This window comes from Zosterops lateralis (genome assembly GCF_965231275.1).
Source record: "Zosterops lateralis genome assembly, chromosome: W".
In the NCBI taxonomy this organism is placed as follows: Eukaryota; Metazoa; Chordata; class Aves; order Passeriformes; family Zosteropidae; genus Zosterops; species Zosterops lateralis.
In genome coordinates, this window is record NC_139801.1 from 5,082,189 (window position 1) to 5,152,799 (window position 70,611).

At 50.4% G+C, this 70,611-nt stretch overlaps 3 protein-coding genes across 3 annotated transcripts in view; 2 read left to right on the top strand and 1 right to left on the bottom strand.

Moving 5' to 3' along the window:
- Positions 1-20,127: 20,127 nt before the first annotated feature.
- On the top strand, positions 20,128-38,771 carry LOC310922124 (NALCN channel auxiliary factor 2-like; the record flags this gene model as incomplete). The annotated part of the gene is made up of 3 exons (XM_083882521.1): positions 20,128-20,886; positions 37,697-37,868; positions 38,371-38,771. 3 exons carry the CDS (start codon positions 20,128-20,130, stop codon positions 38,769-38,771), a joined length of 1,332 nt encoding a protein of 443 aa, XP_083738647.1.
- Positions 38,772-39,124: 353 nt separating this feature from the next.
- On the bottom strand, positions 39,125-47,511 carry LOC310922284 (SAP30-binding protein-like). Its single transcript, XM_083882727.1, has one exon. It carries the CDS (start codon positions 44,745-44,747, stop codon positions 43,989-43,991), a length of 759 nt encoding a protein of 252 aa, XP_083738853.1. The 5' UTR covers positions 44,748-47,511; the 3' UTR covers positions 39,125-43,988.
- A 12,109-nt stretch (positions 47,512-59,620) lies between these two features.
- The window catches only part of EDA (ectodysplasin A), a gene marked incomplete at its 5' end in the record, with an annotated part of 78,269 nt that continues 67,278 nt past the window's right edge, over positions 59,621-70,611 (top strand). Inside the window, one exon of the mRNA XM_083882530.1 lies at positions 59,621-59,911. Within this exon, the coding sequence (XP_083738656.1) occupies positions 59,621-59,911 (291 nt within the window). The remainder of the gene's footprint in view (positions 59,912-70,611) is intronic.

A 70,611-nucleotide genomic window follows, 5' to 3' on the forward strand; every position in this document is an offset into this window, starting at 1 on the left:
AAGCTTCCCTTTTGTTAATAGAAGCCGGATTGAAGGAACTGATAAATCATGGAGCCTGTCAAACTAGGCTTTTGCATCCTGAATAATCAATAGACTCCAAGAATACAATACAATCATAAATCAAACAGTCCTGGAAAAACAGGATGCAGTGGTCACATAACACTAAAAGGCTAAAAAGTCAAAGCTGAAGAAGACCATCTTACTTAATCATTTTTGGGACCCTACCTCATAAAAAGGACCACCGACCCATTTCAAAGAATAAACTACGCATGCTTAATAGCTTTTTGGCTAATTACCATATGAAGCAGGGAATGGGATGTACCAGAGTTATGAATATGCATTTGTGTTTTGGGTATTCAATACTCCTGTACATAAAAGACCCTGTGATCATCTGTAAATGGCGGTGTGTATTTGGGAGCGATCCCGCACGCTGCCTGGCGTCGTAATAAACATACACTTTCTAACTTTAAACTGTTAGAGAGTCCTTGTCCATCATAGTTGGATATTGGTGTGATAAATGTGACATTGGGTAAAAATTCGTGATAAAAGAATATAGCAAGATATGTTAGATTGGTGTTAATATAAAATATGAAAAAGGTATGGTCCGTAGAAACTATTCCCCCGCCAGGTTTCCACCGTCCTCAGTCCTGAGACAAAGAGAACAGGACAAGGACCATTACGAGAAACAAAGACACTAGCCAACCCAGATAAGAATCGACATCGCACCCAGACAGTGAAATTCCTCGCCGAACAAGAAAGAGAATTCTCCACCGAGGAATACACATTGAAATAACCATGGACCTGGCGAGCTCCATCCGCATGTGAAAGGATCTTCCCGGAATACCGTCTGCAGAGTCCGACAAATCCGGGAAGCCCATCCAAAAATTATTTGGACTATTTGGACTATCCTGGGCACCTGTTCAGCCTCGGGACATGAAAACCCCTATAAAACCCCGAGCTGCAACCTGCTCCGTGTGGATTTGGGAAAACCGTGCCTTAGAGTGCGATCTTCTCTTCCACCCGGCGCTGCGCTGTGAATCCTTTTGTGTTTTTTTCTATCAGTGATTGGGATCGTTTTATTAATAAATTGTTTCTTTGTTAATCCGATTTTTACCGTTGCGTTTATAACATTGATATTAGATCAATATCTATTTTTTTTTTTAATAAATCATGTTGGCGAGCCAGCCAGGAGAACTGCTCTCTCTGGCCGTGGAGCCGGTGGGGTCTAGGACCCCTCAGGGCGCCCACCCGGAGTTTTCGGGGAGAGGGCTCCGACAACCCTGCTGTCCACCCGGGGAAAGACCAGAACCTCCTGGAACTACGGACAAAAGGTATGTTTAAAGAAAAAATATTGAATACAGGTACCTTTGAATAGAGGCAGTTTATAAGTCATAAGAGACGTCTTGTGCAAAGCAGAGGCCTGACTGGGTTTTGGAAACTCCACGGAGTCTTGTAAATGGTTGTTTTTGTTCCAGGTGAAAGCTGGTAACTTTCTTTTGGGGGAGGGGCAGCGGCGGCAGCAGAGCTGCTGGTATTGTTGGTTTTAGGAGCAGTGGTGGCTCCGGTTTCAGCTTGTAGTTTAAAGGTGCACCTTGGTAATCCATAATCTGAGGGGCTAGCCCGAGTTTTGAGACGCGAAGGGTCCCGTATTTGGTTGCAGTCGCGCGCGCTGGATGTGTGTGTGTATTGCTGACGGACCCGTATCTGTTTGGTAGTCCCGTGCTTAGGTGGAGAAAAGAATAATTTGTGTACTGTATGTGTTATGGTTTGTAAAAGTTTGTGTTGTAGGTGTTTTGGTTTGTGTGATTTTGGAATGTGCTACTAACCTTTGTTTGTAAGTTTAAAGTGAAAGGGTTTTAAAATCCCCGCCAGAATCAGTGGAGGGATATCTTTGCTTGAAAGGGTGGAAAGATTTGTTGTGTTTAGCTGTGAATTGAACTGTGTGTAGTTCTGACTGTGTGTTAGCAACAAAGTTTTGGCTGGTGAGAGGAATTTTTGTGTGTGTGTGTTTAAGCTGTTTATTTTGTGTTTTGGAGGATCGAGAGATGCGGAAAGGGTTTTCCTTTTGTTGTTGTTGTTTTTTGGGTGTTTTTTTTGTTGTTGTTTTTGGTTGTTTTGGGGCTTTTTTCTCTTCTTTGGAACTATAGTGATCGGTCAGGAATCTGAGTTGCCCTGGTAACCAGCGAGGAGCCAGAATTTGTAGCCTTAGGCTGTGACTTTAGGCTCTTCCTGAAATTCTGAAAAGCCTGATGTGTTTGTTTTAACTGTTGTTTGTTTGTGGAGTGCAGTTTTAATTGTAAAAAGAGCCAGAACTGCCTGAGATCGAGACCCCCCCCTTCCTCAGTGCGGAAGGATTTGTGAAGTGTTTTGATCGAGATCCGTAGGATTCTCGGAGACACTGTGTTAAGATCTTTAGCTGAGTGGGTTTGAAGTTGTCAGAAACCCGTTATTTTGTGAGCTTGAAAATTACTAGTACACAAAGCAGGTTTTGGTGAGGGAGGAGAGGACCTGGTCTAGTGGTTTTGTGCAAGAAAAGCAGAGAACCCAAAACTTACGCCTAACGCCGGCAGAAGTGGCTGAAGGATTTTTGGTGCTGAGATATGCAGGCGAAAGAGTTCACGCTGCGTTCTGTAGCATTCTGAGTCAGGTGGCAGAGACCTGTCCAATAATCCAAAAGGCTTTAGGACGAGTTGTAATCGCAGTTTACACAGCTTTTAGCATAGCGTAGAATCGTGGAGCCTCTGCTGAAACTCGGCTACTACTTTGCAAAATTTCCATTTGTCCCTTGGTTACAACACAGTGAGAAATACGACTAGTTCTCGGCTGCACGCTTGCTACGGTGTATAAGAAGTTGATTGCAATTTTCAAATGTATTTTGGTGGTAATATACCCAGAGCAAAACATAACAAAAATTTAGTTTAATGAGTGATTAATAACCAGCAATTTGGGTAAAGTGTCTGGCTAATTGTGTGGGGTTTTTCTTTTGAATAAAAAGGAGTTTCCTCCCTTTTTGTGTAACCATAAATTCTTTCCTCAACAGATGATGATCCTTGTTTTGAAGAACACATACTGCTAACTTTTTTTTTTTAAGATTAATAAGCTGTTTTTCCCTTTTGCCCAGGAATAGGAGGCACAAGAATTAAAAAGCTGGTTCAGAAGAGTTCCTCTGCCCAAGGATGGAATTTCAGGAACCTTAAAGAAACCAGTAAAAAATTCTTAAAGTTGATTGTGGCCAGCATATTTTTGTACCAGAGGAATACCAAGTGAAACTTAAGAACTGGGAAAAGATCAATGAACATAAAAAAGGGTGGTCAAAGAGGAGAAAAGTTAGTTGCTCATGTAAAAGAAGACTGAAGAGGACCAGAGGGCCCCACCCTAGAGAACCCTCTGGTTATAGTTAAATTGGGAAACAGAGAAAACGAAATAGAATTCTTAATATACACAGGGGCAACATTTTCAGTGCTGAATAAAACCCTAACACCTGTAACCAATAACTATGTTATAGTAAAAGAGGTGACTGGCCAATCTGAAAGGGCTTACTTTTGCAAACCATTGAAGTATAAATTGGGGAAACAATGAGGAATTCATCAATTTTTATATATGCCTAAAGCTCCATCTGCACTTTTGGGCAGAGATCTACTAGAGCAGCTGGAGGCAAAAATAATGTTTAAGAATGGGGAAATTATTTTGGAGGCAAAGGATCAACTATATGTAGAACCAAAGAAATTGAAGTTGGAAATGAAGAAGAGAATTTCAGGAAAATAATAGATCAGGTGTTTCCTGGAGTGTGGGCTTCTGACATACCAGGCAGGGCAAAGTCAAAACTCCTATCTTGCCAGTGAAGAAGCCTGACAGGTTATACAGGCTAGTACAGGACTTAAGGGTTGTTAACAAGATAACTGAAGGCTTGTATCCAGTAGTTGCTAACCCTTATACCTTGTTAACTTGTTTGACCCTCAAACTAACCTAGTTTACTGTCTTAGATTTGATGGATGCTTTTTTTTGCCTCCCTCTCCACGAAGCCAGCCAGATAATCTTTTCATTTGAGTGGGAGAATCCCAAAACTAGACAGAAGAACCAGCTCACATAGTGTGTGCTTCCCTAAGAGTACAAGAACTTGCCCACTATATTTGGGGAGCAAGCTTGCAAAGGATTTGGAATCTTGGGAACCTCTACCAGGAGAAGGACAGTTGTTCCAGTATGTGGATGACCTCCTAATAGCCACCCAGACCCAGAAAACATGTGTGGACTGGACGGTAAGCCTCCTAAACTTCTTGGGCCTGCAGGGGTATTGAGTATCCCAGAAGAAAGCCCAAATTGTGAGGCAAACAGTCATTTACCTAGGCTATGAAGTGAGTGCTAGACAAAGAACCTTAGGGCAGGATTGCAAAGATGCAATATGCCAGACCCCAAAGCCTCAAACAGTGAAAGAACTTATAACCTTTTTGGGCATGACAGGGTGGTATAGACTGTGGATCTATAATTATGGATTGCTTGTTAAACCTCTTTATGCCTTGATCATGGATGGAATCAGAGAACTTCAGTGGACAAAGGAAGCTACTCGAGCCTTTGACCAGCTAAAGCAAGCTCTCATGTCAGCTCCAGCCCTAGGACTTCCAGATGTGAGCAAACCATTCTTCTTGTTCTCTCACGAAAAGCAAGGGATCACCTTGGGAATATTAGCACAGAACCTCGGCCCATATTTATGGGGATTCACGAGAGTAAGATAGACTTAATTAGCATATCTAGTCTGGTAACTAGGATGCCCTGGAAAGAACAAACAGAACTTTGAGCTCATGAGAAGATGGGATTAGAAACCTGCTTAAAAGAAGAAGAGTCAATTAACCCCCTACATGGATATGTTGAAAAATGTATGAGTTGTTTGTATGATCTTTTAACCTAATTGTTGTAGTAGAAATTATTAACCTTACTGAAATGGTATGTAAGTTCTTGGAAAACCTGAGTAAAATTGGATTCTGATCATGGTCAGTCTCTCTGTCTCTCCTTCAATCGCTGATACATATTGGAGGGCAGTAGCCTATCTTTTCAAACAACTGGACACGGCTGCTAAAGGATGGCCAGGATGCCTCAGAGCTGTTGCAGTAGTGGCAGTGAACATCCAGGAAGCACGCAAGTTCACCCTAGGCCAGAAGATGACTGTGCTAGTGTCTCATACGGTGTCTGCAGTCCTTGAAGAAAAGGAGGACATTAGATCTCCCCACAGAGATTCCTAATGTACCAAGCTATACTGGTAGAACAAGATGATGTTGAGATTGTGGTAACTAACATTGTGAACCCAGCTTCCTTCTTCAGCGGGAGTATGGGAGAACCAGTGATCCACGACTGCCTGGAGACCATTGAAGCCACCTACTCCAGTCGCCCGGATCTGAAGGATACTCTGACTGAGGATGCTAAGATCTGGTTTACTGATGGGAGCAGCTACATTGTCAGTGGAAAGCGGCATGCTGGGTATGCAGTTACCACCAGCAGAGAGGTAATAGAGTCTGGACCATTGCCCACCAACACCTCTGCGCAGAAGGCTGAAATCAACGCTTTGATCTGAGCCTTGGAGCTGGCAAAAGGGAAAGAAATTAACATCTAGACGGATTCAAGGTATGCGTTCGGGGTAGTCCATGCACATGGAGCCATTTGGAAAGAGAGAAGACTATTAAACTCACAAGGGAAAAGCATTAAACATTCAGAAGAAATCCTGAAGCTGCTAGATGCTGTGCAGCTACCTAGGACATCAAAGCGCATCAAAAGGTGATCTCTGAATTGGAAGAAGGGAATATGCTGGTGGACAGAGAGGCAAAAAACACAGCCAAAGGTGAGGTACCCGATGAGACAATTGAGGCAGCACTTATCCCAGATGGAAAAATTTCAATTGAAGGTAAGCCAGTATATAATGAGAAGGATAAGAGACTTATTAAAGCAGAGAAAGCAAATTATAATCAGGAAGGGTGGGCCGTGACAGAGGAAGAGAAGCTTGTAGTACCCTCCTATTTGTTATGGTCATTAGTGCAAAGGGAACATGAGAAAACACACTGGGGAATAGACGCCTTGTATAGCTATTTGAAGGAAAGAATTATGGCCAGAAAGTTACGAGGTACAGTGATACAGGTAACCCATCAGTGTAGTCTTTGCCTCTGAACTAATCCCAAAAATACACCAAAGCCTAAAGTGGGACAAATTGGGAAAGGCTGTGGACCTGGGCAACAATGGCAAATTGATTTTACAGAGCTGCCCAGGAAGGGAGGATATCGTTACCTATTGATGTTAATTGATACCTTTTCAGGATAGCCAGAAGCCTTTCCTGCCGGGACGGCTAAAACCCAAGAGGTAACCAAAGCACGGTTGCAAGAAATAATACCGAGGTTTGGAGTTCCAGCCACCATATCCTCAGATAGAGGGCCACACTTTATTTCAAAATTGTACCCCATACCACCCTCAATCTAGTGGCCAAGTGGAAAAACAAACCACTTGATTAAACTACAAATTGTGAGATTGAGGCAAGAAGTAAATTTGCCCTGACCCTAGGCTCTCCCATTGGCATTATTGTGAATTCGGACAAAACCAAGGGCAAAAAAAAGAAACTGAGTCCTTTTGAAATATTGTATGGAAGGCAGTATGCAGTTCAAGAAGGAACAGCACCCATGCAAGTAGGGGAGGAAACCTTACATAAGTATATGGTGGCCCTAAATAGACAAATTAGAGAAATTGAGAAATATGTGGCTGGAGCTCAAAACAGGGAATTAGATGGGCCAGTACATGATATACAACCTGGGGATTATGTATATGTTAAGTCTTTTGCAGAAAAGACCTTGGAACCACAGTGGGAAGGACCATTCCAGATGCTTCTTACCACCTTCACTGCAATCAAGATCAAAGAACAGAAGGCTTGGATCTATCACTCCCGAGTGAAGAAAGCCCCAGAAGGAATCTGGAAGATCACACCAGGCAATGACGAACTGAAACTGAAGCTCACTCGGAACCACGAATAGATGGACTAATAGTTATTATGGATATTATGTGGAAAGTTGTAATTATTGCAGTAATTACCTTAACCATAGCAAGAGTCAACATAATACCACATAGGTACAATGTGACTGAGATAAACAGGTGTCAAGGAAAAGCTTATGATGCTTACTCTCATAAGGCTTTAAATAAGATGCTAAAAGTCACAAATGCAAGCTTATGGGAAGGAAGAAATGTTTGGGGGTGTAAGTATGCATTCGTACAGGACGAGTTCCACGAGGCTTACCACCCGCCCATGAGACCCATCCGGATTAGTCCTGAATGCTGTGACAAATGCTTGAGTAAATGTCCTCAATTTAGACTCAAAATAGAGGGGTGTGCAATAAGAGGGTATGACATTGACTTTAACATCACTCAAGTATGTACTGAGCTCCATAAGGACCAGACCAAGATGACTCCACCAGGGCCAAGAAAGGCTGTGATCCCCCAGGTGCCAGCTATCCCAGAAGTAGAAGAACAAATAACTCCTGTAATTACCAAAATTGGGCCATACGCTATTAAAAAGACAGGAGTTCAGAAGCTGATAATTAACCCAAAGTGGTCTTTAAAACGAGTAGAAATGGGAGTACAGGTAAATGCTTCTCACGTTCGTCCAGAATGTGCTCCATTTCTCAAAACCCCCTTTATGGACTGGATCACTTGTCTCCAAAAAAGTATGCCTCCTAATTTTAGAAGTAAGAGAGATCTCACTGAGGTGCTAGGAACAGAATTGGGAGTACTAAATACCATAGATTCAGAAGTACTGATTGTTACCCCTGCCCTTAGAGGGGCAACACATTGTGACGTGGGAGCGGACCTTCACAGAGGACAGCAGGCAGCAGCTTGGTGAAACATGGAATGCTCCTTTATTATCTGACTCCAAAGGCTTATATACATTTTGTACAGAGGGCCAAGATTGGCCCAAAGAGGTTACAACCTCCTGACTCCATTGGTCACTATGACCATCAGTCAAGTTCTCTCTCAGAGAACAAGAATGCAAAACATACAGATAATTTCTAAGAATACAATATTGTTTACATGAAGCAGCGTGAGAAGCTGCTGCAAAGACTCAAACACTTGAAAGCAAGAAATGCAGGGACAACATCTCACCCTTTTTACCTTAAAAAAAGAAAAAAGGAAAAAAGAAAATGAACTACAGTTCAATTTCTGTTCCCATGGGAGGACCAGTGGTTCCTCCTCTGTTGACCTTCATTCGGTCACGGTTTCTTGCTTTTCACATTGCAGGGTTAGTGAAATTCTGTGGCACCTGTAAGGTGCTCCATGGCATGCAAAGCCTTTGCCAATTAAATTTGCGGGGTTTCACCCTGCATTCCCCGTTTTTGAAGAACCAGGCCTCTGTGGCCCAACAAAAGGTTCTTCAGCAAATGGAACAAACAACATTGCTGACTCCCTTTAAATTGAACAACCCATCTGTGTGCCATGTTGACCACAGAAATTAAATCTGTGACTAAATGAAAAAGTTTCTGGGAAAACTGTGGAAATGCCATGACAGCAGCCCCAAACAACCAAATGGGCTGCCCATCCTCAGGGGTTTCCAAAACTTTGCCCTCAAAATCATCCTTCCAAGCAACACTGGCCTACCTCATCCTCCCAAATCATCTGTAAAGACAGTGGGTCCTTGCACTAAATTTCTGAATATCTTTGGGCCGCAAAAGAAAAATCCAAAGGATTCTTGCCACTCGCAACAGCTCATGGCTCCAGAGCATTTGGCAGAGAAACACTGCTTGCAAAGCTCCAATCAAATTCCTCCCATAATACTGAGAGTATGAATTTTACAAAAATCTGCACCCATCAAATTCACAAGCATTGTTGCCTGCATTTATCAATCAAGCAATGAGCTCATGCAAAAATGATTGATTGCCATTTTTGCGGCTGAAATCGAGCAATAATTAGCTCAAACAAAAAAAATTGTTTGTTTATTTTTTCAAACAATATTTTGCCGCCTTGTGGCAGATGGGGCAAAAATGACTCATTCCAGAACGTGCAAGGAATTGGACATTCATGAGCCAGTGATACCTGCAGGATACAAATGAATCACAGAAAACAATCATTCAGATTCACAATTGAGGATTGGCTTTTTGGAGGTGTTATAAAAAACCTCCAGTCCCCAGAGTTCTGTTTCGATGCAGAACACAGGAACGTCCCAGGACTGGTTGAAATTTCCAGATGATCCTGGTCCAACAGCTCCCAAACAAGTCACGAAGGGCGATGAATGGATCTTGAAAGACAGTCCATTCCAGCTGCCATACAGCAAAGGAAAAAATCGCAATGTCCGTTCCAAATTGTTCCAGGACAGTCTCTGATCAGAGCAACAGTCCAGTGAAATCCAGGCAGCTCAGTACTTCAGAGCAACTGCCTTCTCACCACCGACTCTTTGTCCTGTGAACAGAAAACTCAAACACAAATTAAACAATTTTGGTCCCTTCAGGGACACTAACAGGGAGAGGTGGGTGTGGGACTGAACTTTCCCAACAGACCTCCATCAGCTGTGGGGACTGGGAAGACTCTTCTGTCCGAGCACACTTCCTCTTTGCACCCCACTGCCCTTTTGACAGAGGCTGGCCATTCACATGGCTTGCCTTGCAAACATCTGCCATGTGATTTGGCCGTCCACACCTTCCACAAAGAAACAAGGGAGTGATTCCTCTTTTTTGCACTCTCTTTCTTTGTTTCTTGTTGGCCTTAGCATTAGTCTTGCTGGCCTGAGCATTAGATGAGGCATGATGAGCCTCTGATTCCTGTCCCGTGTGCTCCACAGGGACAGGGGTGAGAGCTTTTCTCACCGCACCCGCAGGGCTGGGGAATCCATCCCTGCCCTGCAGGGGGCACCGTGCTGACCCACGGCTGCCCACAGCATCAGCCTCGGTTGGGACATCATCCGAGACTGAGGGGGACCTGGGACCCCGGGACCCCTTGCAGCGAGGGAACACACGCTTGTGGCCACGCTGTCCCTTCAAAATGAACAGATCGGCTGCAGCTGCCTCCGCCGCGCTGCTCCTGCTCGGCGCGGGGGGAGATGGCAGCGCTGCAGGAGGCGTGTCCCGCTCGCCAAGCGCTGCCCCCACAGGCGCGGAGGGAGTGCCCTGATCGGCACGGGGAGGAGCGGGGAGGCTGGGAGGGTGTCCCGGCCCTGCATTCCCAAGCGGAGCCGCGGCTGTGGCTCCTGCGCTGCCCGGCTGCACCGCGCGGTGCGGGGCTGGCCCGCCCCCTTTCACGTGCGGCACCGGCCTGTGCGGGGGGGTTTCTTCTCGCTCCAGGGCCGTGCGGGGTGGCCCTGGGCTGGCCCCTTCACTCCTTGGGGCCGCCCCCCCCTGCGGGGGCTGGGCAGGCTGCATTGGCCGCCCTGGGCCGGCCTCGTTGCTTCTTGGGGCCGTCCCGCCGCTGACGGGCTGGGCCGGCCTCCACCCCCGCTCCGGTGGGGCACTTGGCTTGTCGCCAAACTGCACGGACCTGTGTGCCCCGTGCAAGTCCCCGCCGCAGGGGTGCAAGGCCGCCCTGCCCGGCGCCCCGGGACGGCGCAATCTTGCGCCGTTCTGCTGCAAGGAATATTTTATGGAAAATCCACAATGCGGGCAGTCCGCAAAAAACACCCCGCCCCCCCGATCCAAGAGCGCTCCCGGCGCCTCCAAGGCCAGGAAAGCACGGGGGGGGAGGGAAGTGGGGGAGGCGATCTTTGGCCTCTGCTGCAGTTTTTTTGGCATGGGGCTTGGGAGCGCTGATCTCTCCGGTCCCGAGGGACTTTCACAAGCCCCGAGGTTTTCCCCACTCCAGCGCCGATATGGCGTGGGTGGGAAAGGGGTCTGCTCTACAGAAGACCCCGTGCCCGCCTCAGCTGGTGCGCTGAGTGCAGGCAGGCTTCCCGCCAAGCTGCTGTGAGGGAGGGGGGTTGGCTGTCCCGCCCGTCTCCGAGGGGCAGGAACAGGAGGAATGACTCCACCGTCTTCCCTGGCACTCAGCCCGATGGGGCTGGAGCTGTCCTCAGAGCTGGAAGGCTGCAATTTAGGCAGCACCTTCTCCAGCCTGCTCCAGGTGGCTATGAGTTCCAAAAGCTTCACACTGCGATCTGCAAAGAAAACCTGGAGCAGATAGTCGCCCAAAGACTTCCACTCTGCTGTAGAAAAAACTTCTTCAAGGCTGCAAAAAAACCCATGAGTTCTAGCATAATAGAACAATTTCTGGAGAGTATCTACAGGAAAGGAGACTTCTTCTCTCCTCAGGACCTCAAGGCAAAGGTCCACCATGAGGGTTTCCTCATCTGAGGAGGGTTTAGAGATCATTATCTCTTACCACGACTCCCTCAGGCAGAGCAGGTACAGTCTCTCACTGGGCACAGAGGTCCACCGACGTGCAGTTCTCTCGCAGTCGGAGGTCACCGGTGTGACCTGTTCTCCCACGTCAGGAGTCCATTCAGACATGGACAGTGTCCAGATGTGCTGTTCAGACACAAAGGGTCAGCAGATGTGACCCAGCTGCAGTCCAGACACAGAGGGGTCACCAGATGTTACCCCTGCCCTTAGAGGGGCAACACGTTGTGACGTGGGAGCGGACCTTCACAGAGGACAGCAGGCAGCAGCTTGGTGAAACATGGAATGCTCCTTTATTATCTGACTCCAAAGGCTTATATACATTTTGTACAGAGGGCCAAGATTGGCCCAAAGAGGTTACAACCTCCTGACTCCATTGGTCAATATGACCATCAGTCAAGTTCTCTCTCAGAGAACAAGAATGCAAAACATACAGATAATTTCTAAGAATACAATATTGTTTACATGAAGCAGCGTGAGAAGCTGCTGCAAAGACTCAAACACTTGAAAGCAAGAAATGCAGGGACAACATCTGATGAAGAAATTAGCCTCAGTAGGGAATGATTTAGTCCAACTACAGCAACCTTTGCAATCCTCTCTACTTGCATTGGGTAACAATCATTGGAAATTGACCCAAATACTACCAGAATGGGAAAACACAGAAGAGCGAGATCATGAGGTAATAATTAATGCACTAGGTACAGCTAGTGAAAACATTTCTCTGACTCTAGGATGTACTCAGGCACAACTGTGGATGCAATCAGTGGCTTGCCACAGTTATCAGAGAAGGCGGAGAGGGAACATTCCCTGCTGAAATTCGCAAAATTTTTTGGGACCATGCCTCTGATATGGAGAAGGAGCTCCAGTCTTGGTGGGTGCTGGTCAATTTCACCTATAACCTTGTGACTAGTGTAGTGACAGCCTTTGTTTTAACTATACATGGTGCCTCAGTGGACCTAATACATCCAATAGTCCCCTTAGGATTAAACCATGAGGGAACTGTATTGTACCCTTCTGAACACAGGATGTGGGCATGAGATATTAAAGGAAAATGGCAAACCATTAATCTAGAGCCCTGTACTGCGAAAAGACAGGATACATATGTGAAGGGACATTAGAAGGTGACAAAACACTTGTTTGGATACGGACCAGAATATCTGTCACTTTGAAACGCATCCACGCAAACAGAAAACTTCACTGGCGTATACAGCACAAGGTTGTGTCTGTCTAAGGACAGCATGCCCCATCATAAAAATAGACAACCAAATTGTAAATGAGACCCAATTCAATTTGTGTGTTTGCAATTTTGTTAGAATTAAGAGATGTGATTTTTCCTATCAGGCACCTGTAATATCACATCAATATATAAAGGCAAACCTAACCACTGTGCAGAAGATACTGCCTGTGCCCATAGGAATGAATTTGACTTTAGTCACTCAATTGATGAAATATCCTGAATTGAGAGAAATCTTAAAGGAAATTAGGGAAGGGGGAAAAAGGACATTAATTACAATACACCATGACACAGATACCATCAAAGGAGATTTTAAGAGGCTTAAGGAACATTTGTCTCATCATCGGTGGGATGTGCTTTTTGGGTGGTCTCTGACAGCAACCAGTATACTAAATGCCTTATCCCACCCTATAGTTGTGTTGCTTATTTTGTTTAGTATAAGTTTAGTTTTATCTGTTGTGATACTTGTTTGGAATTGGAGGATGCTACAACGAGTAGCAGCCTTAACTTCACTATCAAAGGCGTATGGCTTGGTCTTGAGAGACACTAGCTGTATGGATTGGATTGATGAGGAAGACTCTATATATTGAGTAAAGGAATTTACTCACTTTAAAGAAGAAGTGGTAATGAAGCATTAATTTAGAAGAATTAAGGACTTTAGTTAAAATAGATATTGCTGAGGTAAGGTAGATAAGCTTCCCTTTTGTTAATAGAAGCTGGATTTAAGGAACTGATAAATCATGGAGCCTGTCAAACTAGGCTTTTGCATCCTGAATAATCAATAGACTCCAAGAATACAATACAATCATAAATCAAACAGTCCTGGAAAAACAGGATGCAGTGGTCACATAACACTAAAAGGCTAAAAAGTCAAAGCTGAAGAAGACCGTCTTACTTCATCATTTTTGGGACCCTACCTCATAAAAAGGACCACCGACCCATTTCAAAGAATAAACTACGCATGCTTAATAGCTTTTTGGCTAATTACCATACGAAGCGGGGAATGGGATGTACCAGAGTTATGAATATGCATTTGTGTTTTGGGTATTCAATACTCCTGTACATAAAAAGACCCTGTGATCATCTGTAAATGGCGGTGTGTATTTGGGAGCGGTCCCGCACGCTGCCTGGCGTCATAATAAACATACACTTTCTAACTTTAAACTGTTAGAGAGTCCTTGTCCGTCATAATTGGATATTGGTATTAGACAAATATCCATATTTATTTTTAATAAATCAGTAAAGCACTGAACAGAGGGAAGGGTCTGGAGAACCAGCAGTGGCTGGGAGTACTCAGCCTGGAGAAAAGGAGGCTCAGGGGGGACCTCCTCCACAACTCCCTGACAGGAGGGGACAGCCAGAGGGGTCAGGCTCTGCTCCCAGGAAACAGGGACAGGATGAGAGGAAACGGCCTCAAGCTGTTCCAGGAGAGGTTCAGGTTGGACATCAGGAGGAATTTTTTCATGGAAAGGGTGGTCAGGCCTTGGAAGGGGCTGCCCAGGGAGGTGATGGATTCCTCATCCCTGGAAGTGTCTAAGGAAGGACTGGATGTGACGCTCAGTGCTCTGGGCTTGTTGACCAGATGGGGATCGGTCAAAGGTCGGACTTGATGACCTTGGAAGTCTTTTCCAACCTCAGTGATCCCATAATTCTGTGAAAACCAGCCCATGCCCTGCAGGCTGGCTGAGAGGCCCTGCCAGCACCCATTGTTCGGGAGCTGAAGCAATCGGAGCCCTTTCCCGAGGAGGCTGGCGGGCCGGGCCGGGCTGTCCCGGGAGGGCCGTATAGCAGCAGGGCTGAGCACTGCTGTCATCATTCCACAGATGCCTCCAAACACGGCCAAGCGGTGCCACACGAGGCCACCAAGGTTGTGAGGGCATGGAGCCAGCTGAGAATGGGATTTGTGAATGGGAGCAGGATGGGCAGTGCCAACGGAGTGAGACCATGTGGTACCCCCTGGAAAGGGGATCTCTGAGCCCCCACTTGGAGGCAGCTGTCCCCTCACAGCCTGGTGCCAGGAGGGGACAAGGGACTCCCATGGGCAGCACTGGAAGGGCACTACTGATGTCTGACACTGGGCACCAAGCGCTTCCCTGCCTTTCTCAGCCTCATTCCAAGAATATCCAGTATGTCCACTCCTTCCCCACATTTTGGCCATTAGATCTGATTATCCTTGATTTACTCGCTGTCTGGGGAGCACTCAGGGCCTCTCCCTCTGTACAAAGCAACCTCAGCTGCATTCTGGCTGCAGCAAAACATCCCACCCTGGGGACATCCCTTGGAAGATTCCCCAAAACCCCAGTGCCCTCCTCAGCTGGGTGTGTCCCTCAACTCCTGCCCAGGAACTGGAGGGGCAGCAGGGCTTGCCAGGACTGTCACCCCATGACAAACAAGGGATGTGATCACAATCCCATAAAAACACATCATTGAAGCCCTTTGCCAATCACCTTGTGCTGATGGTGACTTCCTCCCTAGTTATCCCCACCAAGGATCTGCCTCACAGGTAATCACAGAAACTTCAAATTCCCCAGGGAATCCTCCTGAGCATCGAGGCAGAGGCTGGCAGAGCTGCCTCTCCCACCTGAGGAACCCGGACTTGAGCACCGGCCTGTCCATATCTGCTTGGAGTAAGAAAAACATCCACAAACCCTATTTCCCTTGGAATACTGACAGTAAAACATCCATATCACATTGCCCTTAGTACACTAGCAGCAGCAGTAGAGGGAGAGAAGCCAGAGGAGGGGTGAGCAAAGCTGTTCTCTCCTGAAGGGTCATGTGTGAGCCTGGTTTTGCAGGGAGTGGGAGGAGCAGATAATGTTTTCCTAGGCAGAGGAAACTCCTGGGTGGAAATAACACTGTGCCCTGGAAATGGAGCCATCAGCAAACAGGGCTGGTGCAGCCTCATCTCAGCAGGTGATGCTGAGCTGGGCACAGGCTCTGTGGTGGATAAACTGCTCCCAAGGGGAATGGGAGCAGTGAGCTCCCGTCACGGCCCTGTGCGAGCACAGGGGAGCCAAGGTCAGGGATGGGCAGTGTTCCTGCATGGTGGCTTCCTGGGACACCCACTCCATGCCCTCTCTCCTGGTTTCATTCATCCCCAGGTACACAAAAGGACCAGGAGTGCTGGGGCAGGAAGAAAGCTGAGTCCTCAGGCTAGGGAGAAAGCTGAAAAAGGATGGGAACAAGTGGGGCTTTGTGCGGACAGACAGGAAATAAGAGAGAAAGGACAGCAGGGCTCAGTGTCCCATAACCAACATGGTGCACAAGGCTTGGAGGGGCTCTGTTACTGTCTCAGCTCTTCCTAGATCTGGACAGGACAGTGCTGATCTCCTGCCTGCAGCACTCCCCCTGAGACATGGAGTGATGGGATGTTGCTGATTTTCTTAAATCAGGAGGTCATGATTTATATCAAGAGTTTGAACTACTGTGACTGAGTTCTGACCTGAGGCCTTGATGAGGCCTTGAAGCCTGTTGCGCAGCTAAAATTCCATCAGGTGTGTGGCGCAGCTAGAAAAAGACGCCTTAAGGTGTTTGGGGAAGATAATGGGGATTTGAAGGTCACTGAGTGAAGTAGTTAGTAGGCACATGTGTAGCCACCTTAATTGTAACTAAAATAATGTGTGTTTTCATTCTTTCCCTTGCTGTGTGCCAATGACTGAGCTATCCGAACTGTAAACTATATAGAAGTGTATAAAAGACGCCATTTCTCTCGAAATAAAGGAGTTGCGTAGTGTTAATCACATTGATCGGACCTACGTTTTCTCTGGCCAGTCTCTTTTTTTATTTATCTAGGTAGCCCTCACTAGAATGGGACAAGGGGGAATGACTTTAAACCAAAGAGAAGGGAAGTTTAGATGGGATATTGGGAAGAAATTCTTCCCTGTGAGGATGGTGAGGTGAGGAGGCCCTGGCAAAGGTTGCCCAGAGGAGCTGGAGCTGCCCCTGGATCCCTGGAAGTGTCCAAGGCCAGGTTGTACAGGGCTTGGAGCAACCTGGGAAAGTGAGAGGTGTCCCTGTCCATGGCAGGGGGATGGACAAGGTGATGTTTAAAAGTCCCAACCCAAACCATCCAGTGATTCCTCAAACCCCAGTCTGATCCTATGTGCACAGAGCAGGCACAGACAGTCCTGGGAAAGAAACCCACCACAGGGACCACAGACCTGCAGGAACAATGCTCTCGGCTATTCCAGCATTTCCTCCCAGCAGGGCTGTGAACATGCTGGAGGAGCAGGAAGGGATGGGGTGGAAGAGCCAGAGGGAAGCAGCCCCTGAGGGAGTCACAGGTGTCTGTGCCACGGCTCAGAAGAGCTGAGCCTCCAGCCTGGGTTGCAGATCCTTATATCACTCCCAATGATGTTCAACATTTGTTCATTCTGGCTGTAAAACCTCTCCTGGCTCCGCACCAGGTATTTCCCTCCCTCAGTGCCTCAGCCAGGGCTGAGCCGTTGGAGCATGAGCAGCTCACACACCATGGCCTTTGGGACTAATGGCACCAGCTGAGGTGACAGCCCCTCCATGAGAGCCCCTTTCCCATGGGGCTTACTGTCCTCACAGGTTAGGATGATAAACATGAGAAGGATAAAGCCTCCTGTGTCTTTCCCTGTGTCTGCAGGATCCCACTTTCCTGAGGGAGCTTGGGTAACCAGCTCCAGCACCCCATGGTCTTGAAGGAACTGGTTCACTTTAGGACAGAGCTTGAGGAAAATCCCAGGAATAGGAACACCTGAACCAATTCCCACAGCTGTGCCCGAGGTTGAGGATGGCTTTGTGGATGGAGAAGGAGCCTCCAAGCAGGCTCTGCCCTCTGTTCCGTGTACACTGGGGTTTCATGTCCATAAAATTATGGAATCATTTAAGTTGGAGTGGCTCTCAGGGACCATTGAGTCCAACCATCACCCCCAGCACTGCCAAGGCCACCATTAATCCATGTTCCCAAGTGCCACATCTACATGATTTTGACCACTTCCAGGGACAGTGACTTCACTGCTTCCCTTGGTGTCTGTTTCAATGCCTGACCACCTTTTCAGTGAAGAATTTTTCCCTAATCTCCCACCTAAACCTCCACTGGTGCAACTTGTGGTTATTTCCTCTTATCCTGTCCTTGTTCCCTGGGAGCAGAGCCTGACACACACACACACACACACCCCAGCTGCCCCCTCCTGTCAGGGAGCTGTGCAGAGCCAGAAGGTCCCCCCTGAGCCTCCTTTTCTCCAGGCTGAGATCCCCCCCCAGCTCCCTCAGCTGCTCTTTATTTTCCAATCCTAGGGAGCTGATGGTCTCTCGGAGTTTAGCCATGTGTCACGATCCGCTAATACAAGCGGGGGTTGTGATGGTTCATTAACTGATCTCAGAGTGCAAAAACAACACAGAGGGGATTTCAGTATTAATCAAAACAAATGCACCTTTATTGAGTGCCAACAGCAAATGCAATAGAAGGATTAGAAAGGAAATAAAGTAGAGAGAGAGAAGGGAGAGGGTAATAGCTTTCAATGGAGAGACGAAATCCTCGTGATCCGGCCAATAGATCCATCTTCTTCCGTGGGGAGATCTCAAAGTCTTTGGTTAACTCAGGGGTCTTTTATAGTCTTTTTGAGGTCCACTGGGAGGGGGGGGACAGGACGGTATGTTGAGGGAACAGGTACAGGACAGTGGAGAAGTCCATTGCAAACAAATACGTGCCAGTTCCGAACAGGACAAGCTCGTCCCAGCAGTGAGCAGGACCCATTGTTTCAGGACTGATTCCCATGGGAAACCAGTCTTGGTCCAGTGAACACACCTGCAGGCAATACTTGGAAAACATTCAGTCAGGCCAGCATCCCTGTGTTGGAATTTTAAGGGTTTCAGTCTTGGTCCTTGGAGGGGGGCTTCAATTTTCATCCTTGACAGCGGTCGTGAGGCAGATGAGGGATCTTCGGACCGTCTCTTACACCATGCCAAGAACCCCCTAACAGGGATTTAGGGACATGAATAAGGGATGTCCCTGGAAGCTGCTTTTGCTGTCTGGTGATAACTCTCTCCCAGTCCCCCAGAAATGGAATCATTGGGTGCAGGGGGAAAATGGGCTACTGAAACACAAAAATCAATATGATTCCAACAGAAGACATTTATTGTTTACATAAAGCCACAGTTATAGTTTCTAGCACTACTGTTCACACATACAGGAGTCTCTCAATTGGCTAAGTCATTTGTCCATCAGACAGGCACACATCCTTCAGGGCACCTAATTGGTCAAGTGTCCATCACCACGTTGTGTGTGTTCTAAGTTTTGCACTTCTTGTAGACACTTTCCCAGGCTCTTGCTCATTATTTTTAGACCTGTTGTTGTTCCCATAGCCTTGACGAATCCCTGAGAATTCTGAAAAACAAGACTGCAGGTGTCTTCTTATCTACAAACAGTTTGGCTGGTACAGGGAATGGCCTAAATTATTGTTGCAGTATTGGACACACAAAGGACAAGGCAGACAGCAGAAAGTCAGGCAGGAAAGTTTTATTTTAATATTTCTGACTCCATTTATATACACTTTTTACAGAAGGCAAAAGATTGGCTACACAGGTTTCCACCTCTTCGACCTCATAGGTGAACATCACCATCAATCATATTTCTCCTCCCAGAGGAGAAATATGTAAACAAAGTAGATAATTCTAAATATATACATACTTTACATGAAGCTGCGTGAGAATCTCCACTACAAAATTGCAAACACTCACAAGGCAAGAAAACTTAGGGCGACAAGTTATTCAAACACATTGCTACAATTGGGGGCTCTCTATGGGGCTGAGGATGTGTGGGCAGTGAGGGGACACCAGGCTCTGCTCTCAAGGGACAGTGCCGTATGTGTGTCTGCTGCTGGAGCCCCCATAGTCCCTCTCCACTGGGACCTGTTGACACCGGGATGAGGATGGGACCAGTACGTGAGGGTGAAGATGGAGGTGAGAATGAGAATTCAAGTGAGGATGAGGGTTAGGATGAGGATGTGTGAAGATGATGGCAAAGGTCAGGTGAGGATGAGGGCGAGTATGACCGTGGGGGTGAAGTGGCGGTGAGGATGAGGGAAGGGATGAGGAAGAGGGTGCGGATGAGGTGCAGATGAGGGTGCAGGTGACGCTCAGGGTGGAAGTGAGGACGAGGCTGAGCGCCGAGCTGCCGCCGGGGCTGCGGCGGGTGTGCGAGGGTGCCCCGGCCCGGCGGAGCGGAGCTGTCCTTCAGCACCTCGGCACCGCCGGCCGAGCAAGGCCGCGGCCGTGCCGGTGCCGGCGGAGTGGAGGCAGCGCGCAGGCGCAGCGCTCGCGGCTCCTCAAGGTGTTGGCGGCGCGGCCGAAGATGGCGACAGACTGAGGGCGATGGGGCCGGGCGGCGGCGGCGGCGGGCGCGGCGCGGCCCCGGCACCGCGCCGGGGCAAGCGGAAAGCCGAGTGAGGGCGGCCGGGGCATGCCCAGGGCTGGGGCCGGGGCGGGCGGCGGCGGCGGGGCGCGGCGCGGGCATGGCCGTGGCGCGGGGCAGGTGACAGCGGCGGCAGCGCGGCGCTGCCCGCCCGCCGCCCGCGCGCCCCCGGCATGATCCGCGGCGCCTGGATGTCCCCCCGCGGGGGCGCCGCCGGCGGGGCCGTGTGCTGCGCGCCGCGCCGCAGCGACAAGCCGGTGGCCGACCCCGAGCGGGCGCAGAAATGGCGCCTGTCGCTCGCCTCGCTCCTCTTCTTCACCGTGCTCCTCTCCGACCATCTGTGGCTCTGCGCCGGGGCCAAGCTGCGGGCGCGGGAGCGGCCGCGGGGCCGCGGGCCGCGGGCGCTGCTGGCGGCCGAGCCGGCGGGCGGCGGCGGCAGCTGCGAGGCCCTGCTGGGCAACCTGAGCCGCGGCCCTGGCGGGCCCTGCCCCGCCGCCCGCGGGGACCTGGACTCGGCGTGCGCCCGGCTGCTGGCCCCGCAGCGCCCGCGGGCCCCCGGCGCGCCCCTGCGCTCGCCCCCCGCCGCCGCCGCCGCCGCGCCCTTCTTCGCCTCGCCCTCCTCCAAAAGGACCTTCCTGCAGGCTTACTTCAGGAACTTCAACCTCTCCTTTTGTGATACTTACACGATCTGGGACCTGCTGCGGGAGATGGCCGGCCCCGACGGCCTGGACTGCAGCCTGGACAACCTGATGGTGGACCTGGTGGTGGCGGCGGCCGGGGCGCTGGGCGGGGAGGCCTGTAGCAGCTGTGTCCAGGCGTACCAGCGGCTGGACCAACACGCTCAGGAAAAATACGAGGAGTTCGACCTCTTGCTGGAGAAGTACTTGCAATCAGAAGAGTACTCGGTCAGATCCTGCCTGACGGACTGCAAGGTACGAGGGGGAGTCCCGGGTGAGCTGGGCCACAGGGGGCTTGGTGGTGTGGGGGAACCGTGGTCCCCCTGCTCTCACAACTACCTGCAGGCTGGAGTCTCCCTCTGCTCCCTAAACCTCTCCTGGCAGTGGTGGTGGGACAGGTCTGGAGCCCTTGGGAAGGCTGAGATGGTGGTGGGACAGAGAAGGCAAAGCAGGACTTGGCCTGAATGAGCACTCGCACATCCCTTCACACCTGTGCACACACAGGCAGCTTCCGACATCCCACTCCCAACACTCCATTCCCAACACCCTGCTCCCAACACCTCAGTCTGAGCACCCAACTCATGACATCCCACTCTCAGCACCCCTCTGACATCCCAATCCTGACGTGCCACCTCAGTCCAAGTACCTCACTCCTGACACCCCAATCCCTACCAGCCTCACCCACACCCCTTTCCATGTGCACCCCTGTGCAAACAGGGGCTCAGCTGGGGCAGGTGTGGAGCCCCTCATCTTTTCCTCAGACCTGCTGCTGCTCCTGGGACAGCCCAGGGTTCTGCCTGACTGTCATTAGACCAGCAGTGACCTGAGATGAACCATGGTACCAGGGCCCCTTCCCTGTATACAGCAGCTGTTTTCCAGCTCTTACACCCTTTCTGCCCAGGGAGCTGGCTGAGGTATGCTGGGATGTGCCTCCTACCTTGGTGTTCCCCCCAGTGTCACTGACTGTCCCCAGCCCCAGGTCACAGTCCCTGTTCTGGAAGCTGATGGGATGGTTGTGTCTCCCAGCATCAGTGGAATCGAGGCTCAGTATGGAGCCATCTCCTCTCCCAGAGGAGAGTTGTGATTGGATCTCCATCAGACCTCCAGTGTAGTTCTGCTGGATGCTCCATTCTGACCAGCCTGTGGTGCCTCCAGCTTCCACCTGCCCCAGGCTGCCTGGCTCACCTGTGCACGTTCCCTTCAGACATCGCTTCTGGGAAGTGCAATGATCTCCATAATTAAACCTGCTTCCTTTTCTCAGAGCTGTGTCTCGGGGTGTGTGACAGCACTGTCCCCACAGGGACACTGGCAGAGCTTCCTCCCTGGCAGTACAATGAGGTTGGCTGCTCCTCTTCTGGTACAGGAGTTTTGAGGGACACTTGGAGTTGCAGGGCAGCTCTTGAAGTGATCATGCCCTGGGAAAGTGCAGGAGCAGCACCAAGAGCAGCACTGGGACACCAGGGTGGTGTCTTTCACCTATGGCACATTGGTGAGATCCTGGCCACTATTCCATGGGTCGCTTTTGTGAGGAGCTGGGTTTGAGCAGGAGCTTGTGCTTGCGTTCTGGGCCCAGGCCAAGGCAGATAATTACAGTCTGCTTCCCAAATTCTCCCTGTGGTTTCCAAAGGACGTAGTATTCAGCCTGCTCTGAGTAGTTTGGTCCTGCTGCTCCACTTCCATAGGGAGTTTGGTGCTGTCTGTTGTGCTGCTCCTGCTTCCAGGGGCCCAGCAGGATCAGGATCTCCCTGTGCCATGTTTGGTGGAACATAAACATTCCAACTTCAGGCTTAGCTTCCATCTCTGCTGGGAGACCCAGAGAGAGAAGCAAAAGAGGTGAGAAAATAATCATTATGTCTGGACTCCAAAGTATGTAGAAACAGAGCTGTGCTTCAGTGAGTCTCCATTGTGTCCCTGGGTTTAGCATCCGTGATGGGAGAGCAGGAATGTGCTGGGGAGATGCAGAGCTGGAGGTAGTAGCAGGACTCATCCCTTTGAACTGGTTCCGTGTTGTCTGTGCATCCTTAGAGCATCTATGAGCTCTAGCCTTGCATTCCACAGGCAGCACTTGGGAAGCAACAGGAGGCAGGAGCAGCAGGGACAACCTGTTAACACTCCCCTGGGCCATCCACTGGGAAATTCCCATGGGAGTGCCTGAGTCTACATGCTCCCACCAGAGCCCTCACAGCTCCCATCCTTTTGGTTGCTCCTGAAAATCAGGCTGCTTTGTTTAAGGCCATTCACTCCATATTTATGTTTTACTCCAGCCTTTCACATCCATGAGACAGCTTTTCCCTCTCAGTGGCTGTTCCCCATCTGTGAATTGAGGCTAATGCCAGACCCCTCCAGCATTGTGGTGACAAGCGAGTTTTGGCCTGATTTCAAGTCCTCTGGACTTGAGCAGGGACTGCAGTTACTCATTGCCTTGGAAAAATGTGGCTGGTGGGATTTTTGAAGCAGTTTGAATTTGTAATTCCCATCCAGATGCTGGATAATACCTGTTTGTGAGGGGTGGCAGAGCTATTGCTTGATAGTGATAACATCTGAGAGCAAATAACAGGAAAACAGGAGAGGAGTGGAGGAAAACAGAGTGGAAAGTGCAGCTTGGTCAGTGTGAGAGCTCCTGCAGAGCCCTCACAGCAGGATTCTGGCTGCAGGAACTCTGGAGCTGAAGAAACAGGATTTAAATGATAATTCTGGGACATGGGACCATGGGAGCAGGGCTGTGCATGGAGGGTTAGTGCTGCTTCCCATTTGCATCCCTGCCATTCCGTAACAGCAGCTGGAAAATTGAAGATGAGGAAGCACAGCAGCTCCAGCTCACCTGCACACAGCCTTCCTCTGCAGAGCCACCTATCCCTCTGGAATTTGGTGCCTAAGAAGTGTGGCTCAATAGACAGTTCACAGGGAGCTCTGTGGCAGCCAGACTACTCTGGTGATTTTGGCTCTTTAGTCCACCTGATATCAAACAACAGCAACACCAAATCCCAACTGGAGCTCCCAGTTCTTTCCTATGGCAGCAGATTTGACTCCAAGCTAAAAGTTTGGAAGCATGTGAGTGTTGTGGATTGGTTTCAGGAGATACATAATTCCCTGTTAATAAATCATCTTGAGAGCTGCCCTCAGGTTTGGGGAGAAAAGGCAGGTGCTGCCAGGAGGGGAAACAGCATCCTAGGCATCCCAACCCCAGATCTGTCTGTGCCCGAAGATTGGACCAAAGCCTCCCTGGGAGATAGGAATCCCATGAAGTGGTGTGGTCTGTGTAATTGAGCTTCTTAGATTACTCAGTGCTGTAATACTCTCCCTTTTTATTTTTTGCTTGGGGATTATTCCTGGGCAGATGCCACTTTCTGCATATGTTGTTATTCCTGTGCATCACTGTCGACTTCCAAATCACTCCCTGGAAATGTTTTATTTGTTACTCTTACAATTAACCCCAGAAATCCCTGTGGCTGAGAGACAGTAAACCACAAGGATGCACTTCTGGGGTTTATTGTTTGCATTTCCCATTTGGTGGGATTTTGAGGGTCTGGCTCTCACAGGGACACTCATGGACAGAGGCACCAGCATCCTGCGGACAGGAGGAAAAGAGGGAAGTGGGTCTATAGGTTCATCCATCTTCTCAAATACATTTCACCTCGTGCTGCGAGGATCTGCCTGCCAGCTGCTGGGTCATGGTGCTAGGTAGGGATGATGTGGATAAAAGGTGGAAAACGCCTGTGTTTTTCTGAACATAAGAGGGAAAAGTCATTAATTGAGTCAGGAGCAGCTGCTGGCTGCCTCCATCTTGCCTGTTGCTATGTGACTTGTACCCTTTGTCACTGCAAGATCCAATTAACTTGGTGCACTGAGCAGTTGTGGAGACACTTTGGCGCATCCTCCGAAGGGGCTTGAGGAGATCATGGCCTGGGGATGTGGATGTTGGACTTGAATATTCATCAGGAAATGTGGGGCAGCAACAAACTCAAACTGTCAGCCCAGGCTTTGCAGGACTTAGTACAGGAGGAAATTGCTGTCCCTCCAAAGCGATGCCCTGAGGGATGCTTGGGGCTCGTTTGTGCCTTTTTCCCATCTTTCCAAAGAGGAAAAGAGCAGTGTTGCTCCAGCTCAGACACTAGATGAGAGCTTTGCTCATGCCAAGCTCTGGGTGCTGGCTCCCGGCCCAACAGCTACCAAAAGTTCCCCCTCCCACCAGTCCTGGGGCAAATCAAGATCTATGGGACAAAGCTTGCGGAATTAAGGAGTCATTAGGCTGCAAGAAACAAAGCTGTGACAAGAGAAGGGCTGACAGGCAGGAGGGGGCTGGCAGCAGAGCTGGGCAGGCTGGGCTGGACAGGACCTGTAGCATCTCAGATGTGATTAGATTATCAGGTTTCTCTGCACATGGGCCCGTGGCTCTGGTGGGATCTGGTTCTGCACCTCTGGTTTCCCAGTACCCCGTCAGGGCAGGATTTCACTCCCAAGGCTTTGCTGGTGTTTCTGTGTCGTGGGTGTGTGGTGATGTGGTGAGAAATAGAGGCTGTTCCTGTTCTGGCATCACCCCTGGCACAGCCCACATGGAGCAGAGAGCAAATCCCCAGTGCCCAGGTTCAGCACCCTCTGGGGTCCTGTTTTCTGGCTCTTGTTTAGCCAGGAATAGCATCAGCAATCGGCATCCCTACAGAGCATCCCTCCCTGTGGAACATCCTCTGGAAACCCAAGCCCGCTGGTGCCAGGAGCTTTGGGAACACCATGTCTTGGGGTTATCCCAGTGCCAGGGACACCTCTTGGGGGAACCAAAGCAGTATTTTACCTTCACAAAAGTAGCTCAAGTTGAGGGTTTTTTTGGGCTGGGCTTATCCAAAATGGCGCTCAACCTGATGCACTCCTGCTATGAGCCTGGATGGCTCCTTACACAGAGGGAAGGTCCCTTGAGAACCACAGCAAAAGTGGCTTCACCAAAACCTTGTGCTTTTTTAAGGGAGTTATTTTAGCAGTGAGGCTTTCAGAGACTATGGATAGGTGACTGCAAAGTTGCACCTGGACCTGGTCTCCTGTGGAGCATTTGGTGCACCAGGAGCAGCAGCACCTGGGAGGGGAGAGGCTGCTCCCACACACCTGTGTCAGCTCCAGAGCTTCTCCAGAACCAGCCTGGCCAGTGAGGCATTTCATGAGGTGAAAAAAAGGTTCCGGAGTGAATTCCAAAGTAATTCCAGCAGATCAGCACAGTCATTTGGCAGCTTGAGCAGGAACACATGCATGGGCTTAGCCAAGTGTGTGGCTCCTTGTTCCTCCCCCTTCCATGGGAGCAAAGGGAATTTTTTGCAGCCCTGCACAAAGATGTGATTCAGTTGTACAAAGAATTTGGGCCAAAGGACCATGGTGGGTTTGGTCTGCAGGTGCTGTGGCTGCAGCCTCTGGCACAGCCCAATTCCAGTGCCTTGTGTCTGGTACATCCTCAATGCTCGAAAACTGAAATCAAGGCTTGGAAAACAGGAGAAACAAAAACTGAACTGATGGAAGGAGTTTGCCCTGTGGAATAAAAGATGTAGAGGTGTCAGGAATGCGTCATTGGTAACTGGGACTTGGCAAGGCTGCAAGACAGGTGGGAGTCGGGATGCTCAGATGGTGCTTGGACGGTCCTGAGCTTTGCTTGGGGTTGAGACATCTCAAGCTGCCTAGGAGTGTGTGGTGAGCTGGAGGCTGAACCTACACAGGTGCTCTGGGGTGAAGCGACCTGGGGTGGGGTCAAGGTGTGAATGGGAGCGATTTATGGGGGGATTGGGTGGTGTTTGGCTGCCTCCTTTGTGCTGGTTGTCAGTCCTTGTTGTCTGCCTGTCCTCACCTGTGTCTGTCAGTGGTGCTGTGGGGACAACCCACAAGTTTCCCAAGGCAGCAGCAGGTCTCCATGGAGCAACAGGCAGGTCGGTAAATGGTGCAGGGACAACAAGGGAGGGTGACATCTGTCTCCATCAAACTGTCACCAGTATCTCCAAGTGCCACAGGCTGCGGCGCCAGTTCCTGCTCTGTGTGCTCCTGAGTCTGCCTGCTGCCATCAGTGCTGAATGCAAGCCCAGGTTCTTCTCCATGTGTGCCCATCCCTGGGAGCATGGTGGGCACAGGGGCTTCATCAGCAGGGTGGGACAAACTCCTCAGAGATGCCACCTCAGCAGCTGGAGATGGAAAGTATCCACCTGCTCTGTGTGGTGCAGGAAGGCTCTGGGAGTCAGGAGCTCAGCAGCACATGCAGTGATATTGGCAAAATGTGAGATCTGGGAAAACAGCACGACCCCCAGCCCCCTTGCTGTGCACATCCATTGTCACAGGCTGCCTGTGGTTGTCCAGATCAGGGCTGTCTTGCCACACTGCTTTTCCTACCAGGCAGTGATCCATGCTCCCCATGGACAAAGGGATCTGCTGGTGCCCCGCTGACTTCCAGCCCCACGTGCAGCCCAGGGAGAGGAGGCAGCACCTCCCACACCAGCACCAGGAGGTGGGAGAGGATGCACAGGGTGTCTGCTTGAACCCAGCTGGACCTGCCCTCACAACAGGCTTCACCTGGTCCCTGCCTGAGGACAGGATTCTTTTCGATCAGGAAAGGAGCCGTTTGTGCCCAGCGGGGATCACACATGGCCTGGCCTGGCCTGACCCCGGTGCTAGGCAGTGCCAAGGATCACATACAGAGAGGGTTTGTCAAAATATCCCACAGCCCCAGGCCTGTCCCGAGGGATGCCCTACAGGCTTTTCCTCTGCTGCAGGCTCCAGAGCTGCCCTCCAGGGTGGGAGGCAAGCAGGGCAGAGGCAGGATGTGCTTGGCTGCTGGGGGCTATTCCCGCTGTCACCGGGATGCCATTGGGATGCGACTCATGCCTGGCTCCATGCAGGAGCTCAGCTCCACTGTCCTTTGAAGGGCAATGACTCAGGGACAGCAAATCTGTGAATGAGACATAGAGGCTACCTGGGCAAGAAGTAGCCATCTGTCCACGCTGCTCCAGCCCCATTCCTGTGGGCAGAGCCAGCAGCTGGCTGCCTGGAATGGCTCTCCTGCTTCAGCCTCGCTCCTCTTCCCAGCTCCTGGCTTTTCCCTGGGGCCTCTCTCCCAGTCATGCTCCTGGGGTATCACAGGAAGAGCAGTGCTGGCAGCATTGGCTCCCCAAGATGCTGCCAACGTGGCCACTGTTAAAAAAACAGCATGAAATGGCCTCACCTGGCAAGGATTTGGTTTTCCAGAGCCTTGCCTGCGCCAGCATCCCGGTGTTCCTGGTCCTAGCTGAAGAAGGAAATGCCACCTGCCCTGCTCGTCCTCTTGGGAGTAACAGATACACGTGTTTGGCATCTTGGCTGGAATCTTATCCCTGCACGGCAGCTCTGCAGCATTGCTGTGGGTGGAGGCTGCGGATGGACAGGAGAGCAAAGGTAGAGCTGGAGAGGGAGCCTGGAAGTGGCTGGGATGGGGGGTTTCCTGGTGAGGAGTGTGCCAGCAGGGATCAGGGAGCCTGGAATATCCTGTGCCCACAGGCACCAGTCCCAAGCATTCCCCACTGCTGGTGGTTACAGAGGGAGAGGAGGCAAGTGGAATTTTCTGAACAGCTGCAGGTTGGGAAGGACTGACCAGTGCTGGCAGAGCAGGAGCTGTGTTTCTGTCTTTAATGTAATGAGTTCAACTCCCTTCAGACCTGGGCATCTCCCTGACCTGCTCTTGGTCTTCAGTGTCATATTCCTTGGAGCTGGTTGTCTTTCGTGTCATTTTCCATGGAGCTGGATGTGGAGAGGAGGAATCCACAGTGGTCTCTGCCTGTGTGTGCAGGGAGCAGTGTTTTCCTGCCATGCAGTGTTTCTTGTTTGTCATCATTCCTTGCTCTCCCATTCAAATGAGACTGTCAGGAAGCACCAGGAGCTCTGGGGTGGCAGCCTGGTTCGGAGTGTGGTCCACTGACCGTTCTCCAGACACTCCTTGCTCATGGGAATGCAGGGGAAGCACTTCCACTCTGTGGAGCATAATGAGGGAGGGGGACAGGGACAGGGAGAGCCCCAGCCTGTCCTGGGCTTGCTCCAGGGGAGAGCAGCAGGAATGGGGCTTCCCTGCAGTAGCACATCCCTTGGGATTCACTGCCTGAGGAGCGATGCCAGCGAGGAGTGCCTGCCTGCTGCTCACCACGGAGACTGCGCGTTATCCTGGGGCTTTCCTCCCTGGAAAGGGAGCGGGAGATTGCTGCAAGTGGTGTTCAGCCAGAGAGAGAAAACCAGAGGTTGCAGCTCTCAGGTCTGACATGAGCATGGAAAACTGCACTTCCCTGTGACCATGGAAGGTGCCCAGGAACCAGGATGCTCCTGTCTCCCTGCTGTTTGCTCCATGAGGGAGCAGGGATGGGCCAGATCCTGCTGCTTGCCCATCTCTGTGGGGTGCATAAGGATGACATGAGGGACCAGGTTCCTCCTGCTGCCTTATAACTTGTCCCATTCCCACTTGAGCAAAGTGGGACCTCACAGGATGTTGTGCAAGGGGCTCCTGGCAAAGTACAGGATTGGTCCCTTCCGTAGGTATTGGATGCAAGACAGCCCTGCTGTGACAAGCTCTTGCTGGGCTGGATACTCACACCATCCTGAGAACAATTTTCCAACCTCATCACTTCCTTGGAAAGGGGATGAGCAGAGAAACTTCTCCCTTGCCCCCATCACTGGTGGGTAATTTATGGCTCGTGGCACTGAAGTGCCTTTATTTTTTTAAATCCTATATAATGTAACAGGATGTTCTCATTAGCTGTATAAATGTTTAACCCACTTTTGAATCCTGCTAAGCCCCTGGCTGCAGCAGGATCTAATGGGAGTGAATTCCTCAAGCCATCCTAATGGATTGCAGGGACCTTACTTCCCCTCTGTCCCCAACTCCATCATGTTCAGCTTCAGTTCTGCAGAGGTCTTTAATTACTTTTTAAGTCATTGGGCTGGTAGGATGGGCTGGTATCTGACCTACTGGGGGCTGGCAGGTGAGGGATTGTACAGATTGGAGCTGCTGGAGTGAGTCCTGAGGAGGCCACGGAGCTGCTCTGAGGGCTGGAGCCCCTCTGGAGCCAGGCTAGGAGAGCTGGAGGTGTTCACCTGGAGAAGAGGAGGCTCCAGAGAGACCTCAGAGCTCCTTCCAGTGCCTAAAGGGGCTCCAGGAGAACTGGAGAGGGACTTGGGACAAGGGCCTGGAGGAATAGGACACAGGGAATGGCTTCCCACTGCCAGAGGGCAGGGTTAGATGGGATATTGGGAAGAACTTTCCTAAGAGTATGGTGAGGCGCTGGAACTGGAGGCCTGGTCTCCCCTCTTCCACCTTGGGGCATGGCCATGTCATGTCACAAGGATAGAGCCTTCCAGATGCCAATGAGAGCTGCTGTCTCCCTGGCCACCAGCTGTTTGTCCCTGTCTCCTGGTGTCCACCCCCTTCCCACACAAACCTCCACACTCCTTCCTGACAAGCTGCTCTTCTCTAAAGCGCAGCCAAGATCCTTTTTGAAAGGGGAGCACAGAGCAGCAGCCTGGATTAACTGCAGCCTGGGAATGCTGGTCCCTCTGGCTTCACCGTGTTCCCAGGCTGGGATCTTGGGACAGGGACTGGCTGTGCCTGGAGTCTGGCAGCAGTGCCCATGGGCAGCCCACCATGGCTGGGCCACCCTGTCCCAGACACTGCCAAGGAATTCCCAGGGTGAGTAGAGGGGACACACCCAGGATGTGAGGAGAGGAGACTGAACAGGAGACTGACATCAGGAATGCTGGGATAAGAGCTTGCATTGGTGAGCAGAGTACTGTCACCCCCATGCTCATCCCCCTTGGAGAGAGGATGCATCTACCCCGAGGTGGAGTTTGCTAATGAAATGGAAATATTCCGTGGGAATTGGGATGTTTTGTAGCAGTGATCTGGGATCAAGAGCCTCCTGCAATGGGCTGGGGGCTGTAGGAGTGGTCAGGCAGGGCTGGGTGCCTGGACAGGGAGTAACCTCCAGCCAGATCCCAGCCTGCACTGGGAAAAGTGGGAGCTCTGGTGGGAGGGAAAGGGCTGCAGACACTGCTGGGCAGGGACATGGAGCAAACTGTGACATGCATGGAGACAGGCACTGGCTATGGGAAGCAGGAGGGCCTGGAAGTGGTCACTGCCTTCCTGTTCATCCAGCTGTGCCATTAATTACTGTGATTAATCAGTAGGCACAGGCCATATTGGGATGCCACATGCTCTGTCCCCTCAGCACAGGAGCTGCCAGAGGTGTCCAAAGTGAGTCCACAAGCTCTGCTCTTCCAGGGAATGCTTCCTGCTTTGGTACAACCATGAACACAAGCTCTTGCTCCTGGGTTTGTTCCAAGGGGAGTGTGGCATCTTCTGGGATGAGACCAGGCTTTTCCCTGGGCTCTGCACACAGCAGCCCTTGGTGCCATGAGCAGATGAGAAAAGCCAGGAGGCTGTGGCTGTTGTGTCTGTCCCCTGAGAGCATTCCCAGGGCTGGGAGCTGGCACTGCCACCCCTCGGCCCATCACCCGTGGGTGCTGGGGTTGTGTGTGTGGTTGCAGAGACAGGTTGAGGTGCTGGTTCTCCCACCCTTTCCCACTCCAGTCCTTCCCAAGGCATGTGTTGAGCAGCCTGATATTGTGACATAGTGTGACAGTTGTTACCTGGGCCTTGAGTGTGTCAGGTGTGTGGAGTTCACACTTTAAAGCTATTTTCTCTTAGTTTTGACCAATGAGCACCTGGGACATTGTGTCTCAGATTGGGTCTGAGTGGCTTGGAGGTGGAAATTTGGGGCTGTTCCCTCCAAAAGAAGGAGCGTTCAAACAGTCTCTTTAATCCAAGAACTGGGAATTAAAGCTAAAATGCTTTATTTTTAAAATGAAAACTAAAACTTTTAAATGATCAGCTGCTTCATGAGGTGATTGAGTGGTGATTGAGTAGCTCTGACAAGTTGCTTCCAGGTAATTTGGGAGTGACTTCATCATTCAGGTCAAGGGATATGCTCTGGTCCTGTGGGATGTAGGTGGGAAGCCACAGTTTTGGAGCATGGGGGACATTCCAATGCCCAGGACCTTCCCTGAGGATGAGCCTGGTCAGTGCCAGACCCAGACACCCCTGTGCCCGGAACAACACACAACAAGCAGAATGCAAACTGGTGTCATGGATGGGATGGCTGGGGGAGAACTTCTGGGAAAACCAACCCTGGAGAGGGGTGGGCTGCAGGATAATGGAGAGCCTGGAATGAGCATGTGCCAGCCAACCCAGCCAGCTCTGTGTGGTTTCCAGTGGTGTTTGAGGGACACCAACTCCAGTTGGAATTCCCACCAGTGCCGTTCCCTGCAGCCTGCTTGCATCCATCCCCATTCCCCCATCCCCATCCATGTCCCAGGCATTCCTGCTGGCAGCCCCCATCCCAGTGCCCACCACAGCCACCACTCCATGCCCTCTGGAGCTGGGTACAATGGGCAGAGGCTCCCCTGGTTGGGAAACAGAGGAGCTGCAGCTCCAGTGCTGTCATTGCCAAGCAAAAGGTAACTTTATATTAAAAATGAAGGAAAAACAATACAAATCCCATAATCCTGCCTAGTTGTTGGGGTTTAGGGTTGGGTTGGTGTTTTTCTCCCCCCTCTCCTAACCCAGAGCATGTGAATGTGTCAAGACAGGGATAACAACTCCAGAACTATCAAAGAAACCAAAAATCAGCTGTTCCAGAGATGATGTTGGAACAGCCCATAGCAAGGAGAATTTTTTTAAAAGCCTAAAAAAAGCTAGTTTAAAGTTCCACATTGTTACTGTCTGAGTTAATTGAATACAGTGGTAATTGGACATTGCAGATATGTTTGTGACTCCTCCTGGCTGGCTCTGGACCTCAGCATTCCCTTAATCCTCTGCCATCCAAGGGGGCTCTTCTCTCCCTCCCAGCCCGTCCTGCTTCCCGCGCTGCATCCTGATGTGCCAGAGCTTGGAGAGCTGCCCAAGCGGTTCATTAGCAGTGCTCATTTCCCTGTGTCCAAGATTAATGAGGCACAGCCACTCCAGATGCTCCTCTCAGGCCAGGATGGAAATGTGAGTCCCAGGAACTGCTTTGGGAGAGGAGGGAGCTGCTCCAGGCTGGGGGTCTGGCAGGGACAGGCAGGGATTTTTCTTCCCATCCCTGCTGGGAGATGGGTGCACCCAGTGAGAAGAGGGAAAGGAGAGTCATGATGGTAGAGCCCAACTTCCAGAGTGATCCTCACCTCTGGTCTAACCAAACTCCCAGGTCTCCTTTTTGTAGGGGAAAACTCCCTATTTCCCTCTCTGCCTTCCAGTCTGCATCTCCCTCTTCCAGAGAAGTGGGTTTTGGGCTGGATTAAGGAAATTAAGGAAAAGGGTTTGTTACATTTGTGCCATTAGCAGGATTTTCCTTGGGGAAACTTCCCAAGCATTGATTCCTGTTCAAATGGGAAAACAACAGTTTGTTGTGTTAATTACAGCTGGCATTCCCAATGGGCATCCAAACTATCCCAAGCACTGCAGTGGTGGTGTATCCTGAGAATGCTGCTCCATTCCTGCTCCTCAGTTCTCCCAAAATGTAGCTGGGATGGTTCCACAGGCAGGGCAGTGGCAGTGTTTCCAACATACTGGTAGCAACTGGACTGGCCTTGAAGTGGCCAAATTTGTGCAGAAATCCTAAGGACACAGAAAGACTTTGGAAAAGCTGTTTGGTGGGGAATGCTGTCCTGGTACTGACAGGAGACAGAGGGAATAGTGCAGGCAGGGAAGAACTCCCATTTGGCACAGAATTCCCTGTGAAAGCACCATCCCTCTGACTGCTGCTTTCAGATCCCACTGGAAGTGTGAGCAGACAGGGAACTGAATTCACTATTGGAAATCAAATTCATTTTGATTTATTTTTTAATGTCTTTTATGATGAGGTTTTTCATCCCATCTGCAAAATTCCAATGTGGACAGATAGCCTGTCCTCCTCCTTCCATATAAATTGGATGTCTGAAGTTGGCTCCTTTCCTAGGCAGCCAAATTCTATGTGCTTTCTCGGAGTCATGCAGCCAGTCCTCCAGAACTAAAAATGCAGGAAGAGGGCACCAAACTGGAGCTATTTTGGAGTTGAGTTCACTTATATTTACTTGGCCAGGCTGGAGATCTGCCCAAAGCCAAACCAGAATGGCAGGAACACTGATTGCAACCCAACCTGCTTTCTGAAGAATCCAGAGAGGGCAAGGATGGAAACCAGGGAGCTTTCCCAGTTGATCTAGGCTAGAAATAAATTTCTTCCTGTCTTAAATTCTCACATGTCCTTTTTAACAGCAGAACTAAGGAGGTCGTGTGGGGTAAGCTTGGAGATACAAAAACCTTGAGCATCCCAGGGAATTTTCTCGTTGTCTGTGACATGGATCTCTGGGTGAGTGACAGGAAGACTCTGGGATCTCCTGGAGATCCACCTGTGTCTCAGCCTGATCCCAGTGGAGTGGGAGAGCTGTTAGACCAGCAGGTCTTGGATATCTCTGTTTTGGAGTACACACAGGCAGTTTCCATCCTGCAGAGCTGCAGGGATTCCTGTTGCAGCACCTGGAGGATCTGCCACAAGGGAATGGCAAGGGCTGGCTGGGGTCAGTGCTTCCCTCAGCGAAGGCAGGTGCTCTGGAAAGGGAAGAAAGAATGGAAGGCAGCCAGGAAATCCTGGTTCAGGTTCTGGATGAGTGCTTCAGCTCTGCTCTCCCTGGTGGTATCACCAGCTCCTTGCAGTCTCTCCTTCCATATTTTCATTAAATTCATGGAATGTCCCTGTGTGTGACCCCAACCCTCTGCCAGACTTCCCTAATGGGAATCATCACAAACATTTTAGGGGGAATATGTGTGGATCCATGCAGAGCCTGCTTGTGCCAGCTCTGTTTCCACACGACAGTAGGATGAACCCAAGCAGCTTCCTACAAAGCTCTGGGAAATCTGCTGTTCCGGCTGCCTTTTCCACCAAAATCAGGAGCTGGGACAGCTCAGGTGACACCCACAATCCTCTGCCAGAGCACTCAGTGTACCCTCCATGCTGGGCTGCATGTGAGCCCAGGTGGGAGCTGGGATGTGACAGGGATCTGGGAAGCAGTGTGGGAGAGAGTCAGAGCTGGGAAGAAGACTGGCAGGAAATGGGAGTGAGTAAATCAGCCAAGCTCGCCTGAGTTGTGAGTAAAGGAGGAGCGTGAGACATCTCCAAATATTAGAGATGTGTAAACATGGAGCAGGGAGAGGGAATGGTGGAGGGAATGATTGAAGGGAGTGAACTTTTGGATGGAAAAATGTAGGTCAAGTATGAAGGAAAACTTGTAGGCAGTGAGATAAGTGCTGTAAAACAACCTCCTTGGGAAACACGAGGAAGTCCCACTGATGGAGATGTTTATCCTAAGGCAGATGAGGGCTGGAAAAGAGGCTGAGCTGGAGGGATGGATTCAGGGTGTCCATCCCAGATGGGTCTGGGCACATCAGTGATGTCTGTCCAGCTCCTTGTGTGTTCATAATTCCCCTTGAAACTACAGGCTGGTTGTGGTTTAGTTAATCCATCTGGATTTTAATCCTGAAAACTTCATGATTTTGGGGGGAATTCACCTACCTGACTTCAGCCAGTTCAAATTCAAGCAGGTCATCCACACCAGCTGTCCAAAATCCTGGATGGTCACCAGGGGAAGAAGAAGCTCATCAAGCCCCTTGCTGCCGGACACTCTGAGGGTCAAGGTGTTCTCAGGACACCCTCTCCTTGTTGCTCTAAAGGCAGCCCAAATAATTAGGATAATTAATAAGGCCTCTCTCTGTTTTGCTCCAGATTACACTGGAGTGTGTCTGGAGCATGTGAAAACAACAGCGTCATGTCCAGGCAGGGACTTGTTGAGTCCTCAGATTGGAATAAGGATAAATCCTGAATACATCCTGGGCAGTCAGTGGGTGTTTTGGAGCCCATTTTACATCCCCTGGTGCTGTGTCCCATCAGTGTAAGGTGTCACTGTCCCCTGAGCTCTCTAACCCTCCTTTACATCCTGTTGAGGTTCCATAGCAGCAGTGACAGGTCCTGCTTTCTCAATGGAGAAAAACTCATGGTGCTTGCAGAGGGCCATGTGCCACCCACTGAGGGGTCCTGCTGTGTCCTCCTTGCTGTCCCCATGTCTCCTTGCTCCTGACACTGTCCCCAAAGGAGCAGAGGCCATCAGGGAGGGCACATGTTGCAATCGGGGTTGTGGCCCCTCCGGAGCATGGCTTCTTCCTCCTTGGTTCTAGGGAATCAGCTCGGGCAGATTGTGGTGTCGTGGAATGGTTTGGGTTGGAAAGGACCTTAAACCCATGCCATCCCACCCCCTGACACAGACAGGGACGCCTTCCACTATCCCAGGGTGCTCCAAGCCCCATCCAGCCTGGCCCTGGACACTTCCAGAAATTACATGTTCAAGGATGCAGATCCAGACCCCGAAACTCTCCTGCTTGTGTCCTCACACTCTGCAGTCATTCCCTCCTCTGGAGCCGTTCCACTGTGTCCCAGTAATTAACATCCAACAGGACAAGGAGAACAAGTGCCTGCATTCCCACATCCCAGGGGAAAGCCCTGGCCATGGCACTGGGGACTGCTCAATAAATTGTGTCCTGGTGCCCATTAAACTTTTTGGGATGAAAGTTTCACCAAAGCTAACAGAGTTCTGTGAAAATTCTGGGTTTCATGATTTGGCATTTTCCAGGGAAAAAAAAAAAAGCAAACTAAAATAACTTGCTAAGAATTTCCCAACCAGCTTTAATCCTGAGACACCACTGTGGTCTAAACAAACGGTGATAAGGATCTATGGAAAACATGGGGAAACAAAGAAGTGATGGGTTTAAAGCCTCCAGAAAATGAAAATGCAGCTGGAAGGAGGAGCACAGGGTTTCTGTAAGCATGCCAAGGAGAGAAACTCATTGCCTTTGAATCACAGGGAGCCCTTTCTAGCTGGTTTCAAAGGAAGTTGGTTGTGGTCATGGAATGACCATGGTGCTGTCACTCGTGCCCACAAGTTCATGGATGAGTTGGAAGTGCCACGGGTTTCTTGCAGCCTGAGGAATGATGCACACCAGGAGAAATGGGACCTCTCCCTCCCTCTCTGCTACAGCCAGTGGAGACAAACAACTTCCCCCATGCCTGATGCTGGGGAGATAAGGGAAGTTTGGGAATATGGTTGTAGCTGAGGCCATCTGGGCTATGCCCAGCTGTCTGCCATGGGTACAAGCTCACAGAGGCTGGAAGAGAAGAGGGAAACCCAAGACTGGACAGGCTGGAGAGGCAGGGAATGTGGCACAGCCTTGCAGTCACAGCTGAACCCCCAGGGTGCTCTTCCTTCTGGAAATGTTGCCAAGCACAGCTTGAAGTATCAGGAAGTTGAACAGAGCACATGGAGACACCTGTATCACTGGTAGATCCCAGTGCCAGAACATCCATGGGAAATGAACAAGTTTCCCCCTTGAGCCAAAAGAAATGGCACAGCAAAAGTTCCAGATATCAGGGAATTGGGAATCACTCCCAGGACCTGGTGGGGAAGGTGTTATTTGGTGGCAGAGGGACAAGCCTGAGGTGCAGTGGCTGTGTGTTCTGCATCCCAGCTGCTTCTGCCCAGCAGCTTTTCCAGCAGGAAATTTCCAGTAAAGACCAGCCCATGATGTGTTTTGCTGTCCCATGTCCAGAGCTGATGGGGGGCAAGCCACTTTAGAGGAGGTGAGAATCCCTCCCCTTCCTGGAAGAGCAGTGGGATGTCTTGGGGATGAGGAGAATGCTCTGGGACAGGTGATAAGCAGGGTTTGAATATTTGTGTGACAGACTGAGCTCTTGGGTCACTGATGTTGGCAGAATCTGTCACAGTGTCTGTAGGGAACATTATTCCATGTGGTAATTAGCTTTATTTTTGTGGTGGATTTAGCTGGATAGACGAGTTCCACCATTGTTACACTCCAGTGCGTTGTTTGAATCCATCTCTGTTCAACAAATTACCACAACACACATTTCCCACAAGAGCTGGGAGCTCTCCCATCCCCTTTCACACCGCAATGCTCCAGCTATCCCTGTGGTTGGGAAGTGACGCGTCCCTCTCCACGATTTCCCCCCAGGCTGTCTACAAGGCGTGGCTGTGCTCCGAGTACTTCAATGTGACCCAGCAGCAGTGCCAGCAGCGGATCCCATGCAAGCAATACTGCCTGGAGGTGCAGACCAGGTGCCCCTTTGTGTTACCGGACAATGACGAGCTGATCTATGGAGGTTTGCCTGGCTTCATCTGTACGGGTAAGGAGGGCCGGGCTCACACCGGGCATGGGGAGGGGGGTGATGGTGAGCCCTGGGGAATTTCCAAGCCACTTCCCAGGTTTGGAAGGCTTGTCGGGGTGGAGTGGGAGGAGGGGCAGTGTGGAAACATTGCCTGATGCCAAAACGTGGCCATCCCAAGGGTACGGGGTAAGGGGTTAATGGGGACACAGCAACATCTCAGCCCAGGAGGTGAAAGTCCTACCTCTAACTGAAAGCTAAAGCATGGAAGGAGCTGCAGGTGATGGATTAAAGCAGGGTGGGGATATTGAACTGCTGTGAGCAGGATTTGGGAAGCCCTGAGCTCGCCTTGCTGGTGTGTGCAGGCTCACAGATGTGCTGGGGCCAGTCCCAGGGGGTGTCTGGGTGTCCTGGTTCTCAGGTGTGCCCATACCACAGCTGGTGGGCACCAGGGCTCGCTTCCTCCGCAGTCTCATCCTCAGTGTCCCGCTGACCCTTCCTCCTGCTTCCTTCCTTCCCACAGGGCTGCTGGAGAACCAGCTGCCTGATGAAGAGGCCAAGTGCTGTGAGGTGCAATGGGACTCCTGCGAGCACCCCTCAGAAAGCAACAAGGACACATCCCCCAAATCCACGGTGTCAGAGTCGCTCCATTTCCACCGCCACGACCCCCACCTCCATCACCAGAGGCAGAACCACTACCACCTCTACCACCACCACCACCACCAGTACCACCAGCCCCGCTCCCCGTCCTTGTTGCCGGTCTCCGCAGGGTCTCGCCTCGGCAGCAGCAGGATCAGACTGTGTGTGCTGGTCCTAATGCTCCTCCACACCATGGTGTCCTTCTCGAGCGTGCACGGCGGCGCCAGGGGGCTCGGCCTGGAGGCCCCGCCCGCCCTGGAGGAGAGCGTAGCACGGGACGAGTGACGCAGAGGGCAGAGCCGACCTCCAAGGAGAACGCCAGATCTTTTTCCACAAGGGGGGCACATGCTATTCCTCCAATGGGAGGCACGGGATTGGGGGTGGCGCTCACGCCCCCCCGCACATCCCCCAAGAGCTGCTCGCGGGGCATCCCCGTGGTGACAAGTCTCTAACGCGCACAGGGCTGCGGGACCCGGCGCCAGATGAGTTTGGGCAGGGGCAGCATTCCTGGCCCCGCAGGCGCCGGGCGGGCAGGAACGGCACGGGGGCGGGGGGACCAAGGGGAGGGGTCTCTTGGAATCGAAGGGTGTCCCTATGGGACTGCTGAGCGTCCCCCGGCCGCTGCCGCGAGTGCCTTGGGCGCCCTCGCCTCCCGCGCCCGCCGTGCCGAGGTTTGACGGTTGGCTCAGCCCTTGTTCCTTTTCTCCTGGGTCTGTGAATCCCGAGGGAGCAGGCGGAGGGGCAGCACCTCCCAGCAGAGCCTGGCCCACTCCTGTCCCAGGGAAAAGCCACCGGCTCGGGGCAGAACCACCCTGGTGGAGTGCAGTATCCTCAGCGCGGTGCGCTGCCTTGCTGATGGTGTTTGAGGACAGGAGTGGGACGCTGTGACACTGCACTGTGGTACCACTCGGGGTTGGTCTCACTGCATCCCAGCCTGCTCCTCCAGCCTGGCCTTTCCTGCTCCTCTGTGCGAGGAGGAGGAGAGGGAGGAGGCATGGAGCAGGAGGGATGTCCCCAGCACTCCCACATCCCACTTTGCCAAGTGTCCTGATGATTTGGTGTAACCTTTTGTTGTCCTCCCTGGCTGGTGAGACTGGTCTCAGTGAGGAGTTGGGGAGATGTGACTCCAGCAGCACACAGGCTGTGAGGGAGAGGGATCCCATGTGGCAACAGTTGGATGCAGGGAATCCCAAAGGCATCCTTCCATGCTTCCCAGCTACAAATCATTGACTGGATAGCAGGAGGACTGGGCAAACGGGCTGGAGAAATCTGGCTTGGAGGGAGAGTCCCACACAAAGAGGCACTAATAAAGCCCAGCTAGGGAGGAGCATTTTTGTGAATAGTTTCAATCCATGGATGCCCCCAGATCTGGAAGTTTCAAGAAGCCCAGCTGGACTTGGCCGGGCAAGGTGCTGGCTGGTGCAGCCTCATTTGGCTCACTTGGGGTGGTTTTTTAACCTGAGCTCAGCATATCCAGGGATTCACCCCCAAACAAACATCAGATTCCCTAGGATCTGATCCCCAGGTCATTTCCTAGGAAACTCCCAATTCTCCACCCACCCACCAGAACTGTTCCCAGCATGGATGCTGAGAGGTGGTACCTCTGGGCTGGGCACCAGGGGCTGTAATTTGTCCTGGGTGTGAGCAGAGAAGGAAGAGAGGGTGTTTTAGCACAAGGTCACGAGTTGGGTGTGAACCCACCCCCTGCTCCCAGAGGGGCTGGGATGGTCCCTCTGTTTCCAGGCTGGCTCTTGACAGGAACCTACAGCAGAGCCCTATGTGGGTCACTGCAGGAGACAAGGACGGAGCAGGAGGAATGTCTTGCTGCATCCCAAATTGATCCCAGATCCCTGTGAGGGTGCAAGAAGTCCTAGAGTTGATGACCTGTAGGAGTTTTGTGGTTTCTGGTCTCTTAAGGTGAAGCAACACCAAGCAGAGCCCTGTGAGCAGAGCCCCATGAGCAAAGCTACTTCCTGCCTGGCTGGAAGAAGGAAGTACCAGGCATCTCGTGGGAAGCACAGGTTTCCTGACATTTCCAGCCCATTTCCAGACCAAAGAGGCTCTGAGAAGCAGCTGAATGTTTGATTCCTGCTTTGACTTGAATCTCAGAGTTTTGGGGTGATGTTTACACACCACCAGTTGCCTGTTCCCAAAGTCCTGCAGAAACGAGGCCTGGGATCCCACTTTCCCATGGTTTTTGCGGTGGGAGAGGTGGTGCTCATGGAAGATGGAGAATGTTTCCTGAGCAGATTCCCTTCCTATTGCCACCCAAAAAGTAGGATGTCTCTCATTTGACTATTCCTCATGACATCCATATAATTTCAGCCTAGTTTGCACCAATCAGAACAGCTGGATATGGAGCAGTTCTGCAAACCAGGATCCAATCCCTTGGTTTTCTGTGAGGAGTGGGGTTCTGGAGATGCTCTGACAAGGAGCAAAAACTCCCAGGCAGGCCAGGGGAGGGAGCACAGCCCCATCCCTGCCTCCAGACAGCCGGATCCTGAAAGAAATTAGATTTCTCCTGTACTACCAAGAGTTAAGCTAATTCCAGGCGCCTCTCTCACAGATAGACTGTGTCCAATCTTGGAGCGACTCATCGGGAGAGAGAAGAATAGCTCAGTGTGGTGCGTCAGCAAGTGGCCCTGAGTCACTGGCCCTGTTCACTGTGTCACGTGTGACACTGAGCAGCGCTGGCAGGCACGAGGTGGCCCGGCCTCAGTCCCTGCACCACATCCGGATCCGGCACCATCCTGAGGGGTGTGTGTCCTTCTCCCTGCCCCAAAGCCCTTGTGTCCCAGTGGTGATGGAGCAGGCCAGGCTTGGGGGTGGTGATGGGTGATGTGGGATTCCCAGAGAAGTTGTGGAAGTGTCCAAGGCCAGGTTGGACAGGGCTTGGAGCAACCTGGTCCAGTAGGAGGTGTCCCTGCCCATGGCAGAGAGTGGAACAGAATGGCCTTTAAGATCCCTTCAACCTAAACCATTCCATGATTCCATGATTTCCACAGAGCTACAAGAGTGAGATCCAACAACCCAAGTCATCTTCAGGGGGTGCTGGCAGGGATCTGCTGGGATAACCTGGGAGCTGTGAGAAACAGTTTCACCTTCCCTAACACCAGCTGGAGGCTTCCCTTGGGAGGTCAGGAGTGTGTGTTGTGTCCCAATGAATCAGGAAGTGGAGCCATTTCAGAACTGGGCTGGTCTGGGTGGCTACTAGGGAGGTTTGAGCCCCGTCCACTGGGAGTGAGGAGGCCCCCAGAGCAGTAGATCCATGTGTTTTCCAGGCCACGGCTCCCAGGGGGTGTTCCCAAGAGGACGAGATGTCAGAGAGAGCACACGGGATGCAGATCCACTCTGGGAGCATGGGATGGGCTTTACCTGCTGCAAGTAGGAGGAAAGTGCTGAGTCTTCCCAGAGTGAGGCTTTGGAAGGAGATATTTCCTTTAGCGAGTCTGGGCTGCTGTCAATAAGTTCTGTGGTTTTAGGGCACCATATGCTGCATTCAACACTTTGCCAATCTCCTTAAATGGATCCAGACAAGGCTGTTCCCAGAGCAGGAGCAGCTGGAAGTGGTGTATGGAGCAGTCCATCATCAGGAGCCCATTGGATAAAATTCCTGCCTTTGGTCTGACATTACAACCTCCTAATCCTCCATCCCTGAGTGCTCTGGCTTTGCTCTCTGAGAGAACAGCCCAGGAAGCAGACAGTGACATTGTCTCAACACCACTGGCATTATTTTTATTACAAAATGGAGGGAATGTGCCTGGAAAAGGAGGGGAAGGGCTTCCTTACCTGGTGTGTCCAGGGATGCTTCACCCCAAGCCCTGTGTCTACCAGGGCAGGGGCCCTTTGCAATCCCAAATGCTTTCCACATTCCCAAAGCCACCTTGGAAAACACGAGCTCTAAATGATTTATCCTACCAGGAACTTTAACCCAAGGGGCTTTGTCCGTTTCATCCACTTGTCTTATCTCTTCTCCCTAAAGAAGATGCCCCGTGTTGGGATTAATATGTAAAACTCAACTTTTCCTTCAGTGGACAAACTTTTCTTTGCTCAGAGAAAATTCCCAGTGGGAAGCAGTGATTCCTCCCTGGTGAGGGGGTTTCTCATCCCCAGGAAAGTGAGGGATGATGATGTCTCCACAAGCTCCAGGTGTGGGCAGAGAGGAGCAAAGGGAGCCGGGTCCAGCATTATTTCTGGGTTTTGCACTTTCATGTAGCTCCCAGTTGTACAAATTAATTAAAAATAACTGAAGAAAAAATCCAAAAGAAAGGCCCCACTTCCTCTGGGAAACATTAATCATTACCTGAGTCTTTTTCTTATGAAAATACAGATCCATGGTAGCCCCAGGCAGAAGATTCCCAGGGAGAGCCCTCACCATTCGTGCTTGGAGTTAGGGAAGTTGCTTTGAAAGCATCTGACAACTAAAGCAGAACATGTTGAGTAACTTGGCAACACTGAGAAAACATCTGGAACTGGTTTTTCTTCAATACATTTTCCTTCGCTTCAAGGGAAGATGTCAGGGCAGTTCATTCACTGCCACACAGGGCCACAGGCAGGGCCAGGAGATGCTTGGCTGCCACCTGGAGGAGGGGAATAAAGGGAAGATCCCAGATATCTGCTGCTCTTGGGCAGGATCCTGTGAGGCCAGGCCATGGAGTGTCCCTGTGCTGAGCTCTGCAGGTGCCTCCTGGTCTCTGGTGGCACCAAGCATGTTGGTTTGGGATGGGTTGTTGAGGTTGCCTGGAAACCCTGTGGCTGCCCCATCCCTGGGAGTGTCCAAGGCCAGGTTGGATGGGGCTTGGAGCAACCTGGGCTAGTGGAAGATGTCTGGATAAACTTTAATTTCCCTCCCAATGCAAACCACTCTGGGATTCCATGATTTCCACAGAGCCAAAGGGAATGAGATCCCATAGCCCAGGTTAACCTCAGCTTGTGATTCATCTTAATCCCATTCCTGCTGCCATCTGGGAAAGGAATGCCTGTTGGGCTTGGTGGAGACAAAGTCAGGACAGAAAGATTCCTGGATTCTTCCAGAAAGTGATGGGGCAGTGTTCTATTTTGAAAGCAAACCAGCAGGAGATTCTAAGTCAGAACTACAATTTAATAGGAAAATTAAGATAAAGGCAGTAGAACAGAAATGCTGTCTTAGACTGACAGAGTTAGAATACGACCTGACACCCTGTTGGTCAGAGTGGTGGTAGCAGTCCGATTAAATGGTGGCTGCAGTTCTGTTGGAGTGATGGATGTGGTTCTGTCAAAGTGGTGATCCTGTAAAAAGATCTGGTTCTTCTCTGGAGGTCCAATGGTGGTTATGGAGTGCTTGTCCTCTGGGAATCCAGTGGTAGTGCTCCCGTGGTGTTTCAAGCTTCAGACTGCATCCAGGTAGGAATGTTCAGTTCCTCCCCTCAGGGTGGAGCATCTCACAATGGGATGATGTAATTTTATGAGTCATTCTATGAGACCCTTCCTCAACACGTGCCACTTGCTCTTCCTCTTCTTCTTCTAGGCATCTCCCACAGTGGTGCTGGATGTTGTGGTGGTTGTGGAAGCAGTGCTTGTTGTACCCTTTTTAGTGCCAGTCATAAATTCAATCTTCGTATGTTCTTTCTTGGCTTTCTCCAATTTGTCCATCTCAATATTCTGGGCTTTAGCTAGTGCCTCATAATATGAATCCTCTGACCAGCTATCAGGATCAAACATCTCCTTTGGGTAATTTGTACCGATTTCATCAATGGAACAAAACTGGATCAGCTTTTCATAGATGCTGGGGTTGCGAAATTCCTTTTTCTTCTGGATGATGTAGTTCATATCCATGCCCTCTTTCATTTTCCTCTCATACAGCTTTTCAATTTTATCCTGCAATTGGTTAGAACATCTGCCAGGAGGCTCAGGAGGGATTTTGATCTCATCTGGAGACATGTTCCACACTCTCTCTGATAAAGAAGCAACCTGTTCCTGAGGATCTCTTTCCTCCACTTCTCGGAATTCCTTTAGGTCACCAGCCTCAGGTTTTTCAGTCTGTGAATCATCATCTTCTGACTGCTTGCTATTCCCATCATCCTTCTCCTCGTACCCTTCCTCATCCCCATCCAGGTGGGTGAAGTCATCTTCTCCATACCCAACTGACACCAGGCCTCCTTTCTCTCCTGTGGGCACTCCCCCATTGCTCCTCGCCGTGCCGGCCTCGCTGTCCAACTCCAGGTTCAAGTCCTCGGCATAAACCGCCAGCAAGGAGAGAACGCTGCACTTCACCTCCACCATCCTCCACCTCGGCCATGCTACCAGGAGTGCCCCACTTTGGGCACCAAAAATGTTCTATTTTGAAAGCAAACCAGCAGGAGATTCTAAGTCAGAACTACAATTTAATAGGAAAATTAAGATAAAGGCAGTAGAACAGAAATGCTGTCTTAGACTGACAGAGTTAGAATACGACCTGACACCCTGTTAGTCAGAGTGGTGGTAGCAGTCCGATTAAATGGTGGCTGCAGTTCTGTTGGAGTGATGGATGTGGTTCTGTCGAAGTGGTGATCCTGTAAAAAGATCTGGTTCTTCTCTGGAGGTCCAGTGGTGGTTATGGAGTGCTTGTCCTCTGGGAATCCAGTGGTAGTGCTCCCGTGGTGTTTCAAGCTTCAGACTGCATCCAGGTAGGAATGTTCAGTTCCTCCCCCTGGGTGGAGCATCTCGAAATGGGATGATGTAGTTGCATGAGTCATTCTGGGAGATCTTGATGGCCCATTACTGGAGATAGCTCCCCACAGAGTGGCTGCTGCTTCCCTGGAGGGAGTTATCAGGACTGAGTAATGGAAAAGATAAAGAACTGCCCCACCTATCTTTTGGTTACATCTTACATTGTAACCCAAGACAGGCAGGGAATTCTGTGTATCAGCTTTTTGTGCTTCCCTGGGGCTTCCCGTCCCTAGGGGTTAAATCTCTCTTAAACTAGGCTGGAAAAGTTGGGAAGGGCCATGTCTGGTGTTCAGGTTGGATGTTAAAGATCTCCTTCAGCCCAAAAGTCAGCTCATGGGCATCCCAGCTGGAGGTACCACCATCACACAACCCCAAAACCATCCCTTCTCCCACAGAAAGGAGCCTGCTCGGAGCTCCTGGATCACAGCAGCCCTGGAGCTGCACAGCTCCCACCATGAGTCCATTTTATTCCAGGAATGGAAGGATTTTAGCAGCTCTTTTTGGGTGTTCTTGGTCCAGGTGGCTTTTTGGGTGACCTCCCAGCCCTGCATGTCTCTGTGTGGAAGGAGAAAGGGAGCAGAGGGAATGCTGTGGTGGGGGATGGACCATTTTTAATTGAGGATCATTTAAAAAAAAAAAAAAATTAAAAGTTGTTGGGGTTTTATCAAAGCTCTCAGCCCCTCTCAAAGGCCTGGGCAGGAGATGGGTGAGGTCCTGGGCCCAGTCCCTCCACCCTTTCCTGCTCCACATCTCCAGGACTTGTGTTCCAGGCAGGCCAGGAGCGATTTTCCAGCCTTTTTAGCACTTCAGGATGATCCTTTTTCAGCCCAGAAAGTCAACAACTCTGTTTGTTGTAAACTGAAACTCAGCAAAAAATCCCTAAGAATTAGGTTTGGCTTTTGAAATTTGGGGTTGGTTTTACCATTTTTAAATGTATTTGGGAACTGGACATGCCTGAGTTGCAAAACAAAAAGACAAAAAGATCCAGACTGTGATTATTTTTTTAATTTTGAAACTTGTCAAAACAAGCCAGATTGATCATTATGACCAATTTTTTTCTTTTTTTTCTTTTTTTTTTTTTTTTTCCTTTGGCAAATTGAGAAATGCATCCAAAACAGTCCTTTCTTACAAAACCTTTCATTTTCAAAAAAAAAAAAAAAAAAAAAAAAAGGCGGAAAAAAAATCAATCACACTTTTTCTGCTCACACAGTTGAAATGGGTGGCAGCAGATTGGAAGAGAATAGCAATTTGTAAGGAATTTCAACCACCTCTCCTTAAAATAGCATCCAGCCAGTTTCTCCAGGGCAGAAGGCTGGGTGGCTCTGTGGTGGGAATAGGCTGGAGCGAATCCTGGCTGAGCAGGCTGATATAACACCTTGGGAATGCAGGGACACCTTCCCCGTGGGAATCAGAGATGCTGATGCCTGGGAGGAATTCCTGGGGATCTCCAGCCATCCCTCTGATGGAGCTTTGTTTTGGTTTTCTGTTTCAACCCAAACTGAATCCAGCTCCTCCAAGCCTTCTGTTTGGACACAGCCACAGGATGCCTTCAAAAGGGAGATGCTCCCATCTGAGCATGGGGGTGGAAATTTGGAACAAATTCTACAGGCTGGTGCTTGAGGGAGCCAACGCCGTGTTCAGGAGGGATGTGGGAAGGAAGAGCAGGAGGAGACCCCAGCCCCTCATGCCCTTCTCCCTCCAGAGTGTGTCCGAGTTGGGGCTCCCTGCTTTGCACTGGGTGTCCCAGGGCCTTGGGGTGACCTGTGGGGACCTCGGGGGGACCTGTGGGACCTGACCCCTGCAGTGCCCAGGCTGCTGGTGCCTAAACCCTTCTCAAGTGCTTGTGCCATGTGGGTGGCGACAGAGCTCGGCTGACCCCAACGAGGTCCTTTAACAGTGTGTGGTGGTGAAACACGAACCAACATTGCTGAAGTCAAAGTATCCTTTCTAATCCCCTGACCCGGTTTCTCTTTCTTTCCAGCTTTTCCTCCTCTGCCTCCTGGACCCTCCCTCTGCTCCCACCTCCCTTCTGTTTCTCTTTCTTCTGTCATAAGAAAGTGACTGTGTCCTCGAAGGGACAGTTTTCTTATGCCATTTTATACACTGTGCTTCATGTTTAGAACTTTTTTGCACTAGTTCCTATTACATTTATTTTCCAAACTGGTTTGACAAAAAAAAAACGAACAAACCCCCCCCCCAACAAAAACACAATCCCATGCTATAATTCAGTTGTATTAAAATATTATCCTATTACTCTCTGTGTTCAATAGTCTCTGTACCTGTAATGCTTTCAGTTCTGTTGTATTTTGGGGCCGAGGTTTTCTCCGCTCCTTGTTTAACCCAGTAAAGAAATAAAATGTTAAGAATTGATGATAACCTCCTCCTCCCTGTTTCTGCTGTGTCATCGGGGCCACCAGGGTCCCACAGGGACAGGCTCCCCCCAGAACCTGCTCTAAACCCCAGCCACTGTCCCATGGGGGTTGTTTTCCTGCCAAATCCAATCCCAACTGGACGCTAGAGAGGCAGGATGGAGGGACAATAACCCTGCCTTAACTGAATTTGATTTCATAACCTTTCTTTATATTCTTTTGTTTCTTGCTTTCACATTTCTTGCCCTGGGGCTCACCTCAGAACAATAGGGGTGAAGGCTGTCACCAAGAGATTCATCAGACAATAATGACTCAACCGGGGTATCCAAATTTTGCCCAGCTGAAGTCCACACCCACACATAATCTGGAATTAATTCCCCTGGACAACAGAGCTCGGCATGGAACAGAGCGAGGACACCGCGCTCCAAATTGAGCGCTGTGTGCCAGGCTGGGAAAGGCCTCAGGATAAAGTTCTGGAGTTACACTATGGCCATCCCCATCCCGAGCTGGAAACCTCTGTTTGGAAAGAAAACCAGGAAAAGGGGAAGAAATTGGATGGGGATGGAAATAAATGTTTTACAAAACAGATTGGTGCAGGAGGCAAATGGGGGAGGTACCAGTTGTGCTGGAGAACCAAGGCACAGAGTGGGGGGTGCAGGAGGGGGAATTTAGGGGGCTGGTGGGTCACAGTGAGAAGAGCTGGGGGTGATAATGAGGGGGCTGCACTTCCCCAGCATGGGCAGCAGGAAGGGGGGATTCTGTCCCTCTGCCCTGCTCAGGTGAGACCCCACCTGCAGAGCTGCCTCAAACTCTGGAATCCCAAAATCAGAAGGACCTGGAGCTGCTGGAGTGAGTCCCGAGAACACCACGGAGCTGCTCCAAGGGCTGGAATCCCTCTGGGGCCAGGCTGGGAGAGCTGGGGGTGTTCACCTGGAGAAGAGAAGGCTACAGAGAGACCTCAGAGCCCATTCCAGTGCCTAAAGGGGCTCCAGGAGAGCTGGAGAGGGACTTGGGACAAGAGATAGAAGGACAGGACGAGGGGGAATGGCTTCCCACTCCCAGAGGGCAGGGTTAGATGGGATATTGGGAAGGAATTCCTGGCGGTCAGGGTGGTGAGGCCCTGGCACAAAGAGGATGGAAGAGGTGTTTGGCCCCTTTCATGGATTAATACAGTTTGGTGTTTTTTTGTTTGTTTGTTTTTTTTTGTTTGTTTGTTTTTTTTAAAAAAAATATAATATTGCTCTGCTAGGACCTTAGAATTCTTTGGAAAGGACATGGACCTATGGGGGGGGGGGCAGGTTTTGGATTGACATGCAGTTCTGACCACTCAGAAAACAGAATGCGACTTTTTGTAATACCCATATAAGCTGAGGCTGGCTTCTAGATTTCCTCTTCCCTCCGTCTGGCGACCGGGTAACATCGTGGGCAGCTGAAGAGGGCCCAGCTTAGGCCCCACTGCCCCAGGGCAGCCAGGCCCAGCCTGGCCTCCGAGAGCTCGCAGAGGAGGCAGGGCTGGCCGCGTGTCTAGGGCCGCGGTGGGAATCGGGGCAGGCCGTGGCAGGGCCGTGCCCTGGGCCCCCTGGCTGTCGGCACCCCTGGCCCGGGGGGAGGATGGGATCTCCTCTCACCCTACCCTGGGCCCTGAAGAGCAGCTGCAAACGGTTCACGCCTTCAGATCTAGGGTGAAAGTGAAGGCATTTCTCCCAAAAATCCTATCTCCCAGTTGACAAACAAAATTCAGCAAACATGAAACCACTACAGCCCCTCAGACAGGAAAGCACTCACTGAAGCCTGTCCCCAGGAAGCCTCAGGTGCTCCAGGTTGTCCTGCTGCAAGCAATTACAGCAGCCCAGGTGATTCCTAATTCCAAAGTGATTCCTCATGGATGTGGCCTAAACTGCCCCAATTTGAGAGCTCTGGGCCCCAGCTGGGTTTAGGAACTATATAAAAGGGTCCTGCAAGGGCCTGGGTTGGTGAATAGTGCTGGGATGCTGCATCAGCTTTTTCAGGAGAGTGTTTGGGATCTTTTCCTTTGGGAATGCTGCTGGCAAGATATGTCCTGGCAATCCTGGTGTCATCTCTCATTCCCACCAACCTCCTGGGTGCCTGAGGATGTGATGCCACTCCTGAGCTCCCAGGGGAAGGGTTTTGGTGGCCACATGGTGCCCAAACTGCTGCAGCAGCTGCAAATCTACCCTGGAACGTGCTGATTCCCAAGGATTTGATTAGCAGGGATTTGAGTTAAGTGGATGTGAATTTTCATGGCTGTAGGGTTGTGCACATCAAAGCTGGGAGGTAGCACCAGAGAGAAGTTTCTCATCTGTAAATTTGCCTCATGACTCCTTAAAAACTGCAATGGGCAGCATGGAAAGAATTCTGCTGGAAAGTGCTGCACCCCCAAGAAAACAACACAAAGGGCTGCAGACCCAAATCAAAGTCCAGGCCTGGGAATGTTTGGAGGTACAAGATAGAACTCACCAGATGCTGAAGTCCTGGGTGGGATCTGGGTTTTGAACCTTAGCCCTTCTGGATGTGGATTAGGAATTCCTCTTTTATGTCTTTATTTATAGTTTAATAGATGGCACACCAGCTCCTGCTTTCTGGGTTATCAAAAAGGAAAAGGATCATTTTCAAATGTGTGTTTCTGAACAATTTCAGACTTCCTGCAGCTTCTCCATCATCCCTGAGCAGAGGAGAACTTGGGATTCATGGAAATCCAGAAACAAGGTTCTGAAACTGTACTTAAGATCCTTGTTTATCCCACCAACACTTGACATGGGGATATTAAGAATTCTGAAGAGAGGATTCCTCCTCTCCAGAATGCAGTTTCAGGGTGTTTTCCACCTACCAGGAAACTCCAGGATGATTTTAGGCCTTTCCAAGTCCGAACACTCTGGATACATTCCAACTGGAGCTCCTTACATTGGTAAGTTCTGCATTTATTTTTCTGGGATCAATCTGGTTCTTTGGGTGTATTTATGGCTTTTGTGACTTGACAATGTGATGCCACCTCAGCCAACTGATGAAAATCCTGGAGTGAGGAGTTGATGTTATTAATGGTCATCATTTTCCACATTTTTTTGCCTGAAGGACTCCTTTGTTCTCTTCTTTTTGTCTCAAAATCTGTGTTAAGTAACAGCTTACAATTAATTTTTCATTCCAGCCCCCTTTGCCCTAGCAGAGCCTGGAGGGGCTGTAGAAGGTGGGTTTGTATGGATTTCCATGGATGCTGTGAGCCAGATGGGTTTTACTGGGTGATTTCTTTCTCCCGTTCTGCTTTTCCTGGTTTCTCCTTTGGATCTTGGCCTTGGATATGTTTTGGTTCCTGAGGAAGATCAAGGTTTCACTGATGTGTTTTCCCCACTGAAAAATCCATGTCTTTATTAATTCAGCTTTAATTGCAGTGAAGAGAAGCCCTTGATGGGAAAGAGCTGGGGAGGATTGGGTTTGCTGCCTCCACCTCCCTCTGGTTTCCTGCTTACCCTTTACACTCAAACTGTCGCCTTTCCAAGGGCTCACATTCAGCTCAGGTCTCTGTTCTCTGTGACCAGGGACAGGACTCAAAGAATAGCTGGAGCTGTCAGGATAGGTTCAGGTTGGATTTTAGGGAAAGGTTCTTCCCCTAGAGGGTGTCAGGCACTGAAAGGGCTCCCCAGGGAACGGTGTTGTGGTTTGGAAAGCAAAATGAGTGAGAGGCTCCAAGTCAGAAATATAATTTAATAAGAAGAAAGGTAAAAAGGTAAAAATAAAATAAAATAAATGCAATAACACAAAGGATCACTGACAGAGTCAGAATACAACCTGAGCAGGATGGTGGAAGCAGTCCAGATGAGGTGGTCTTCCTGAAGCAGTGATCCTGTAGAAAAAGGTCTGGTAGCTCTGGTCCTCTGGGAATCCAGTAGGTAAGGGCTGCTTGCACTGTCCCACATACCAGCTTATATCCAGGTGAGAATGCTTGGCTCCTCCCCCTGGGCAGAGCATCTCACAATGGGATGATGAGTGTGAAGTGGGTCCTTGATGGCCCATTAAACAGAGATAACTCCTGGAGGGAGTTACCTGTGAGTCACGGGCAAGGTGTTGATGGGCCATTAGCAGAAGACAGCCCAACACTAGAGCACTGCCCCACTTGGTTTCAACAGTTCATGAAGATGGTGATAGAATAAATACTTTGTGTACATCCTACACTACAACCCAGGACAAATGGTCATGGCCCCAAGGCTGCCAGAGCTCCAGGAGTGTTTGGACAATGCTCCCAGGCACAGGCTGGGATTGTTGGGGTGTCTATGCAGGGCCAGGGCTTGGACTGGATCATCCTGTGTGTCCCTTCTAGCTCAGGAAATGCTGGGAATCTGTGACTCTTCTTCATCCAGTCTCAGCATCTTCCTACCACCCTCTTCTCTCCCTCAGCTGTGTTGCTTGATCTTTTCTCCAAAACTCGTTCAGTTTGGGGTTTTTCTAATAGAATTATTTGAGCTAGGATCTTTGGGTCATTTCTACCCCACTCTTGTTCCTTGCAGAATGGGTTCTGTCTTCCCCAAATCCCTTCTCCCACAGCTCAGAGCCCAGCCCAGGTGAACAACCAGCCCCAGGTAAATCCAGCACAGGCTTGGAGCAAAGCCTCGCTGCCAGGAGATCCCCTGATGTGTTTGTACTCATAAACTTGTCAACATCTGGCTTTTTTGTCCCTCATGGGGGGAAATTACTGCTGTTCCTCACCCCATGTCAGCTCCCGAGCCGCATTGGGGACGGTGCTAAAACCCCTGCTGTGGGTGAGGCTCCGATGGGAGCTGTCACTACCTCGGGGTCAGGAAGCCAATGGGAACCTCTGTTCCATAAACTGTGAGTTTTTCATAAAAGCCTTTCTAATTTGTACCAAAGAGACTCCAGCACACCCTTGGGACTGGTAAAAATAATAATAGTTTGAGTGGTGGAAGACTGTGAATTTGAAACAGAAGGTTGTGAGATCCATGAGAATTACCCGAAACATCAACACTGGACATCAGTAAATGTAATTTAGATATACAATGAGATAGCAAAGATTCCCACAAAGAACTGTCAGCTCTTACCTCTTCAGATCTCGGTGAGTTAAAGCAGATGTTTCCATCCCATTGATTCAGAGGAATCGGCCCTTCCATCCAAGAGTGCATTGCATCCAATTGCATGGGAATTATTCCTCAGCAAAATTACAGGGTTTGCCATTTTTCAATCTTTTTTATTTTTTTTATTCACTCTGAGATGAAATGCACATGTTCCTGTCAGCAGGTTTAGCTTAGAAATGCTGCATTCCCAAAGCCAGGAGTCTTCTCATGGAGGAGAAGTGAAGGCAAATGGCACTCAGAGTTGGAGCTGTTCCCTCTGGAAAGGTCCCTCTGTAACACCCAATTTAATCTTTACTATTCCATCCCCAAAAAGTGGCTCCTGCCCCTTCCCAAATCCCCTCAGCCAGGCTCACATGGAGTGATTTATCCTGCCTTGATCTCACATGGGCTCCTCAGAGGGAATCGCTGCTTTAGGGCTGTGTTCTGGAGGATATTGTCTGAGCCTTGTGATCTTTCTCCTCACTTAAATCCACAAGTACTGGCATGCTGGGAAGAACAAACACGTGGGGTTTTCCTTTCCTGGTTGTTGCTGTCATCTCACATTAACAATCCCAAGGCTGGAAATTGCTGAAATCCCAGGTCACCTGAAAACTAAGCCCTGGATGTGGGGTCCTGTAGCTGGATCAGGGCCTGGGTGTGCAGTTTCCAATTGCTGTGAGCAGAAAAAGACACTTCCATATGTTCTCCTTATGACTGTTCCTGCTTCAATATTAATTCCTTGGACTGACCTTTTTTAAAGCCAGGGCTTCAGTTCTTAATGCTGGGCTCGCCCTGCCATACCCAAAATGCTTGAAAGTTTGAGTTTAGGCCACAACTGAGCTTTGGAAAAGGGCCTGGAGTGACAGGAAAAGGGGGAATGGCTTCAACCTGACAGAGGGCAGAGTTAGATGTAATTTTGGGAAGAAATTCATCCCTGGCACAGGGTGCCCAGAGAAACTGTGGCTCCCCCACCCCTGGAAGAGCCCAGGGCCAGGTTGAATGGGGCTTGGAGCAACCTGGGCTAGTGGAAGTTGTCTCTGCCCATGGCAGGGGGTGAGATGGTATTGCTGTGCTGGAGTCTTTTAGCTAGCTCAGCCACCACGACGCAGCGACTTGAGTGGGATGCGTCTCCCAAGTGGGTGATGGGAGATGCAGCTTAGAGTGCTTTGCTCTACGGCACTGAGGTCTTTAGATCAGAGCAGGTTGGGGGCAAGGAATGAGAGGGAGGTCCTCTGTATGTGATCCAGAAGGGTCTATTCTCCTGAACAGCCAGTGACAGACAGACCCTGAGCACGGGGCACAGCAGGTTATAAACGGGAGGGATTCAAGGGGCAGGTAGCAACTTTTGACCAATAGGGAGAGGGTGTGGGAGGAGAACAAGGGAGAGTTTCATACTTTAGGAACTAATAGGAAACCAGTGGAAAGAAAACAAGTTTTATGGACAAATGGTGCATTGTGGATTAGGGGAATCCCCAAAACAGGTTTTGACAGAGATTGGTCCAGTGAAAGATTGACGTAGAACACTCAGGAAAAAGGAGTTGGGGTAGGTATAACTGACAGCTCAGGGGGAGAAAACCTTTAGGACAAAACCATTAACTCAGACAAAACAAGGGGATACAGAACAGTCCAGTAACCATAAAACTCAAACTACAACAAGATGGGATGTGTTTTAAGGTCCGTTCCCACCCAAACCATCCTGGGATTCTATATTGGGGCTGGAACTGTAGCCCTGCTCCATCTGCAAAGGATTTTAGTCACTTTATATTTTTCTCTCTTAATGCAGAAATTGCATCTTTAGGCTCAAATCATTATCCACAGAATTTACATCTCTAAGGAGAGAGAAGCAAAACCCAAAGAGGCTGAAATGGGCACATGGGCCACAAACCTGGGGCAGGGGATTTCCAGGAACTCTCCTGTCAGAATTCCCCCTGCCCGGAGAAGACACAAGTGGTGACACTGAGGTTCCAGTTTCCTATGCCCACAATATGGTGCTAATCCCATGTACTTCTGGCAGTGGGAAACCATTCCCTGTGTCCTACCACTCCATCCCTTGTCCAAAGTCCTTTTCCAGCTCTCCTGGAGCTCCTTTAGGCACTGGAAGGGGCTCTCAGGTTTTGGCAAAGCTGCTGCAAACCCTTGCGCTGTGAGACCTGTCATAGTTTAGGTGGTCTGCTTAGGGGGTACCACCTTGACAGGGTGTGACTCTGTGGGGTGGCACCTTTTCCCCAAGGACCCCAAATCCAGAGCTGTGTTCCCTGGTAAACAGGCCTGGAAAAGCACAGAATCAATTAAGTTGGAAAAGACCTCGGAGATCATTGAGTCCAACCTAGGACCCAACAAGACCATGGCACCAGGAAGGCTGGAGAAATCCTTGCCAAGGGGCAGGGAGAGGAGCCCCCTCCCTGTGGTCCCTGGTCAGGCTCAGTGTTAGGGTGCAGCTCCCTCCTTTCCCTTCTCCTTCTTTTCCCCCTTTTGAAGAGTGATCTGAGGGGCAGAGCAGGCTCTGGGCTCTCCAGCATCTTTCATATATCATGTCTGCTCCTTGAGGCACAGATCGTATCCTCTTTCCCTGGCACCAGCACAGCCCTAGAGTGGCACCCCCAGGACAATGCCTTGGCCGGTTCCGGAGCTGACCCGGGATATGGGAGCCGAGGGGTCGGGATGAGGGGGCCAGGAGGCACCAGGGAGGTTGAATAACGTGGTGTGGAATATCATTGTTCCAGCCAGGGTGAGTAAGAGCACAGCTGAGCCTGGTCACCGACGGCACTTCCACGATTCCAGGGGAGACAGGGGCTCAGAGACGGCTGCACAGTTGAAAATCAAGACGATGAGTCTATAAAAGTTTAAGAACTGAATAGATCCCGAACATTTGGTTCTCATTATCACCAAATAACATAAATAAACATACAACAGAACCAAGAGCAGCATCTTCCTCACCCCCTCTGCAAGAAGTTTTGTTTAGGCTGAACTTGGCCTCCTTGGCCAAACCTCCTCCCACATACTCTGGGATGGAATCATGGGGCTGCCAGGCCTCATCTTCCTCCAAAACAGAGCAAAGCCTGATCCATGCAGGAAAATAAGGTGTCAATGTGCTGCTGGTCCTTAGAAGTCAGCAGTGCAGCGGGAAATGTGAAAATAAGCCCAGCAAGAGTCAACACAGCCTTTTTTTTTTTTTTTTTTTTTTTTTTTTTTTTTTTTTTTTTTTTGTAAAAAGCCCATCCCACCCCTTGCCATGGGCAGGGGCACCTTCCACTATCCCAGGTTGCTCCAAGCTCCATCCAGCCTGGCCTTGGACACTTCCAGGGATGGGGTAGCCACAGCTTCTCTGAGCAACTTAGTGTTCATTGTGAGAATTCATGGAGTAAGATGAGAGGGAGAGATGGATGATGAGAGACACTGCAATGTCCTGAGGGGGAAGATCTTGGAAGAGTCCCTGGCAGAGCTAGGAAAAAAGCCATGAAAGTGATTCCTTAGTACATCTTGCTCTTCTAAGATGAACATATTGCTCAATCCCTGCCCCTATGGAAGCAGTTGGACACAAGTAATTACCTTTCCTGCTCGGACAGAGCTCTCAGTTACTGAAAAAACAGTCTTAAGCAAAGCAGATTGTATGGAACATCTTATATCTCACTGAGGAAGAGGAATTGAGATTGCAGTGCTGGATGGAGGCTCTATAAAATCAGGATTCTCCTTCCTAAGGCCTTGTACTGTTGAAGTGCCAGGATTTCAGGTTTTAGGAGACTTTATTGTATTCATGTTGTTGAGAACATCACTAAGAGAGCAAGGGATGGCTTTCCTCAAAAAAAAGTCAAGAATTCCAAAGCTTTTAGGTCACACATGTTAAACTTGACTTTGCAGCTGCTGCAGGAATTGCAGCTGCTGCCAAAAAGATTCCCTGATCTGTGGAATTCACATGGAGAGGGACACTCAGATCTGGCATGGAGTGCCCTATGTTTTGCAGAGTTGGACCCATTCCACAGGGAAGGGAGATCTAAGCTACAGCACCTTCCTCCCACCTGTGGTTAAATCCTTCTGGGATGGGAAGGTGATGCTGGAAAAAGCCCAGCAAGCTTGGGAATCAAGAGAAAAAGTCATTCCAGACGTCCTCTCTGTGTTCTCCTCTTCAGCTTCTGCCCACCCTCCCCAGGACCCTCTCAACTGCTCTTTATTTTTCCATCCAGAACATCAGGGATCCCTGTCCCTTCTGCATCTTCCCCACCCTCTGGTTCCTGCTTCTCCTGGACCAGGACTCTTGGAGCACAGGCAGGATACAAAAAACAACTTAAACCTGTGAGGTTCTTCATCCATGTAATAAAATTTTTCAGGGATGGCAGAGGAAGGGGAGGAAATGCTCAGAACAAGAGGAATTAAAATAAAATCCTGGAGAAACTGCAACCATGGGCTGTGAGGCTCGACTGGTCCAGGTGTGAGGATCTGTCCTGGGTTGACAGTGCTTCCTATCCCATATCGTGGACTACCTTGTTATGTCTAACAGCTGTCCCTGTTTTCCTGTTGGCTGGGCGGGCACTGTCTGCCCCCGCCCTCTGCTTTGCTTGCTGGCTTTCAGGCGGCTGGTTCCGCTCTTTACTGCTTGCAATTTTTGCTCTTTTTTTTTTCCTTTTCCTTCTTTCTCTTTCTGCCGCCGCTGTGCCTCTGTTTGTTTGTTTGTTTGTTTTTTCCTTTCCCTCTTTTCCCCTTCCCCTCCCCCCCCTTTAAGATTTAGGACCGGCACCGGACCGACCTGACCGGAGAAGTCCGAGGATCTCCGGGGCCCATGAAAGAAGCTCTGCGCCCTCCCCCTCACAGTAATCTGAGCCTTTTTTTTTTTTTTCCTTGTGTTGGGGGGTGTTTATTTATTTGTCAATAAACTGGTTTTTTCCACTTTGTTCGAGAAATTCCTTCCCAAACCCAGGGCTGGGGGAGGGGTGGTAGAGGTTTTGTTATTAGGGGATTCCTTTGGAGGTTCTTCCCTAATTCATCCTAAACCAGGACAGGATCCCACTTATTAATTATGTTTTAATTCCATCATCACATGGTATTCCTTTTTAATTAGCGGGATGCTGGTCAGCTCTAGGAAGCAGAAATCCCTCAGTTTGAGGATTTGGCCTAAATCCCTGATGAGATCTAGGCAGGAATGGAAAGGTCACATTTTCCCCCTGACCCAGCCCCAGGCTGACCTGACCTCTAAAATTCACCTTCAGAGTAACCTAAATAATTCTGGAAATTGGGATGAGGCTGCTGCAAGTGTGGGTAGGTCCATATAGGATTGGGATTTTTGAAAAACAGTATTTTGGTGCTGCAGGAGTTGGTCTTGATGATCCTTGCAGGTCCCTTCCAACTCAGGATATTCTGTAATCCTATGAGAACCAGTAACAACACTAAGCACTCAAATAATTATAAATGTTCCTAAAATAATTGTAGGGTTTTGAACAGAGGGTTCATTTGTGTTTATTTGCTTTTTGCTCCTCAGTTGTTGGGGTTGGCAGCGCTTGATGCTTCCAGTTTTGCTCTCCCCAAATATTAGGGAAACATTTCTTTCTTAAATGAAAACAGAGGCTCTCATGGAATTTCATGTCTATAACACAGGAGTAATAGGAAAAAAATCCTACTGCAGGAAAACAAGGACAGGAAGGGCTGGAAAAGGATGTCTTCCTCCCCACAGGCAGGACAAGGCCACCATGGGATTCTTTATGGCTGTGATCTGTGGGATGAAGGCCCCACAAATTCTCAGACAATGTGTTCCAGGACTTGGAAGGGTTTCTCCTGGAAGGGATGGGTTCGTGGAAAACTCTCCTTGTCCCCCAGGATCTGGGAGCACAGACCTGGCATGGGATCACCCAGCTCTCAGAGCCCACCCAGGGGAGTTCACCAGGACCCATCCCAGGGATGTGCTGGTTACAGTCCTTGGTGCTGGCCCTTCCTGGAGATCTGGGGATGATTCTGACATCTCCCAGCACTGCTGACCTGTTCTGCATCATGTGATCCTCCAAAACCACTTGGAATCCTCCTCTGCAGTGCCACCTCCTCTGCTGCCATTAACGACTCGTATTTAATTCCTTTTTTCCCTTTTACTTTTCCAAATCACATCCTGTTCTCTTCAGGCCACCTCTCCACTCTGTTCAGAACATTTCTAATTTCTCAATTCAAATTTCCTGGCAGCCTGTGAGCATCACACAGAACCTTATTCATCTCGTTATCCCTCTTGTTATCAATTAAACCCCCTGATTGGGACTAGAACCAGCACAGGCTTTGCCAACTCCATTCGATGAGCTTTAAGGTCCTTCCAAACCAAACCAGGTGTTATTCCATTCTATGATTCCCTCTCCAAACCCACACCTCTCCCTGGTTCATTCTTTCCCAGGCTGTTCTCTAGCTTCCATTAGTTTCCAGCAGTAACAATCAACCTTTAGAAAGCCGGAGAAGGGAGCAACAGCTGCCCCAAAATACTCACACACCCCTGGGCACCCCGTGCTCAGCCGTGTTCCCTGGCAGGGCGGTGACAACGCTGCCACGCCCGGGGATCGGTGGCGTTTTGTGTCTGCTTCCGGGAATCCTCCGCTGGCTGCGGAGACAGCGACTGGCGGGACTGCGGTCACCGGGACCGGGATCAGGTCCATTCATACTGGGATTGGGATCGGGATGGGGATGTCGACCGGGACTGGGACGGGGATCGGAGGCAGGAACGGGCTCTCCTGCACCTCACTGGGCACGGGCCCACCCATCACCGCGCCTGCCAGTACCGGGACAGGGATCGGGGCGTGGCTCCAGCCCTGACTCATTCCCCTCTAATTTGCATGTCTCCGCCCACAGTGTCCCTGCCCAGGCCCTGCCCCCCGGCCGGAGGCTGAGGCGGTGCTGCCCCGGTCTAGCCACGCCCCTCCGTGCTAGGCCCCGCCCCTTGGCGGGGCGCTGGCGGCCCGGCCGCGCAGCCCGCGGTGCCCGGCGCGCCCCGGGAGCAGCAGCGCTGGGGCCGCTCCGCGCCGCTCCGCCCGGGCGCACCATGGGCGCGGAGCGCAGGGTGGCAGTGGTGGCTCCCCGCGGCTGTGCCTGCGGCGGTGGCGGCAGCGGCGGCAGCGGTAGCTGGCGGCTCTTCCTCGGCTTCTTCGCGCTGTCGTTGGCGCTGCACGTCCTGACGCTGGGCTGTTACCTGGAGTTGCGCTCCGAGCTCCGCCGAGACCGCAGCCTGCAGCCCGCGGCCCCGCTGCGCCGGGACGGGACGGCGGCAGCGCCCGGAGCCCCGGCCGGGGGCCGCCCGCAGCGTGCGGCCGAGGGCGCGGAGCGGCGCCAGCAGGTGGGTCCGGCCGAGGGCGGGGAGACCGCGGGGGCTCTGCGCTGCTCGGGGCCATTCCCCGGCTCCGTCCCCGCGCTCGGGGCCGCGCCCCGCGGCGCTTCGGGACGGCCCCTCGGGGGAGTTTGGTGGAAAAAGAGGGGAAAGCCCCGAACTCGCGGTGCGGGGGTGAAGTGCGGAGGGGAGCTCGTCCGGGCTGGGGGTGATGGGCTGTGGGGCCGCCTGTGTTCCACCTGCTGCTCGCCGTCTCTCTGTCGTGACAGACCCGCCGTGTGTCCCGACAGCCCGGCCTTGGCCGGAGGCAGCGGGTCTGTCCCGGCCCTTGTGGGGTCCCCCCGGGCGCGGGGTGCTGCTGCCGGGGAGCCCCGCACGGCCCGGCCCCGCACCCGCCGTGCGCGCTGGGTCCCGGTCCCGCACGGCCTCCGCTCGTTCCCCTCCCTCCTCCTGCGCTGGGTTCGTGATTCCACTTCTCTTCCAGCCCAGGTGTATCATCTTTTGGGTGACGCCTTGGTGTCCCCTCAGCAGCAGCTCCTCAGCCTGTGCAGGACAGGTGGGCAGCAGCCTCCCGGTTGTCCCCGCCGGTGTCCCCAGCCCCTGGGGGTGTCGCCTGTCCCGAGAGCTTCTGGGAGAGCCGGAGCGGAGCTGGGGCCTCCGCTCGCAAACTTAGCTCATTTTTTCCAGGCACGAAAGCTCGCTGCGAGCAGGATAAGCTGGAGGAAGGAGTTTCCTTCCCTCCGAGTCTCCCGAGCGGATGCCCCGCTCCCCCGAGGTGCCGGGTGGTTTCGGGGGAGATGCCAAGCCCTGCCTCGGCACCCCGGCGGTCCTCGCCTTGCTGGTTATCAGTGTGTGTGTGTGGGAGGACAAAAATAGCTTTGATAAAGCGGCGAGTTTGGAACTTCCTCCCACTTGGCAGCGGGAGCCGTTCCGCCGCGCCGGCCTCGGCTGCCCCCGGGAAAGCCGGGCTTGCGCTTCCTTCGCTGCCTGGATCCCGCAGCTTCCCAATAAATCCAAGCCCAGCGCTGAACCGGAGGGAAGCCGAGCTCCCAGGTCATGGCTCTGCGCTCTCCCCTCGCTGCCCCTTGAGCAGCGTCAACACAGAGTGAGCCAGAGCACTTTGATGCCGTGCTGAGATTCCTGGGTTGCCTTGGAATAGTGCACGGCTGGAGTGCCTTTCGTGTTATCGTGCTGGATCTGTTTAGTCTTTCGAGCTCTTCTTTCCAGCGAGTGTATAATGAAATACCAGGGCAAATAGTTGAGGCATTTATAAATTACAGCGTTAGATAATTTGTTTCTGGATGCGGACGGAGCTCGGAGCGTCGCTCGCTGCAGCTGACGGACTCCAGTTAAGGTAACGCTAATTATTTATTTCTTTATTCTACATCTGGCCTGTCAGGCTTGAGATGAAATATTCTTTGGGGTACATTGAAGCAGTTGGGTTGGAGAAAAAGGTTGCTGGTAGTAGGGACATGGGGAAGGAAGGCTGAGCATCCCGAGCCGCTTGGGTTGGGAATGGCTGCCATGACAACGTGTGATTAATGAGATTTGTAGTGGTGCTGCTCACCCGTTTCTTGCTGATTTTTCTGCCTTCAGTCGATGTACAACTAAAAACAAACACTTTGGATGTCCTGGGGTGCTGTGAGTGCATCCCTTCAGTGATTAAAGCAGTGAAATGAGGGGTTTGTAAGCAGCTTTATTTAGAAAGTTATTGTCCAGCTTTGGAGTACATGTGGGGTTCTCGGCAACTCTTCCAAGCTGCACTGCTGATAAACCCAAAGTGTGATCCCATACATGTGATGCTTGCATAAATTGGGCTGAAATTACTAAATAACTCATTCAAGAGATGTTATCAATGACATTTCTCTCCTGAGGACCATGGTCAGAGTCAGGGTTCATTTGGGGGGACCAATGACCACGGTGCTGTGAGCCCTCAAATGTCCCTCAGCTGCTGAGGTGTCCTCAGTGAGGAGGCTGAATGCTGTGTGTTGTGATTGTACAAACTGACTTAAACCTAAAAGATACTCCCCTTCCTGACCCTTTTTTCTTTACTTTTTAATTATTCTATTTCCTCCCCTCCTGACCTGAGGGGGGGGGGGGGGGGGGGGGAAGGATGGGGAGTGGTCAGCGCTGAGATTTTGGCTGAAACCTCACATGGCCACGTGCCAGAAATGACCTCATGACAGGAGTGAGATTTGGCAGCTCGTTAATGCTCCACTTCCCTATCTCACAGGGTATCCAAATATGTAACTCATTTGGGATAGAAGGGCAGATTTTCATGGCAGAGTTTGAGGCATTGTAGTTCCACATCTTTGTCCCAGAACCCACCGGGTGTTAAATCACCACATTGGCTGTGAGATGAAGTTTGTTAGAGCTGCTTTAATTCATTGACTCTTCAGTGGCTTGGAGGTGTGAGAGAGGGTTTGGGGAGTGGTGGATCCTTGGCTGGTGGTATAAAATCCAAATAATCCCTCCGGATGGGTGTGCTGTGGGATGGGAGAGGGATTCTGTCAGGCGGGCTCTGCTTACGGAGATCCACATCGGGGCACTGTGTCCCTTTAGAGGATTTTGTACCTAAATTCGATCACATTTTGCTGTCAAAAAAAATCATCCTTGCAATATTTGAGCTGTGCAGAGCATCATTCCTGTGCTTTTTCTCCAACCAAATCTGTGTCATGCCACGTTTCTGCCAAAACTTGTTTTTTGGCCAATGCTGGGTGAAATGCGTGCCTTTAAGAGTGTCCCAAGATGGGGATAAAAACTGCCAAAGTCTGGGAATGGGATCAAATGCCATCGGTTTTGTCAAACTAATTGTGGAGGTGCTTGCAGCTGGTGAGGGGAGAGAGGGAAGGTGCTGAGTCAAAAAAAATATGTGCTGAGCAGCAATTTGCTTACTGGCATTTCACCTTCCGGATGCCAAGTTGTCTGATCTCAGTCTCCATTTCTCACCTTTTTAACAAGGGATGTTCCCACTTTGGAGCAGTGCCCACATCAGCATTCCTGATTTTGGCGTTGCTTTTATAGAATCATGCAATAGTTTGGACTGGAAGGGACCTTAAAGCTTATCCAGTTCCACTCCCTGCCACAGGCAGGGACACCTTCCACTAGCCCGGGATGCTCCAAGCCCTGTCCAACCTGGCCTTGGACACTTCCAGGGGATCCAGGGGCAGCCACAGCTTCTCTGGGCAACCTGTGTCAAGGCCTCAGCACCCTCACAGGGAGGAATTTCTTCCTTTCTTTTCCCTCACCAGTGTAAAATTGCAGGTTTTTTTTTTTTTTTTTTTTTTTTTTTTTTTTTTTTTTTTGTCAATTCTGGCTGCAGAGTAAGAGGCAACTCTTGGTGTGATTGGCACAAAGGCTCTAAAGGTGTCAAATCTGCTCCAGAGGCTTCTTCCACCCTGAGCATACCTGTGGCTCATCCATGTATCTTCATCCCTGTGTCTGGTTCCTGCATCCCAGCTGGAACCTTCCCAACGTGCTGAAAGCTTTGAGCAGAGCTCCTGTTGGAAAGGCTTCTCCAGCCTCCTCTGGAAGCAGCCTCAGCACAGGTCCTGTGGGCTCAGAACTTTAAATCCCTACTCAGGGCCTGTGTGTTCAGATTTCACGGCTCTGATCCCAGGTTAGGGAAAGGCTGGTGTGTGCAGAGGGAAGATGATGATTAGGGATGTGCCCCCACAGTGGGTTTTCCCTCAAATTCCACTTTATGGTCCTGGTTGTAGCTGGAAGAAGCTCCCAGAGAGCAATAAAGGGAGCCTGCAGAGCTCTGTGGCAAATGTCAGGCTCTGGTTACTTTCATTTACAACTCGAATTCTCATATTCCTGCTGCTGTGCCTATGAATATTCCATGCAAAATCTGGCCTGAATCCAGAACTCCTCCTGTTGAGATGCTGCAGAGTGGCAGGAGCGTGGCAGTGGCTGTGGTATGTGTTGCATCCTTTGGGAAATTACAGTGTGAGCTCTTCCCGAGGGCTGGAGGTGCATCCTGCATTTCCTGTGGGGTAAATTCCTGGTGTGAGGAGAAACCTTTGGCTGTGTGGGAGCAGCCCGGCTGGTCCTTGGAAATTGTGGAATCACAGAAGGGTTTGGGGTGGAAGGGACCTCTCAAAAGCCATCAAGTCCAATCTCTCTGCCACAGGCAGGGACACCTTCAACTCAATCAGGACCTTCCCAAAGTCCTTATTCCTAGATTTATGGTGCTGCAGGGGTGCCTTTCCTTCTGCCCCCAGCCTCCTCCACAGCTGAGCTGGGGTTTAATTTCTGTTTTCTGCTCATTCCATGAAGGAGAAAAACTGTGACTTTGTGTGAGGACCAGGACATTTTATCAGCATTTACTGAGTTCCTTGATGAAGAATGTTGTTGCCAGAGTAAGTGCTTGATTGACCCATGACCAAATTGCAGGGTTTTTCCACAATTTTTCGATGAGTTCCCTGGAAAATCCTTGAACTTGGGTTTTTAACAGCATTCCCAAGTTATCATCCCCTTAACCCCAGAGTAAATAGTGCTGTATCATCCCCATATTATTTTAACCTTTTAACATTATTTTTCTTACCACATAATAACATAAATCTTCCCTGCTCTCCCATACACATGTAGTGTCTTGTAATGCTAATTAAACTGCACACCAGCCTAATTTTGCTCTCAGACGAATGCAATATATTTTTCTTGACTGGAAGCCAAACTCTGAGAGCTTCAGAGCATGCGGAGCTCTCATTCCAGTCTTATTATATGTTAATGGCTTTATATTTTAATATCTTTCAACACTTGGGGAGGATGTTATTTTTAGAGGTGTCTGGCTGCAGAAGGTACCGGTCTGTGAGGGGTTTGGGGGATGTGAAGCACTGAGTAAACTCCATGCAGTGAGTAAATGGGAGGTGTGTCCTTGAAGAGGTGTAAATCTATCAGGATCCATTGTGCACAAGCTTGGAATCACAGGGAGGTTTGATGTGATATTACCCTGGTTAAGTGGGAGATTCGGATGCAATTTTACTGTGATTAAGTGGCTTTATGGGATGGTTGTAGTGGTAAGTGCTCTCCCTAAACTCTGGATTTGTGTGCTAATGGTGCCGATGCCAGTCTGGCCTGGATGCTACTACAGCAGGAATAATCACTCCCAGATGGGTGTGGATAGAAACGAGCTCTTTCCCTAATCTCAAATGAAATGCCGTTATAAGTGCAAAGTCCTAATGATGCCGGACCCCATTGATGGGGTGCCAGCCCTGTAACACCTTCCAAATGGAATTGCCAGCATCCTTCTGCCTGGCTGCACCTCAGCTTTGGGGATGGATTTGAGATATACTCCTTGGGGATGGCTCTTTCAGTAGAATCCCAGAATCTGCTGAATTGGAAGGATCCCATCAGGATCGGGGTTCACTGCATGGCACGGGGTTGAGTTGTGTGGCTTTGCAACTGCAGACATTACATAACACGAGGTGGCATCGTGTGGTGAGGGTTTGTGTGGTGTGGGGATGGTCTGGGTTCCATGGTGTGAGTCCTCGTCCATCGTGTGCGGGTTTATGTCCATGGGGAGGGTCCATGTTCTGTGGCTTTGCCGTGGTTGGAGCCTCTGGCTCGGTGGCTTTGTGGCAGTGACTGTTGTGTGATGTGGCTTTGCCGTGGTGGATGGGGCAAGGGTTGTTTGTGCTGCACGGGGCCGTGGTCATTGCATGGTGTGGCAGGACAGTGGCCACGATGGCTGGAAGCTGCTGGACGCTTCCAGGAGGGAGGAGGGGAGGACTGGGGAAGAGTTGCCTCCTGCCAGAGCTGCCTCTTGCATGGCCCTTGGGAGCTCAGACCCCTCCTGGCTCCCCTCCTGGGCAGTGCCGGTGCCCCAGGGGTTAAATCCCATCCCTGTGTGACAACAGGGTTAAATCCCTTGCCAGGCCAGCGGGGTGCTGTCCCTGAGTGCTGCTTTTGTCTTTTAATCCCTCCTTGCAATTCCTGTCACCTCTGGGCTTTCAGCCTCTCCCGAGTGCACTCGGCTGAGCTGGTGCTGGAAGTCAAATCCACCTGGGAGCAGGTACAGGCTCTGTGGTTGTAAATTATCTGCAGGTGGGAGGGTTGGGGAGATGCTGTGTCGGACAGATCCCACTGTGCTGCTTAATCCCAGAATCCCAGCATGGTTTGGGTGGGAAGGGATCTTAAAGCTCATCCCATTCCATTTCCTGCCATGGGCAGGGACTCCTTCCACTATCCCAAATTGCTCCAGCCTGGTCTTGGACACTTCCAGGGATGGGACAGCCACAGCTTCTCAGGGCATCTTCACAGTTGTATCTTCTCCCTTTTCCATTTCTTGTTTTAACTGGATAATGCTGTCATTCTTTCCCAGAGAGTTGAGAAGATTGGAGTGCCCTGTCCAGAAAAAAACCTCCAAACTTAAATATAAATCTTTGAATCTCATTCTTATTTGGTAATAATATTTATATTTGCTAAAAATAACTAAATCTTTGTAATTCTTCCTTATATTTTCTGATCCATGAGGCGACAGTGGCTTTCCCAGGGATGTGGGGCAGGCACCAATGGCCTAAACAGACCTTTGTGATCCTTCCAGTCTTCCCCACGTGCCGGGCTCAGTGAAATTAATCCAGGAAGTGTTGGGGAAGATGGGACAGGAAGGGCTTGCGGGTATGATTGCCTGGCAAAAAATACTGGCGATGTAAAACCTGTGAGTGAAATAGAAATGAAAGCCAGCTTTGAGATGTGATCATGGCAGGCAGGAAGACGATAATTAGCTGGAGATAGGTTGAGGGATAGAAAACAAAAGGACTCAAGGGAATAGCCCTGCCAAGGTATCAGGGAAAAGGTAGATAAGAAATGTAGTCTTTAGAGTTTAGAATACAGGATGATATGGTAATACAGTAGTTCTCATAGGCTGCATGCAAAGTTTGTAGGTTTTGTATCTTGCGCTGGTTGGTCACTGTAAATTAGAATATTCAGCACAAAAGGAGATATAATGTATTGTAATAGAATATCTCAGGTCTGCAGAGTTCCTTCTCCCTGCCGTCCACGGATGCTCCTACAAGGAAGTAATTTCAGAGCAATCATTTCCTTTTACTTTGCAAACAAGTTGCTGTGCTACTGGTTCCCGTAACAGCACTTTATTCTAATTTTCCTATGGGATAGGAAAATAGGATAAGGCATTTAAAGCTGGCAGCTGGAACTGTTGCCAACCCAAGAGGATGGAACAGTTCAGACTCAAAACTGAGGGGTTTATTTTAATTTTTTACTGCAGTTGCTGCTGTTCCTGGGGCTGCAGGAAGGCTCTGCCTGGAAAACTTGAATTCTCATGTTTTCCCATAAAACATAACCTATGGCAGAAAAATGGGATCAGACAAGGAATTGCTGGATGTGCAGCCGATGAGGTGCATTTCGAGAGCAGGATGAAGAAAAGAATTGGGTTTTCTACTGCAGCTGTTTGTGTCTTTTGAGTGATAATGAACTCAATGAGTAGTTGGCTGCCTTGGGGCTGTGGATGGGCTTGTTGGTGCTTGCTCTGTCTGTCTGGGGTGTTAACTCTTGCTGGGAAAGGGGGAGATCCCATCCAAAGGTGAGGGAAGCCCATCAGGAATTATCTCTGTGTGCGTTGGAGTAAATTCTGGCAGATTTCTAAGGTCGAAAGGGGATTTTTTTTTTTCCTAGGGGGGCAGGAAGGCAAAGTTTAAAGCTGGAAATTTTCCATTTTAAAGGAATATTAAATCTTCTTTTGAGCAATATCTTTATTGCAAACTTGGGGTTTTCTCCTGTTGTTGACAAGAGTTGTTTTGTCTCAGAACACAGTTCCTGCAGAGATTCCTGAACTGTGCAGGACTTAATGGTGAAAGGACAAGAGGTGATGGGTTTAAACTAAGAGGGTTGATTTAGATTGGATACTGGGAAGGAATTCTTCCCTGTGAGGGTGGTGAGGCCCTGGCACAGATTCTGTGGCTGTTCCAGCCCTGGAAGTGTCCAATGCTAGGGCAAATGGGGCTTGGAGCAACCTGGGATACTGGAAGGTGTCCCTGCCCATGGCAGGGGGTGGAATGGGATGGGTTTTAAGGTCCCTTCCTACCCAAAACAACCTGTTCTTCATTCTCTGGAAAGGGAATGTGTGCAGGAAAAGTCCTTGAACTGAAGGCTTCAGCTGAGCCTTGGATGCTCAGCACTAATCCTGGCTCAGCTGAGCTTGGCCTCCATGTCTGGTGAGATGCTGAAACCAAGAGAAAAACTCAACCTTTTGCTGGCAGGGTGGATTTTGCTTAGGAGATGGGAGAGCCTCCATGCTCAGCACCGGCAGGAATGCTGTCTGATGTAATCCCTGGATCCCCTGGATGGAATCCAGCACTCTGGGCTCAGTCCAGTGCATCTCCCCTGTATCTCCAGGGACTGGTTCTTATTTCAGGCTCAGCACCAGTAGCAGAAGGGCAGGAGAGTCTCTGTGCCACTGCCAGGGATGCTGGGAGCCAGCACATTCCTAATAAAAGCAGGATTTGACCTCAAACACAGGTGCTTGGCAAGTCATTCACACTCCTCTGTGTGGCTGCAGGGCTTGGACAATTCCAGATGTGCTGTGTCAGTGTCCTGGTTGGAATAGAGCTGCAGGAGGAGCTCTGGGAAGTTGAGGTCTTCAAGTGTTAAATCCTAAGTGCTGCTCCTGTAGGCTCAGCTCCGATCCTGGCGTCTGGCGCACGTTTCCAACAACAGCCTGTATTTGCCAAGGAAAATGATGCTGGACGCAGCAAAGAGCTGTCAACTCTTACCTCCCTACACTGCTGGACAGCTTTTCTCCTGCTTTCCAGAATAAATGGGCTGTTTGGAAGTGATATGGAATTTGGGGTTCTCAGTGATGCTTTCATCCCCTTCCTTCCATCTTCACCCCATTCCTGACAGCAGCACCTCACATGAGGGCTGTGGGGTCCCTCTGCAATCCCATTGTTGAGGTGAGGGCTGAGGATCACGTTAAGCTGAGAATAACTCAAGTTCTTCTCTTCTGGTACCTAAATGTTGGACCAAGGGGATTTTGGCTGGAATATTAAAGAACTTGTTTCTAAAAAGCCTGGTTTTGTGCAGATGAGTTCAGGAGAAGACCCTCAGGGACCCCTGGACTGGTGTCCCCCCACTCACTGACCATGAGCTTCTCTATTGGGTCCTTCTGACTCAAAACTCTTTTTTTCCCATCTCTGAAGATGCTGAACCCCCAATTTATAAATTATAATTCTGCTAATGAGGGTTCATAGGGTGTTTGGGGTAGCTACCCTTCAGTCAGATCCCTATGACGATCCCACATGGCTTCAAGGTGGATCGGGTACTGAAACAGTTAAAAATTCCTGATGCTGATGCACATGAGCAGAGCACATGGGATCCAAGTTTGCTTTCTGAAATCTGGCAAATAGCAAAAATTTTGATGTCTGTGAACAGCAATCACACCCCGAGGCAATGACGGCTGACAAGGAAGGGCTCCTGACATATTTACTGAACAATTTTCTTATCATGAAGTGCTCAAAAAGCCCAAACCTGGAGAACAATAGCAGCAAAAATCCCACTGCAGGGTTTGTCAGCAGATGCAGCTTGGAGATAACAAATGATTTTTGTTTGACTCCTTGGCATTTAGGGGTTAATTGGAGCGAGGCCAAGTGTGGTAAGATAGTGCCTGAATCAAAGTTTTAAAAACACTGGGATTGGAAGGGTTTTAACTTTTAACTTCTGTGAGGCTCTTAGAGGCTGGTAAAGAGGTGGGTTAGAAACAACTAAAGGAAAACATTTGGCTTGGGCAGTAAAAATTGAATTTGGAAGGGGCAGCCCTTCCTGAGACCCCAAAAGTCATTTCAGCCCTCACCCCAGCTGGGTTTCCCCTTTTGCTGGGGCTGGATTGGTCTGAAGTATTATTAAACAGTAATAAATGGGAATTAAATGGGAATAAATGTTTCTGTGAGGGTGTGTCACGTGTTCATCCACCAGTCCCTCTGTCCTGGTTGTTGTGTGTGTTTGGAGAATGAAGCAAAACTGCATTTGTGAGAAACAGGAGGACTTTGACACAAAAAATCAGGAATAAAGTTGTAATGTTGGTCCTGATCCAGATGGTCCCTTTGATTTCACTCTGATTTAGAAAGGCACTGGCCTGAAACTAGTCCAGAGGGGTGTCCAGGATGCTCTGTGAACTCTGGTATGAGGAATTCTGAGCAATAAAACTTTGGAAGTGTGGCCTTCGAGGGCTATTGTGGAAGGAAGGGCATAAGAAACATGACACTAGGATTGTGATTCCTGGCAGGAATGCTTTGCAATGGGGAAATTTCAGTTTGGTTTGTGTTGCTTACATGCCTTTCTTCTCGCTGAAGGGCAAATGACAGTGTCAGCATTAAATGTGAGGAGCTGACATCTTCCCATGAAATATGCCCAACGTCCCCAGAACAGAGCTGGAATTATTGCTGCTCCAGAAATCCGCCTTCCCTGGATTTTACTTTTGGTTTTACCCCAAAAGGGACCTGACTGAAATGTTCCTGCTGATAAAGAGGTTGGTTATGGAGGGAATTGTGCTCTGGGGAGAGGTCTGGGAGCAGGAGGAGCCGTGGCTATGCTGGATGTCCCTGTGTCTCTTTTGGCCCCTAGGCTCTCATGTTGGGACGTGTCAGCCTGACAGGCGCCTGAGATGGAACAAAACCCAGGGCAATTGCTTGAATATTTGGGGGGGTTTTTTGAGGCCACTTCTCTGGGTTTGAAGATCTTGAACTTCTGTGGGG

Bases quoted from the DNA above. Each gene is read 5' to 3' on its own strand.
- LOC310922284 (XM_083882727.1), bottom strand. From the start codon at position 44,747: ATGGTGGAGGTGAAGTGCAGCGTTCTCTCCTTGCTGGCGGTTTATGCC.